Source organism: Triticum dicoccoides, chromosome 3B, assembly GCF_002162155.2.
Source record: "Triticum dicoccoides isolate Atlit2015 ecotype Zavitan chromosome 3B, WEW_v2.0, whole genome shotgun sequence".
Lineage (NCBI taxonomy): Eukaryota > Viridiplantae > Streptophyta > Magnoliopsida > Poales > Poaceae > Triticum > Triticum dicoccoides.
The window spans coordinates 77,132,049-77,204,137 of NC_041385.1; the positions used below are offsets into that span (position 1 = coordinate 77,132,049).

The 72,089-nt window shown below is 46.5% G+C and overlaps 1 protein-coding gene across 2 annotated transcripts; it reads left to right on the top strand.

Moving 5' to 3' along the window:
* The first annotated feature begins 24,973 nt into the window (after window positions 1-24,973).
* Window positions 24,974-54,523, top strand: LOC119280843. Of its 2 annotated transcripts, XR_005138194.1 has the most exons (4): window positions 24,974-25,521; window positions 30,786-30,884; window positions 30,975-31,077; window positions 54,104-54,523. XR_005138194.1 is itself a non-coding variant. In XM_037561548.1 (3 exons), the coding sequence occupies exons 1-3, from the start codon at window positions 25,050-25,052 to the stop codon at window positions 31,013-31,015; spliced, it is 612 nt and encodes a 203-aa protein (XP_037417445.1). In that variant the 5' UTR covers window positions 24,974-25,049; the 3' UTR covers window positions 31,016-31,218. The 2 variants fall into 2 exon arrangements, 1 of the variants encoding a protein (XP_037417445.1); XM_037561548.1 differs by lacking the exon at window positions 54,104-54,523 and having other exon boundaries at window positions 30,975-31,218.
* The last annotated feature ends 17,566 nt before the right edge of the window (window positions 54,524-72,089 follow it).

Consider the following 72,089-nt stretch of genomic DNA (forward strand, 5'->3'; position numbering starts at 1 on the left):
ATAGGATAGCACCAATAATAAAACATGCAACTCAAACCAATCATGATCATCAATTAACCCATAGGACAAAACAGATCTACTCAAACATCATAGGATAGCCATACATCATTGGGAAATAATATATAGTGTTGAGCACCATGTTTAAGTAGAGATTACAGCGGGTAAGAGAGGGGTTACACCGCTGCATAGAGGGGGGAAGAGTTGGTGATGAAGGTGGTGAAGTTGTTGGTGAAGATCACGGTGATGATAATGGCCCCGACAGGGTTCCAGCACCACCGGAAGCAAAGGGGAGAGAGCCCCCCTTCTTCTTCTTCTTCCTTGACCTTCTCCCTAGATGGGAGAAGGGTTTCCCCTTTGGTCCTTGGCTCCCATGGCATGGGAGGGGCGAGAGCCCCTCCGAGATTGGATCTATCTCTTTGTCTCTCTATTTCTGCGTTCCGGAATTCTGCCCTTTCACCATTTCTTTTATATCGGGAGATCCGTAACTCCGATTGGACTGAAACCTTCCCCTAGATTTTTTTTCGAAAATTAGCTTTCTTGTGGCAAAACAATAGCAGCAACCGCCTTACGAGGGGCCCGCGAGGGTCAGGGACGCGCCCAGTAGGGGCAGGCGCGCCCCCTGCCTTGTGGCCACCTCGGGCACCGTCTCGCGTTGATTCTTCCTCCCATATTTCCCAAATATTTCAAAAATATTCTCCATCCGTTTTTATCTCGTTTGGACTCCGTTTGATATGGGGTTTCTGCGAAACATAAAACATGCAACAAACAGGAACTGGCACTGGGCACTGGGTCAATATGTTAGTCCCAAAAATAGTATAAAAAGTTGCCAAAAGTATATAAAAGTTGTAGAATATTGGCATGGAACAATCAAAAATTATAGATACGCGGAGACGTATCAACAAGACATATATGTTAGCTCCTGCCAAGCATTATTCGATCCTTTGTTCGACCTTTCTTCGCGAAACACCGAACAGAGTCTCAGGGGCTACTATCTATACACAGGCATCCATTTGCGAATAGCCAAAAATATATTACGTCACATACCTCAAAGCCTGATAAAAGGCTGGTATAGGCTTCGTTCAATCCGCTCTTAGCGGACTGAACCTTTTCAACCACCTTCACCATAAGGGTACGGTGTTCCTCCACAATGGAAGCGCCCTGAAGCGCTTCCACTAGAGTGTCCGATGGCTCTGGATCGACAGAAGACGCCGGTAGAGATGGCGCGCCCCCTTCTCTTGAAGGAGGCTGCTGGCCCAATTCCGGAGCCGTGTGGGTCTCTGGAATAATATTCATTTGGGGGCCGAATTTAGCATGGCCCCTGTCGTCGGTCTCCGTGGGGGTCGATTTCCACCTCTCTTCGGCGACAGAGGTATTACTGTCCGTCGCCACCTCCACGGCCTCCCGCACCTCCGCGTGACCTGGAGAGGTTCTTCGGGACAACACTTCGGTGTTGTCTGTAGCGGTGGGTGGAGAGACCTGCGGAGGCAAGTCGCTCTCCATCGCGTTCGACCCTAGCGAGTTCCCAGATAACGATGATTGTTGGGGGAGATCGTGAGCCGGACAGCAATGCGCAATTCAGTATGTTAAATAATAAGGCATAAATTTGGATATGTGTACGGTGTCTTCTGATACTTACGATTCGGCCAAGGGCTTCGGCCTAGAGTGCCATTCAGGGATGGCATCAACATCCGCTTCGGAATCATCCGAAAGGGAGGGTTTCCCCTTCTTGGTCGCCTTCGCCTATAGATCGCGGAAGCCACCCTTTCTTCTTTCCCCCCTAAAGGTGAGAATTGCTCTCTTCCTCCTCTACATCTTTGTCATGAGAGGAGGAGGTCTCGGTATCTTTAGACATAACATCTGAAGCGCTCTTACGGCGGAGGCCACTTCTGGCCTCCTTGCCTTTCTTCTTGGCCTTCTTCTCCGGCGCCTGATACAGCGCCGGAACCAGCATCTTCGTCAACAAAGGGATGGCTGGGTCTTTGGGCAGCGGAGCTGGACATCGGATTTGCTCCGCCTTCTTTGTCCAGCCCTGTGGGAGTAATAGAAAGTTCAATATACTCCTTGGATTTGCAAATTAAAATCATCATGAAACTTACGGGAGTGGCCGGGCGAGCACAGTCGAGGCCACGGTCTTCGGTCGTTTCTGGCCATGACTTTTGAGCCTTGAAGAGCAGCTTCCATATGTCTTCGTGCGTCATGCCGAAGAACCGCTTCAGGGTCCGAGGACTGGCCAGGTCGAATTCCCACATATGTTGAGTCCCGCGTTGACAAGGGAGAATCCGGTGAAAAAGCATCACCTGGATCATGCTGGCAAGGCTGGTGTTCTTGTTTATCATGCCCTTGACACGGCTCTCCAGTGTCGTCACCTTGTCAGGAGACTCCCAATCTAGTCACTTATTGAGCCAGGATGTAAGCCGCATCGGTGTCCGGACTTGAACTCAGGAGCGGTGGCTGTGGGTGTCAAAACCGGCGAATCTCGGGTAGGGGGTCCCGAATTGTGCGTCTAAGGCTAATGGTAACAGGAGGCGATGGACACAATGTTTACCCAGGTTCGGGCCCTCTCGATGGAGGTAATACCCTACTTCCTGCTTGATTGATCTTGATGATATGAGTATTACAAGAGTTGATCTACCACGAGATCATAGAGGCTAAACCCTAGAAGCTACCCTATGGTTCTGATTGTTGTCGTCCTACGGACTAAACCCTCCGGTTTATATAGACACCGGAGGGGGCTAGGGTTACACAGAGTCAGTTACAGAGAAAGGAATCTTCACATCCGAATCGCCAAGCTTGCCTTCCACGCAAAGGAGAGTCCCATTCGGACACGGGACAAAGTCTTCTATCTTGTATCTTCATAGCCCAATAGTCTGGCATACGCATATAGTCCGGCTGTCCGAGGACCCCTTAATCCAGGACTCCCTCACTAGCCCCTGAACCAGGCTTCAATGACGATGAGTCCGGCGCGTAGATTGTCTTCAGCATTGCAAGGCGGGTTCCTTCTCCGAATACTCCAAAGTAGATCTTGAACATAGGAATCATGTCCGGCTCTGCAAAACAAATTCCACATACCACCGTAGAGAGTATAATATCCCTCGAGTCCAATCTGCTGACAACTTATAGCGTGACATCACGCCACGACCCGGTCTTTATTCGAACCATTTTTATCCTGCCCCTCCGTATTTCGAGGCACGGTTTTATTGGCACGTCTTGTCGAAGCAGAGATCATGTCCCCTTATCACGGGATTCTCATCAATGCGGGCATGGGTAACCCAACCGTGCCATCAGCATGGCGCTTGGGAAACAAGGGTTTTAGGGCGAGCAGGGAGGCGCACGATTTTTACTGCCTTTATAAAGGGATAAGGATTCCCCTCTTTCACCCACACCCTCTTCTTCCTCTGCTCATTCATTCTCGAGCTCCAGCGCCCAAGCACCCATCTCCGCCCAAAAAGCACTCCAATCATGTCCGGATCCAGAGTGCAAGGCAAGTGGATGTACTCCTCCATTCAGGAGAAGGATATCAAGAAACTCCGAGAGGCCGGATACCTGGACAAGAAGATCGCACACCGTCTCCTAGAGGCGGGACATATCGTCCCTACTTCGGAACCCCACGAGAGGGCCATATTCCTCCCTCACTTCGTCTGCAGGCTGGGGTTCCCCTCCACCCATTTGTTCGTGGCCTTATGTACTATTACGGGATAGATTTCCATGACCTATCCCCAATTTCCTTCCTCAACATCTCGACATTCATCACCGTGTGCGAAGCCTTCCTCCGCATCCCACCACACTTCGGGCTGTGGCTAAAGATTTTCAACGTGAAGCCCAAGGTGGTAGGCGGTGAACACGCCGAGTGCGGAGGAGCCATGGTGAGCAAGATGCCCAACGTCGAATGGCCATCGGGTAAATTCAACGAGTCCGTCAAAGGTTGGCAACAACAGTGGTTCTATATTACCGAGCCATGCGGTGCCAAATGGGCCGCCACCCCTGAGTTCTGATCCGGAGCCCCACTGCGGCTCATGTCCTGGCCCGAAAAGGGCCTAGACTGGCCTTCGTCCGATGGGCTGACGGCACTCCAAGAGCGTATCAAGAGCATGGAGGACAAGAATATCAAACTTGTCGATGTGGTCCAGGTGATGCTAGTTCGCCGGATCCTTCCCTGCCAACACCGGACTTGCCATATATGAGAGTATGATCCGGCCAAGCACCAAACCTTGCTGTAGTTCTTCGGCATGATGCACAAAGACATCTGGAAGGTGCTATTCAAGCCCGGCAAGTCGTGGTTGGACACCGCCGAGGATCGCGGGCACAAAGCATCCTGCCCCGCCAGTTCGGTGAGTCTTTATATGTTTTCAAGGTGTATCCTCTATTTGTATACCTTGGGGAACACACCTAATATTTCCCCAACAATTCTCCCAGGACTGGATGAAGAAGGCAGAGCGGATCTACTGTCCGGCTCCGCTTCCTGAAGAACAAGCCGGCCCAGTTATGATGAAGATGCTGGTCCTGGCGCCATATAAGGCGCCGAAGAAGAAGGCCAAGAAGGAGGCCAAGGAGACTAGGGGCGGGCTCCGTCGCAAGGGTACTTTAGATGTGGTGTCCGAAGACACCGAAGGCCACTCCTCCACCGAAAAAGACGAGGAAGAGGTGGTGGGAGAAGAGGATGGCCTCCACGTGTTTGGAGGCCAAAACGTCTAAGAAGGGGAAAGCCTCCCTTCCAGACGAATCCACCACAGCCACCGACAGCAGCCCGGAGTGGGAACCCAGGGTCAAGCCCCTGGCCAAATCGTGAGTACAAAGAAAACTCGGACATCTTCATATATCCAGTCTCACTTTTGCATAGCATTAACGTATCGAGTCACATATTCTACAGTCCGGCTGGGTCCGACATCGAGCGATCTTCGTAAGAAGATTCATTGGACCCGGATGTGATGAACAGCGAGACCCTCCCGACGACCTCTTCCCCCAAAGACGTGGACAACACTGAGGTGTCGTCCCAAAGGGGCCTAGGCCAGGGCGAAGCTCGGGAGACCGTCGAGGCGGCGCCGGAGGGCCAAACCCCAGCGACCGGACACATGGGGGAGAGGACCCCCATGGATGCTGAAGGCGGGGGCCATCTTGAATTCGGCCCCCGGCCAGAGACAACTCCGGAGACCAATACGGCTCCGAAATCGGGTCTGCAACCTTCTTCAACGGGAGGCGGTGCGCCTATTCCACTGGCGACCTCCGTCCACCCGGAGGTGCGGGATACTTTATTGGCGGCACTACAAAGCGCTTCCATCATTGACGAGCATCGTACCCTTATGGTTGCGGTGATTCAGAAGGTTCAGTCCGCCAAAAGCGGGCTGACCGAAGCCTGCACCAGCCTTCTAACAGGCTTTGAGGTAAGTAATGAAGTTAAAAGAATGTCATAATATAGATAGTAGCCCCTGATGCACTGTTCGGTGTTTCGAAAAGAAAGCCAGACAGAGGATCAAATATATTTCGCAGGAGACTAATTAGGAAATACCTATGTGAATGATCAGGCGTCGTTATTGACTGCAACTGCTCATACTGCGGAGGTCTCCGGACTGAGGCAGAGACTGGAGCGGGCCGAAAGGGAACTCGGCTAAGTGAAAAAGCAATATGAGAATACCCAAGGTATGGGATAACTTTGTTTGTATTTACATACAAGTGAATAGTTATTTTGACTAAAAAATGTCGTGTTATGTAATAGGAGCGACGACCAAAGGTGAGGCTCTGAAGAAGGTGGTAGCCGAGGCCGAGAAAAGGGCGGCCAAGGAGCAGGCCACTCGTGAAAACCACGAGGCCTGGGTCATTGAAGTTCAACAAGAGCTCCAAGAAGCCATAGGGAAGTGCGAGACCTTGGAGCAGAGTATAAAGGATCAAGAGTCCAAACTCACCAAGGCTCGCCAATCTGCACGCGATGCACGGGCTGAAGCCCAAGGCGCCCTCCAGGAAATCCAGGAGGCCCGAAAGATCGTCGTGGGTAAGGCCCTTATGTTGCAGAGCAAATACGCGAAGGAAAGATTTCGTTTACTGACCCGAATTCGGAGTTCCCCAGGGGTGTTTGTGGATCTGCCGCATAGTGTGTCTGACGTCGGACAATCCTACCGAGCCGAAGAGGGGAGCTCGGCGGAGAAGTTGTTCTGGTCGCAATATCTTGCGCCAGAATACCCAGTACCCTTTACCGATCAGCTGAAGCAGTTGGTCGAGCTGCATAGTGTGGCCGGATTATCCCTCAAGGATTTGATTATCCAGCTATGGCCTGCCAAACCGATTCCCAGCAACTACTTTGGACTCGTGAAGCGGCTAGTTAGTGACTGCCCTCGGCTTGACGCCATCAAGCGGTCGGTCTGCATCGAAGGTGCGCGAATGGCTTTTGCCCGTGCCAAGGTGCATTGGGCGAAGATGGATGCTGTGAAGCTGATGACCGAAGGACCGCCCGAAGGGAAAGAGCACCGCAAGCCCGAGCTATATTATGACAGTGTCTTGGAGGGATCCTGCCTTGTGGCGGAGCAATGTGCCAAGGATATCATTTTCCCATGAATGCATTATTTTATCCTGTCCTGTAATATGGAACGAGATCTTTATGTAATATAATGCTTGTTATTTTAAATTTTACCTCCTGTGCGACCGTTTATGAAATCTGAGAGTTGGCCAGTCGTCGGCTTCTACCCCCATGTAGCTAGTACAAGGGTGTTCGGGATAAATCTAAACACTCTTTATCCAAATTTTTGGTCCTTTAAGGAGGTGTTTAGCGCAACGAACAAGGCAATTGGACTATACAGCTTTATCACCCTCACTTAGCCATAGGAGTTCTATAATTTTAAATTTTGGCGTAGCCCCTTGTATCCGGAAGGCCGAAGTTTGGGCTCTATACACACCTAATCGGACAAAAACTGATTCCTCACATAAAGCAGAAAAAATCTCTAGCGATTTGAAAACCTCTCGAACAGCTGACCAGCTCTCGCCGCATCATGACAGTCAGTTTTCGGCTTTCTCTACTGAGGCGCTCATCCGGAAGAACCAGGACACAATCGCAGTAGTTCTCCCTTTACTACCCTAGCCGATATAGCGGAACATAGGGTAGGAAGCACAGGAGCCTGGCAACCCAACTATTGACCAAAGACATGATTCGGAGTCGATGCATATAATGATGTAAGTTCGGGGTGCCGAACTATACTGTAAAAGTGTTCGGACTTTCTTGCCATGTTATGGGGTACAATGAAGCCCCTGACGAATTAAGGCGTACCAGGATGTACGGGTGCAATTGAAAATAAATAGACAAGGAAAAGTTTAAGTAATGAGCAGATGATGCAGATTATTTTTAATTGTAAGTTGATTGATACGTCAAGGCGTATCTGTGCAAAGTAGTGCCATAAGCAAATAAGGCTATTTAACATGCCAGGACCAAGAGCGAGTTGTGTGCGGGTATATAAAACAGGTATGACGATCGTATAGCAAAGACCACCTGGGTATTTCCCTTGTACGTCCGAGCCCCTAGCTTTCTTGGCGTATCCGTCCCGCTACGGGTCCGATGAGCAGGTTTATCAGAAAAGGCCTCGCGAAGAGAAAAAACCTAAAAGAAAGAGAAAAAGTGAAGGTATGCGGATCCAGGAGCGGTTGAGCCGTGTTGTGGACCGTAGTCTAGTTGTGCCTCCATCCATGCCCATGGTATTTTAAGTGCGTAGTTGTGTACGCCTGGCACAAATTTACCGCTTTGTTGGGGCTGGGACGAAGGCCGGGTTGCTAGCTGAGCTCTGGACGAGCCTGATGGTCCTGTTGCAGAGTAGCGTAGACCCGCTTAACGGTGTCCAGGGGCTTTATTGCCGAATTGAGGTTTTGCCTAAGAAGGCTATTATGTACTTCTGCTGCAAGGGCCGCGGTGTGCTCCTTAGTACGGAGGGAGCGCTCCGTGTTTCTATTGACTGTTATAACACCGCGAGGTCCGAGCATCTTGAGCTTGAGGTAGGCATAGTGCAGCACTACGTTGAAATGAGCAAATGCAGTTCGTCTGAGCAGTGCGTGATAACCACTGCAGAAGGGGACGATATCAAAGAGTGATTCTTCGCTTCAGAAATTATCCGGGGATCCGAAGACCACTTCCAGTGTGATTGAGCCCGTACAGCAGGCCTCTACACCTGGTATGACACCTTTAAAGGTGGTTTTGGTTGGCTTGATCCTTGAGGGATCAATACCCATTTTGTGCACTGTATCCTGATAAAGCAGGTTTAGGCTGCTACCACCGTCCATGAGGACGCGCGTGAGGTGGAATCCATCAATGATAGGGTCAAGCACCAGTGCGGCTGAACCGCCATGACGGATACTGGTCGGATGGTCCCTTCGATCGAAGATGATCGAATAGGAGGACCACGGGTTGTATTTTGGGGTGACTGGCTCCATCGCGTAGACGTCCCTTAGTGCGTGTTTCCTTTCCCTTTTGGGGATATGGGTAGCATATATCATATTCACCGTTTTAACTTGGGGAGGAAACTTCTTCTGTCCCCCTGTGTTCGGCGACCGGGGTTCCTCGTCGTCATCACTTTGTGATCCCTTTTCCTTGTTTTCAGCATTTAACTTGCCGACCTGTTTGAAGACCCAACATTCTCTGTTGGTATGATTGGCTGGTTTATCGGGGGTGTCGTGGATTTGGCATGGACGATCGAGTATGCGGTCTAGACTGGACGGGCCCGGCTTGTTTCGTTTAAATGGCTTTTCCGCTGACCGGACTTGGAGCCACTGAATCCGGCATTGACGGCCGTGTCTTAGATATTATCGCAATTATTTCAATGCTTGTGTCTGTTGCATCGGGGCTTGCCATTGCTATCTCTGGCTTCAGAAGTGCCAGGTTTACTTGAGGTGTTGTTGCTACGAGCTAGCCAGCTATCCTCGCCCACACAAAAGCGAGTCATGAGCATCGTAAGGGCTGCCATGGGCTTCGGCTTCTCTTGGCCGAGGTGTCGGGCGAGCCACTCGTCGCGGATGTTATGCTTAAAGGCCGCTAGGGCTTCGGCATCCGGACAGTCGATGATTTGGTTCTTTTTAGTTAAGAACCGAGTCCAGAATTTCCTGACTGACTCTTCGGGCTGTTGGATTATATGACTTAGGTCATCGGCATCCGGAGGTCGAACATAAGTGCCCTGGAAGTTGTCAAGGAATGCATCTTCCAGGTTCTCCCAACTACCAATACTGTTTTCGGGCAGACTGTTCAACCAGTGCCTAGTTGGTCCCTTGAGTTTTAGCGGGAGATACTTGATGGCATGGAGGTCATCGCCACGGGCCATATGTATATGGTGAAGGAAGTCCTTGATCCATACCGCGGGATCTGTTGTTCCTGTTGGAAATATGCCCTAGAGGCAATAATAAAAGTGTTATTATTATATTTCTTTGTTCATGATAATAGTCTTTTATTCATGCTATAACTGTATTATCCGGAAATCGTAATACACGTGTGAATACATAGACCACAATATGTCCCTAGTGAGCCTCTAGTTGACTAGCTCATTGTGATCAACAGATAGTCATGGTTTCCTGGCTATGGACATTGGATGTCGTTGATAACGGGATCACATCATTAGGATAATGATGTGATGGACAAGACCCAATCCTAAGCCTAGCACAAAGATCGTGTAGTTCGTATGCTAAAGCTTTTCTAATGTCAAGTATCTTTTCCTTAGACCATGAGATTGTGCAACTCCCGGATACCGTAGGAATGCTTTGGGTGTACCAAACGTCACAACGTAACTGGGTGGCTATAAAGGTGCATTACAGGTATCTCCGAAAGTATCTGTTGGGTTGGCACGAATCGAGACTGGGATTTGTCACTCCGTGTAAACGGAGAGGTATCTCTGGGCCCACTCGGTAGGACATCATCATAATGTGCACAATGTGACCAAGGGGTTGATCACGGGATGATGTGTTACCGAACGAGTAAAGAGACTTGCCGGTAACGAGATTGAACAAGGTATTGGGATACCGACGATCGAATCTCGGGCAAGTACAATACCGCTAGACAAAGGGAAATGTATACGGGATCGATTGAGTCCTTGACATCGTGGTTCATCCGATGAGATCATCGTGGAACATGTGGGAGCCAACATGGGTATCCAGATCCCGCTGTTGGTTATTGACCGGAGAACGTCTCGGTCATGTCTGCATGTCTCCCGAACCCGTAGGGTCTACACACTTAAGGTTCGGTGATGCTAGGGTTATAAAGGAAGCTTGTATGTGGTTACAGAATGTTGTTCGGAGTCCCGGATGAGATCCCGGACGTCACGAGGAGTTCCGAAATGGTCCGGAGGTAAAGATTTATATATGGGAAGTCCTGTTTTGGTCACCGGAAAAGTTTCGGGCGATATCGGTAATGTACAGGGACCACCGGGAGGGTCCCGGGGGTCCACCAAGTGGGGCCACCTGCCCCAGAAGGCTGCGTGGGCCAAGTGTGGGAGGGGACCAGCCCCTAGGTGGGCTGGTGCGCCCCCCACAAGGGGTCCAAGGCGCAAGGCAGAGTGGGAGGGGGCAAACCCTAGTCCAGATGGGCCTTAAGGCCCACCTAGTGGGCGCCTCCCCTCTCTCCCCCTCTTGGCCGCCTCCCCAAGTCCCATCTAGGGCTGGCCGCACCCCTTGGGGTGGGAAACCCTAAAGGGGGCGCAACCCCCCTTCTCCCCTATATAAATAGAGGCCTGGGGCTGCCAATAATACATGAGAACCTCTCCCTCTATTGGTGCAGCCCTGCCTCTCCTCCTCCTCCTCTCGCGTGGTGCTTGGCGAAGCCCTGCTGGATTGCCACGCTCCTCCATCACCACCACGCCATTGTGCCGCTATTGGATGGAGTCTTCCTCAACCTCTCCCTCTCTCCTTGCTGGATCAAGGCGTGGGAGACGTCACCGGGCTGTACGTGTGTTGAACGCGGAGGTGCCGCCCGTTCGGCACTAGGATCTCCGGTGATTTGAATCACGACGAGTACGACTCCTTCAACCCCGTTCTCTTGAACGCTTCCGCTTAACGATCTACAAGGGTATGTAGATGCACTCTCCTTCCCCTCGTTGCTGGTTTCTCCATAGATAGATCTTGGTGACACGTAGGAAAATTTTGAATTTCTGCTACGTTCCCCAACAGTGGCATCATGAGCTAGGTCTATTGCGTAGATTCTTTGCACGAGTAGAACACAAAGTAGTTGTGGGCGTTGATTTTGTTCAATATGCTTACCGTTACTAGTCCAATCTTGTTTCGACGGTATTGTGGGATGAAGCGGCCCGGACCGACCTTACATGTACTCTTACGTGAGACAGGTTCCACCGACTGACATGCACTTGGTGCATAAGGTGGCTAGCGGGTGCCAGTCTCTCCCACTTTAGTCGGAACGGATTCGATGAAAAGGGTCCTTATGAAGGGTAAATAGCAATTGGCATATCACGTTGTGGTTTTGCGTAGGTAAGAAACGTTCTTGCTAGAAACCCATAGCAGCCACGTAAAACATGCAAACAACAATTAGAGGACGTCTAACTTGTTTTTGCAGGGTATGCTATGTGATGTGATATGGCCAAGAAGAATGTGATGAATGATATGTGATGTATGAGATTGATCATGTTCTTGTAATAGGAATCACGACTTGCATGTCGATGAGTATGACAACTGGCAGGAGCCATAGGAGTTGTCTTAATTTATTGTATGACCTGCGTGTCATTGAACAACGCCATGTAATTACTTTACTTTATTGCTAACCGGTAGCCATAGTAGTAGAAGTAATAGTTGGCGAGACAATTTCATGAAGACACGATGATGGAGATCATGATGATGGAGATCATGGTGTCATGCCGGTGACGATGATGATCATGGAGCCCCGAAGATGGATATCAAAAGGAGCAAAATGATATTGGCCATATCATGTCACTATTTGATTGCATGTGATGTTTATTATGTTTATGCATCTTGTTTACTTAGAACGATGGTAGTAAATAAGATGATCCCTTACACCAATTTCAAGAAGTGTTCTCCCCTAACTGTGCACCGTTGCTACAGTTCGTCGTTTTGAAGCACCACGTGATGATCGGGTGTGATAGATCCTTACGTTCACATACAATGGGTGTAAGACAGATTTACACATGCAATACACTTAGGGTTAACTTGACGAGCCTAGCATGTACAGACATGGCCTCGGAACACGGAGACCGAAAGGTCGAGCATGAGTCGTATAGTAGATACGATCAACATGAATATGTTCACCGATGATGACTAGTCCGTCTCACGTGATGATCAGACACGGCCTAGTTGACTCGGATCATGTAATCACTTAGATGACCAGAGGGATGTCTATCTGAGTGGGAGTTCATAAGATGAACTTAATTATCCTGAACATAGTCAAAAGACCTTTGCAAATTATGTCGTAAGCTCGCGCTTTAGTTCCACTGTTTAGATATGTTCCTAGAGAAAATATAGTTGAAAATTGATAGTAGCAATTATGCGGACAGTAGAAAGCTTATGTCCTTAATGCACTGCTCAGTGTGCTGAACCCCAAACGTCGTTTGTGGATGTTGCGAACATCGGACATACACGTTTTGATAACTACGTGATAGTTCAGTTAAACGGTTTAGAGTTGAGGCACCAAAGACGTTTTCGAAACATCGCGGAACATATGAGATGTTTCGAGGGATGAAATTGGGATTTCAGGCTCGTGCCCACGTCAAGAGGTATAAGACCTCCGACGATTTTCTTAACCTGCAAACTAAGGGAGAAAAGCTCAATCGTTGAGCTTGTGCTCAGATTGTCTGAGTGCAACAATCACTTGAATCGAGTGGGAGTTGATCTTCCAGATGAGATAGTGATGTTTCTCCAAAGTCATTACCACCAAGCTGCTAGAGCTTTGTGATGAACTATAACAAATCAGGGATAGATATGATGATCCTTGAGATATTCGTGATGTTTGACACCGCGAAAGTAGAAATCAAGAAGGAGCATCAATTGTTGATGGTTGGTGAAACCACTAGTTTCAAGAAGGGCAAGGGCAAGAAGGGATACTTCATGAAACGGCAAATCAGCTGCTGCTCTAATGAAGAAACCCAAGGTTGAACCCAAACCCGAGACTAAGTGCTTCTGTAATAAGGGGAACAACCACTGGAGCAGGATTACCCTAGATACTTGGTAGATGAGAAGGCTGGCAAGGTCGATAGAAGTATATAGGATATACATTGTGTTGATGTGTACTTTACTAGTACTCCTAGTAGCACCAGGGTATTAGATACCGGTTCGGTTGCTAAGTGTTAGTAACTCGAAATAAAGCTACGGAATAAACGGAGACTAGCTAAAGGTGAGCTGACGATATGTGTTGGAAATGTTTCAATGTTGATATGATCAAGCATCGCACGCTCCCTCTACCATCAAGATTAGTATTAAACCTGAATAATTGTCATTTGGTGTTTGCGTTGAGCATAGACATGATTGGATTATGTCTATCGCAATACGGTTATTCATTTAAAGAGAATAATGGTTACTCTATTTATTTGAATAATACCTTCAATGGTCTTGCACCTAAAGGAATGGTTTATTGAATCTCGATCGTAGCGATACACATTTTCATGCCAAAAGATATAAGATAGTAATGATAGTACCACTTACTTGTGGCACTGCCATGTAAGTCATATTGGTATAAAAACGCATGAAGAAGCTCCATGTTGATGGATCTTTGGACTCACTCGTTTTTGAAAAGTGTGAGACATGCGAACCATGTCTATTGGTGTATACGCATGCAGATGGATCATTTGGACTCACTTGATTTTGAATCACTTGAGATATGCAACTCATACCACATAGGCAAGATGACTGAAAAGCCTCGGTTTCAGTAAAATGGAACAAGATAGCAACTTGTTGGAAGTAACACATTTTGATGTGTGCAGTCCAATGAGTGCTGAGGCATGCAGTGAATATCGTTATGTTCTTACTTCATAGATGATTCGAGTAAATGTTGAGTATATTTACTTGATGAAACACAAGTCTGAATTATTGAATGGTTCAAGTAATTTCAGAGTGAAGTAGAAGATCATTGTGACAAGAGGATAAAATGTCTATGATATGATCATAGAGATGAATATCTGAGTTACGAGTTTTGGCACACAATTAAGACATTGTGGAAATTGTTTCGCAATTAATACCGCCTGGAACACCATAGTGTGATGGTGTGTCCGAACATCATAGTTGCACCCTATTGGATATGGTGCGTAGCATGATGTCTCTTATCGAATTACCACTATCGTTCATGGGTTAGGCATTAGAGACAACCACACTCACTTTAAATAGGGCACCACGTAATTCCATTGAGATGACACCGTATGAATTATGGTTTAGAGAAACCTAAGTTGTCGTTTCTTAAAGGTTTGGGGCTGCGACGCTTATGTGAAAAAATTTCAGGTTGATAAGCTCGAACCCAAAGCGGATAAAATGCATCTTCATAGGACACCCAAAACAGTTGGGTATACCTCCTAATTCAGATCCGAAAGCAATATGGATTGTTTCTTGAATCGGGTCCTTTCTCGAGGAAAGGTTTCTCTCGAAAAGTTGAGTAGGAGGATGGTGAAGACTTGATGAGGTTATTGAACCGTCACTTCAACTAGTGTGTAGTAGGGCAGAGGAAGTTGTTCCTGTGGCACCTACACCAACTGAAGTAGAAGCTTATGATAGTGATCATGAAATTTCGGATCAAGTCACTATCGTACCTCGTAGGGTGACAAGGATACGTACTACTTCAGAGTGGTACAGTAATCCTGTCTTGAAGGTCATGTTGCTAGACAACAATGAACCTACGAGCTATGGAGAAGCGATGGTCGGCCCAAATTCCGACAAATGGTTAGAAGCCATGGAATCCGAGATAGGATCCATGTATCAGAACAAAGCATGGACTTTGGTGGACTTGCCCGATGATCGGCAAGCCATTGAGATAAATGGATCTTTAAGAAGAAGACGGACGTGGATGGTAATGTCACCATCTATGAAGCTCGACTTGTGGCGAAGTGTTTTTTCACAAGTTCAAGGAGTTGACTACGATGAGATTTTCTCATCCGTAGCGATGCTTAAAGTCCGTCGGAATCATGTTAGCATTAGCTGCATTTATGAAATCTAGCAGATGGATGTCAAAACGAGTTTCCTTATCAGTTTTCGTAAGGAAAGGTTGTATGTGATACAATCAGAATGGTTTTGGCGATCCTAAGGATGCTAAAAGGTATGCTGGCTCCAGCGATCCTTCTAAGGACTGGAGTAAGCATCTCGGAGTTGGAATGTGCGCTTTGATGAGATGATCAAAGATTTTGGTGTATACAAAGTTTATGAGAAACTTGTATTTCCAAATAAGTGAGTGGGAGCACTATAGAATTTCTGATGAGTATATGTTGTTGACATATTGATGATCAGAAATGATGTAGAATTTCTAGAAAGCATATAGGGTTATTTGAAAGGTGTTTTTCAATAGAAAACCTGGATCAAGCTACTTGACCATTGAGCATCAAGATCTATAAGGATAGATCAAAATGCTTAATAATACTTTCAAATGAGCACATACCTTGACATGATCTTGAAGGTGTTCAAGATGGATCAGTCAAATAAGAAGTTCTTGCCTGAGTTGTAAGGTACGAAGTTAAGACTTAAAGCTCGACCTCGGCAGAAAAGAGAGAAAGGACGAAGGTCGTCCCCTATGCTTTAGACGTAGGCTCTACAGTATGCTATGCTGTGTACCGCACCTGAAGTGTGCCTTGCCATGAGTTAGTCAAGGGGTACAAGAGTGATCCAAGAATGGATCACAGACAGCGGTCAAAGTTATCCTTAGTAACTAGTGGACTAAGGAATTTTCTCGATTATGGAGGTGGTAAAAGAGTTCGTCGTAAAGGTTACGTCGATGCAAGCTTAACGCCTATCCGGATAGCTCTAAGTAGAGATACCGGATACGTATTATGGGGCAACAATTTAGAATAGCTCCAAGTGGAACAGTTATTTGGAATGGCTCCAAATAGAACGTGGTAGCTACATCTAGGAGATGACATAGAGATTTGTAAATCACACACGGATCTGAAAGGTTCAGACCCGTTGACTAAAACCTCTCTCACAAGCAACATGATCAAACCCAAAACTCTTTGGATGTTGGTCACATGGTGATGTGACCTGTCAGTGTTAATCACATGGTGATGTGAACTAGATTATTGACTCTAGTGCAAGTGGGAGACTGTTGGAAATATGCCCTAGAGGCAATAATAAAAGTGTTATTATTATATTTCTTTGTTCATGATAATAGTCTTTTATTCATGCTATAACTGTATTATCCGGAAATCGTAATACACGTGTGAATACATAGACCACAATATGTCCCTAGTGAGCCTCTAGTTGACTAGCTCGTTGTGATCAACAGATAGTCATGGTTTCCTGGCTATGGACATTGGATGTCGTTGATAACGGGATCACATCATTAGGAGAATGATGTGATGGACAAGACCCAATCCTAAGCCTAGCACAAAGATCGTGTAGTTCGTATGCTAAAGCTTTTCTAATGTCAAGTATCTTTTCCTTAGACCATGAGATTGTGCAACTCCCGGATACCGTAGGAATGCTTTGGGTGTACCAAACGTCACAACGTAACTGGGTGGCTATAAAGGTGCATTACAGGTATCTCCGAAAGTATCTGTTGGGTTCGCACGAATCGAGATTGGGATTTGTCACTTCGTGTAAACGGAGAGGTATCTCTGGGCCCACTCGGTAGGACATCATCATAATGTGCACAATGTGACCAAGGGGTTGATCACGGGATGATGTGTTACGGAACGAGTAAAGAGACTTGCCGGTAACGAGATTGAACAAGGTATCGGGATACCGACGATCGAATCTCGGGCAAGTACAATACCGCTAGACAAAGGGAATTGTATACGGGATCGATTGAGTCCTTGACATCGTGGTTCATCCGATGAGATCATCGTGGAACATGTGGGAGCCAACATGGGTATCCAGATCCCGCTGTTGGTTATTGACCGGAGAACGTCTCGGTCATGTCTGCATGTCTCCCGAACCCGTAGGGTCTACACACTTAAGGTTCGGTGACGCTAGGGTTATAAAGGAAGCTTGTATGTGGTTACCGAATGTTGTTCGGAGTCCCGGATGAGATCCCGGACGTCACGAGGAGTTCCGGAATGGTCCGGAGGTAAAGATTTATATATGGAAAGTCCTGTTTTGGTCACCGGAAAAGTTTCGGGCGATATCGGTAATGTATCGGGACCACCGGGAGGGTCCCGGGGGTCCACCAAGTGGGGCCACCTGCCCCAGAAGGCTGCATGGGCCAAGTGTGGGAGGGGACCAGCCCCTAGGTGGGCTGGTGCGCCCCCCACAAGGGGTCCAAGGCGCAAGGGAGAGTGGGAGGGGGCAAACCCTAGTCCAGATGGGCCTTAAGGCCCACCTAGTGGGCGCCTCCCCTCTCTCCCCCTCTTGGCCGCCTCCCCAAGTCCCATCTAGGGCTGGCCGCACCCCTTGGGGTGGGAAACCCTAAAGGGGGCGCAACCCCCCTTCTCCCCTATATAAATAGAGGCCTGGGGCTGCCCATAATACATGAGAACCTCTCCCTCTATTGGTGCAGCCCTGCCTCTCCTCCTCCTCCTCTCCCGTGGTGCTTGGCGAAGCCCTGCTGGATTGCCACGCTCCTCCATCACCACCACGCCGTTGTCCCGCTGTTGGATGGAGTCTTCCTCAACCTCTCCCTCTCTCCTTGCTGGATCAAGGCGTGGGAGACGTCACCGGGCTGTACGTGTGTTGAACGCGGAGGTGCCGTCCGTTCGGCACTAGGATCTCCGGTGATTTGAATCACGACGAGTACGACTCCTTCAACCCCGTTCTCTTGAACGCTTCCGCTTAACGATCTACAAGGGTATGTAGATGCACTCTCCTTCCCCTCGTTGCTGGTTTCTCCATAGATAGATCTTGGTGACACGTAGGAAAATTTTGAATTTCTGCTACGTTCCCCAACAGTTCCATCATATGACTCAATGTTTACGGGTTTAAACCCTTCTGGGAATTCATGTTCCATTACTTCATCAGTGAAGCAGAGGGGGTGTGCGGCACCTCTGTGTCGGGCTATGTCGGGACGTAGCTCGGATGGAGCCGGTCTGCGGTATTCGGCTCGAACAGTTTTGTGCTTGTCATATCAGGCTTGGTGGCTGTTGTTGCACGTTGGGGCGCGCCCCCGTGATCCATAGATCGATCTGGTTTGCCCTGCTCTATTTTCCAAATCGTACCGCAGGTCATGTGTGTATCCCCGAGTTTTTGTGTTTATATTTGTTCGGCGAGGCTGAATTGCCGTTTTATCTCGGCCACGCGGTGGTCGATCAGCCGCATTATGCGCTGGTAGCGCCAGCTCCGGTGCCTCATCATCGAATTGAGGTAGCAATTTGCGCTTTGGGTAACTTTTTGTTGGGCGTTCGAGTCCGTATTCCTCGGCTGCCAGGACCTCGGTCCATCTATTAGTGAGCAGATCTTGATTAGCTTGAAGCTGTTGCTTCTTCTTCTTCTTCAGGCTTTTTGCAGTGGCTATAAGCCAACGCTTGAAACGCTCCCACTCAACAGGATCCTCAGGCACGATAAATTCTTCGTCGCCGAGGATCACCTCGTCCTCGGAGAGGGGCATGTAATTGTTGTCTTCCAAGTCGTCGTTCACGACCTCTTCATCGGGGTTGGCTCGCCCATCTTCCCGTCCAGCCTGTTTGAAACTTGGCTTGGCGGGGTCTTCGTTGTCTTCGGCATCGTCCGGAGTGCTATTCTCTCTTGTTCAGGTATCGCTATTTTTACCATGGCGTGATTTAGAGCGGCGCCGCTGACATCGGTGCTTAGACTGCTTCTCAGGAAGTTTATCCTCAACTGGATCTTTTATGTCATCGCCCTTGTCTTCCTTGGGTGTATCCACCATGTATATATCATATGAGGAGGTGGCTGTCCAGCGCCCTGTGGGCGGTGGTTTTTGTTCTTCTCCGGCATCATCGTCCATATCGTCGATGTCTTCGGAGTCAAAATCAAGCATGTCGGTCAAATCGTCGACAGTGGCTATCAAGTGGGTGGTGGGTGGGTAACGAAGTTCTTCGTCGTCCGCTTCCCGCTCAAGCTGGACATAGTTTGGCCAAGGATCTCCTGACAAGGAGAGAAACTTTAATGAGTTTAACACATCGCCTAAGGGTGAGTGTTGAAAGATGTCCGCGGAGCTGAACTCTAAGATCGGCGCCAGGTCAGATTCGATGGGTGCGGATACTCATGGTTCATAGCCTATGGCCGGAGATGAGTCCGAGGTTCCGATGACATAGGCCTCATTGGAGGTCAGATCTGTGTTGGGCTCTAGCGACATTGAGTCCGCAACTTCCGTGGCGAGGTTGAGCCTCCCGTCCTCGGATGGCGTGCTCTACTCTGAATCTAGGGCCAGTGCGATTACAGGCGCAATCTCCCACACATAGTCTGATGACAGATTTAGGTCATGTTCATCGTGGCGGTGGGGCGCGGCTGTCATAGGCTCGAATCCGTCGAAGATCAAGTCTCCGCGGATGTCGGCGGTGTAGTTCAAGCTTCCAAACCTGACCTGATGGCCAGGGGCATAGCTGTCGATCTACTCCAAATGGCCAAGCGAGTTGGCCCGCAGTGTGAAGCGCCGAATACAAAGATCTATCCGGGAAGGAAAAAACTCCACCCTGGACGGTGTTGTCGTAGATGATTGAAGGAGCCATCAAGCCTTATGGTCGCGACATAGTGGAACTCTCAATGAAAGCACCAATGTTGGTGTCAAAACCGGCGGATCTCGGGTATGGGGTCCCGAACTGTGCATGTAAGGCTAATGGTAACAGGAGGCGGGGGACACAATGTTTACCCAGGTTCGGGCCCTCTCGATGGAGGTAATACCCTACTTCCTGCTTGATTGATCTTGATGATATGAGTATTACAGGAGTTGATCTACCACGAGATCGTAGAGGCTAAACCCCAGAAGCTAGCCCTATGGTTATGATTGTTGTCGTCCTACGGACTAAACCCTCCGGTTTATATAGACACCAGAGGGGGCTAGGGTTACACAGAAAGGAATCTTCACATCCGAATCGCCAAGCTTGCCTTCCACGCAAAGGAGAGTCCCATTCGGACACGGGACAAAGTCTTCTATCTTGTATCTTCATAGCACAATAGTCCGGCATACGCATATAGTCCGGCTGTCCGAGGACCCCTTAATCCAGGACTCCCTCAGCGGCCCATGTGGCATCGTGGGGTTCTGTGATATAGAACCACCCCTGCTGCCATCTCCTGACAATCTCCACAAAGGCCCCCTTTGGCCAGGTGACGTTGGGGAGTTTGCTCACCATGGCACCGCCGCACTCCGCGTGACGGCCTTCGACCACCTTCAGCTTCACATTGAAAACCTTGAGCCATAGGCCGAAGTGGGGAGGGACGCAGAGGAATGCCTCGCACACGACGATAAATGCTGAAATGTTGAGGAATGAATTTGGGGCTAGGTCATGAAAATCTAACCCATAGTAAAACATGAGACCGCAGACGAAAGGATGAAGGGGAAACCCTAGTCCGCGAAGGAAATGGGGGATGAACACTACCCTCTCGTTAGGCTTCGGAGTGGGAAAATCTGCTTTTTGGCAGGGAGCCGGTGGATTATATCCACGGCCAGGTACCCCGCTTCCTGGAGCTCCTTGATGTTCTCCTCTGTAACAGAGGAAGCCATCCACTTGCCCTGCGCTCCAGATCAGGATATGGCTGGGGTGTTTGGTGGCAATGGAAAAGATTGGGACTTGGGCGCTGGAGCTCGAATGGCAGATGGGCTGAGGAGGAAGAAGGCATGGGGTAAAAAGATGGATCCTTATCTTCTTATAGAGGCGGTGGATATCAACCCCCCATAAGCCTTAAATCTCGCCTATTCCCAAGGAGACGTGTGAACAGCACAGTTGGATTACCCAAACCCCTATTAATGAGAATCCCGTGATAAGGGGACACTATCCCTGCTTTGACAAGACATGCCTATGACTGTGCCTCAAAACACGAAGCGAGGGCTGTAAAACGGTTCAACATAATAACAAGGCCAGGACATAACAGCCTCATCGGAAAAATCGCCTATGGATGTGACTTAATTTGTTTCGGATATTTTTTGCCCTTACAGCTTAAGGCTGTAAGTATTTAACAGAGCCGAATACAACTATTTTGTGTGGAGGACTACATTGGAGTATTCGGAGAAGGAACCTGCCTTGCAATGCAGAAGACAATCTGCACGCCGAATACATCGTCATTGAAGCCCGGTTCAGGGGCTACCGAGGGAGTCCTGGACTATGGGGTCCTCGGGGAGCCGACCTATGTGACACGGGCCGGACTGATGGGCCGTAAAGATATGAGATAGAAGGTCTTCTCCCGTGTCCGGCTATTTTTGGTTATGCCATGGATAGTTATAGCTATAAATATTGCAATTTAATTGATGCTCATCTATTTTTTTACCACGCCATGCTTTCTTTAGGAGAAAAACCACTCGTGAACCTATGGATTCCGATCCATCTTCTTCCTATAAACTTCCAATCTCAATCAACGCTATTTTGAATTTCTTGCTTTACATTCATATTAACCTTCCATCAAGTTCAAGCCCTTTTCTTTTACCATTTCCAGTTTTAATCCTTGTAACTAGCAAAGCTAATGAGATTAATAACCTTGCTAGTTCTGTTCAGGGCCAACACAGTTTTGTATGTGTGTGTGTAGGTGTTGATTATTGATTGTGTTACTAAACTCATATTGGTTTGATAAACCTTGAGGTTACTTAAGGGAAATTGTTGATTGCTACAAAACCTGGCACTTGGGGGCCCAACACTTTCCTACTTGAGAAGAAGCACCACTTTGATGATTCGAATCAACAAAAAAAACAATCAAATACAAGTGCCTAGTATTATTTTCCAACATGAACCTTGCTTAATAAAAGTTGTAGTAGTGAATTTCTCGCCTTAAGTGGTATCCCCCTTTTTCAATTAAGCTTGTAGGAGGTTGTAGAATCGTGTTTCATACCTTGTCTCACATGCATTTCACTTTTTATGGGGTAGATATCACTCCTAGTCTGAGTTTTATCAACTTAAGCATTTTGCTTAGGTGGATGAACATACCTTTTTGATATTTTTTTCATCACTTGTGATCTAACCCTCTATATTATTGTTCTTACTTTCTCGTAAGTATTTTAGATGAAAACTCTTTTTAATAATGATTTCCTAGCAAACAATAGAATGAGCTATCTTCCAAACTACGAGTTGGGTGCGAACTAGCTGCATAGGTGACAACATAGTTGCGGGGCTGGTAGTGTCATCCTTTTCTCCTTGTACGTTTGACACTTACTTCTCACGAATTGAACCACATAGACCTGTGCATTTACATGACATCAATCCCCTCAACAAGATGTGCATGATCCATATGAAGGAACGAGGACGCTAAATAAACTGATTTAGATGCTGAGACAAAAAACACTAGAGATATGGATGAGTCGAAGATAAAACAAGAATAAGCCAGAGAAAAAGGTGGTGTTCCATACGACTGCGCTCGCTCGTATAGGTGTTCATATAGAGTGCCAACGGAGGCGTCTGATCCACCCTAACAACCTTTATAAAGGGCCTAACGCCAAATGAACAACAAAACATAGGAGAACATTGTCATCTTCACATAAACCATCTCCATCAACCCTAACTGCCACCATTTTCCATCTCCATAGCCACCACCTTCATCACCACCATGGTTCTTAGCCATCTAGCCATACTTTTTTATCGTGCATCGCACCTGACACCTATCATAAGACATATTACCAATCAATCAATTTTTGTGATGTGTTCTTCAATGAGTTCTTCGTGTGATCCGATCTTCATGTGTGAGTAGTTATGTAAGGTCATGGGTTGAGGCAAGGGCCTTTCAACCTGATGTATTTGTTGGAGGGATCAATAGAAGTACTTTTAATTAACTTCCTATATGTGTAGCATAAAGTTGTTCCCTAGTTGTCTCTTATCTCGTTCCCGTTTTCATCCATGCACGTATCCAGGATCATGGAGAGCGAGCCACAAAGAGGCTAAGGGAAGGGAGACGGTGATGTGTTATATTCTAAACACAAGTGATAGAAAGGTTTAAGGTTAGTTCTTTTGGTGCCTTTTTTGGGCTTGTAGAATAAGCACCCCTACCCAGTTTATTCTGGAAGCCCAACCAAAAATATATTTTTAGAAGCCTACTAGTCAAGTCTTAATGAGTAGAATTTTAAAACCATAAAATTGGTTGGGCTTCTTGAATAAGTTGGGCAGGGGCGGCTTATTCCAGCTTATTTTAGAAGGCAGCAAAAGAATTGTCCCTTAGTACGGTAACACGAATCCTATCTCTGGGGATACAAGAGGCGTAGCCCTTAAATGACCAACATTTTTGTCTAATTATTGCTATCTTAATTATGGGGCAACCCCGAGCGACGGAGGCCTTCGGTTGGCTAATTGACTCTTGATGCAGGACGTGTGTTGGTCCTCAGTAAGCAACAAGAGCGCAACACTACTGGCGACTTATCAGTTAGACTCACTCTCTTGCTAAGCGCTAGACGCCAGAACCTTCATCGAATCCGGATTAGTGTACCCTCTATTTTAACTTGTGTGTGTGGGCTTATTATTGAGCTGGTGCCCTCATCAAACTTGATTTTGGTGTATTTGTACCTATATTGAGTTTGAACTGGGTTGTTTGGCCTATTTTCCAAAAAGACCTAGATCATGCGTCATGGCTTCATGTTTTTCCTTCTCTGGCAATTGAAACGATGAATCCCAATCACCCGACGCCATGAGAGCAGCTACCGCAATCCAATCTTACCCAACATCGAATAAAACCACTGACTTCCCTCCTCATAATCCAAACCATAGCTCACAAAGGCTGGGAGTCGTATAAGAGTACGAGACCACCCCTTGGTCAACCCAAACAAGACCGCAAATGAGAGGAGAATAGATAAACACAAACACCAACAGAGCGAGGAGAGAAGAGACAAACTCTAGTGAGAGGGAAAAGGCGACACCAACTACTACTTATTTCATCACCATTCGACTGAGCTTGCGTAACAATCGGTCAGCTCCTAATTGACACCTTGCCTGGGCCGACCCATTGGCTTGCACGCCTGTTCGCCCTGCTGGTACTGTAGTGCAACCCCTGGTCAGCCCGAACAAGACCGTAGATGGAAGGAGAAAAGATAAACTAAAACGTCGGCGGAGCAATGGGAGAAGAGACAAACCCTGGAGAGAGGGAAAATGCGACACCAACGACTACCTTTTTCGCGTTGTTCGACTGAGCTTGCATTACAACCGGGGAGCTCCTATTTGACCCCTCGATTGGGCCGCCCATTGGCGTGCACGCCTGTTCGCCCTGCTGGTACTGTTGCACAACCGAAATTAATGAAAAGCAGTGCACACACAAGGAATCAAACTACAAACCTCTCACTGATTAAGGACCGTCACTAGCCAAAGTTTGAAATTTCACAATTTTGTTCATGTTGTTCAGAAAATGTTCGGTTTGTCACTTGAAAAATTATTCATGATTTCCAAGAAATGTTCGATTTTTTGAACCACGCAAACAAATTTTGAAATTGCATGAACAATTTTAAAAAAATGTGATCATTTTTTAGTTTTTATTTTTTTTAAATTTTGAACAAATTTTAAAATTCTAAACTAAAGTTTTGAACATTTTTATCAAAAAGTGAAGATTTTTTGAAATTACTCTTTTTTAAAAAGTGATCAAATTTAAAAAATACGAACGAGCGTCATATAGGAAATTCCTTACAATTGGTCGTCCTCTGTGGTTGTCGCTTGGCTGGGCCTGCGATCCACTTGGGCCTTCTCTCGTGTCTAGCTGATCGGCCCGGTTTTCCGCTAGGTCGATTTTCTGTAAAAGAACCCGTCGAAGCCCACAACGCAGGATTCTCAAAAAGGAAAGCCCCCAACGCAGGCGGCAGCCTTGATCCCCTCCTTCCTCCCCAGTCCCCACCGCCGCCACGAACAACTACTCCGACACGAACTCTGCTCAAGCCCGCTCCCATGGTTCCCGTCATCGACATGGACTCTTTGCCCGTTCCGCAAGCCGAAGGCACCACGACTCGAGTCCCTCGATCGAAATCCCAGGTCAGACCGGATCGCGGCGGCCGGCGGCGCCACGACAGGTTGCTGGCCTGCAGTCCTACTCACGGGACAAGCTGCGTTCGCGGTGCGCTCTCGCTGCCCGCCGGCTTCGACGGTATGGGCCGGGGCGCCGCCCTTCCGCAGATCCGCAATCGAGTCGTGCGTCCGGTCTGCCGCCTCCCCTCGACGTCCACGGCTCTGTGCTCTTCCGTGTTCTCTCCTAGCGCAGGCTGTGGGGGCGCTACGCCGCTCTCTGCCGGCTCCTCATACAAGAGAGATGGACAAACTGAGCCCTGTGGGAAACAATTGCATCAGCTCAGCGACGTCCAGCGTTTCTCCTCTCTACGTTTCTTTGCACGCCTCATCTCCAAGCACGAAGCCACGGCGAGATGTAAGTCTCATCATCATTGCTCTATTTCCTCTTTTGATCTAAATATTCTGATTACTGCATGCCATTGCTCTAAATTTCTTGATTGCTGCATGCCGCTGGAGTTGCTGTGTATGAGTAGTGAACCATAAGAGTGAAGTGCACTGTAGGTCCCTAAACTATTCGAGGGGTGTCAACCAGGTCCTCGAACTATGAAAATCGACATGTGGGTCCTCGAACTATTGTAAGTGTCTCAGTCACGTCCAAAACCTGCCCGACCCAGTCTGACCTACCGTTGACTGTTGCCACCTCGGACAGGGGTAACGGAGGTGGATGGATATTTACAAAAAACACCCCGAATCGTTTCAGATCTCCATTCCCCAGTCCTTGCCTCTTCTTCTCCTTCTCTCCCGATCTCTCTCACGGCGATTTGGGGGCGGCGGCGCCTTGGCGATTTGGTGTGGCCGCATGGAGACGGCGGCGCCTGCCTAGGCGTCGATGGCTCCGGTACGGCGGCTCCCTGGAGATCCTCCTCCACAGTACGGTATGTTCCTCTCTGTCCCCCCAATCGATTTGTGACTAGGGTTAGGATTTGATCCGAATTGGTTAGGGTTAGGTTTGTGCGCAGCTTCCTGATGCTCGATTCCCTCTCTTTGCACGTAGGACCGAACGACGACCTCTTTTTAGTAGAGATTCATCACAGTGGGTTCTTTTGTGGTGACGGCCCAAACAAGACATATGTAGATGAGCGTATTGACACATTTGATTGTTGTGAAGTGGACACATGGTCTCTGCTTTGGATAGAAGATTTTGTTAGGCAGTGTGGCTATGCAGATGTCACAAGGTTGGAAGTGTATTGGTTGCCGCCAGGGAAATCATTGTTTGGTGGTCTGCGAGTGCTCGGGTGTGATGCTGACACAAATTATATGATGTCTGTGGTCAGCAAGATCAAAACTTTTGAGCTATATGTGAATGATAAAGATCTGGAGAGATCAATCTTCAGTGATAATGACATTCCAATGACTGGAGGCCCTGAGCTGCCTAAGGTTTTTACTCCTACAAAGATAAAGCCACTGGATATTCCACCCTTCTATGATAATGTCATCAGCCCCAAACAGAGAGCAAAACTTCAGAGAAATTTTGTCAGGAGAGAGGCTGAGGCATGGAATAGTAATGCAGGGCATCAGTTCACATATGAGAGGAGAAGCAATAGGAGGAGGGCTCAGTTTGAACCAGAAGTTGAAGAGGACAGTTCTGGGGGTGAAGACAGTAGTAGTGGATCAGAGTTTGTGGACTCCGATAATGAGTTCGATAAAGATGATGACAATCTATATGAGAAGTATGTTGATGCAGATGCAGAGGAGGAGGAGCAGAGCAAGGACAAGGACAAGGACAAGGATATTGGAAGCTCAAAGGAAAAGGGAAATGCAAGTAAGGGCAAGAATTTGGTGGAAGAAGAGGAGGAGCTGGACCTCCCAGATTCAGATGAAGAAGGAGGTGAGAACAGTTTGAAGTTCAAAAGTTTTAGGCCTGAAGACATGAAAAATCCTGTGTTCAAAGTTGGAATGGTCTTTTCATCAATTGTAGAGGTTAGGACAGCTTTGGCAGAGTATGCTGTTAAGAACAGGGTAGCTATAAAGACACCAAAAAACGACAAAATTAGAGTGAAAGCTCATTGTGTCCCAGGTTGCCCCTGGGAGTTCTTTGCCTCAAAGGACAACAGAACAAAGTGCATAATGCTGAAAAAATACATAGATGAGCACACTTGCAGTAGGGAGTGGGAGGTGAAGCAATTCACTGCTAGTTACATAGCAAAGAAGTATGTTGAGAAGGTGAGGACAGATGAATCAATTTCATTGAGAACCCTGGGAAGTAATGTGCAAGAGGATTACAATATGGCAGCCACCAAGAGCAAGCTTGCTAGAGCAAAGAGAGAAGCAATCAGAAAGATTAGAGGAGATGAGCAAAAACAGTACAATATGTTGTGGGATTTTGCAGAAGAGCTGAGAACACAAAATCCTGGTAGCACATTCTATTTGAAACTGAAAAATGGTGTTCTTTTTGACAAATTGTACATGTCTATAGATGCATGTAAGAGGGGTTTTCTGCAAGGATATAGGCCAGTAATTTGTCTGGATGGTTGCCACCTTAAGACAGCTGGAAGCCATGCTGCTTTCTGTTCCCATCGAATTTTCTGTGCGCAATTCGGTCGGCCATGCTGCTTAAGTGGACACATGGCGGCTCCCTTCCCCGGACCCTGCGCAAGCGGGAGCTACATGCACCGGGCTGCCCTTTTTTTTATATATTTCAACCTGCACCTTTCAAATATTATTTCTCTGTGTCCTTACTCCTTATACTAAGTCTACAAAAACAAAATACAGAAATAGCAAATCTGAGTATGCTCTAGATATTTAACATGTGAGACAATAGGTAAACAAGACCAGCAAAGCATCATTCTGGAAAGAAGATACCAACATTGGATTTGAATCTTTCACATTTTATCACAAAGAAAGACAGCTAAAAACTCACTTCCAATGGATGTGGCACAAACGAAAAGAACCAAGCAGGACTGAGTGCAAGACTTGTATTCTTCATCTGCATATATTAATAATGTAGGGTCTATGTACAGTTGATTACACTCAAACTATCTTGTATGAACAAAAAATAATCATGATTCAGATCTTTTTATTTAATAATTAGCGTGTGAATTTTCTTGGGGTTGGCAGTTAGTATAGGTTTATATCCGATAAGGATTAGGGTGCAAGTGATGCAAATTCACATGAAGTTTAATATACAATGCAAGCAAACAGTTGTATAGACTCACAAAATAATGGAACTTTTTGTTCGTCGGGCAAGCTGGAATGTTCTTGCATCACCAGTGAATGTGCTGCTACCCATAATATTGATTTTAATTTTAAAATAAATAAGTAGACATCAAAATAAACTCATAAAATAATAGCACAGCCAATGCCACAATTGAGTACGCTAGATGGTCTCTCCTAAAATAATTTTGTGATATTTAAATGAGCTAAATCATGAGTTTCACGTATCTCTCTCTTGGTCAGAAATAGTTCTGTAATTTACAGTCATGATAAACCCAGAACATGATAAATCAAAATAACATTTATCTTACAAATGTGAACCATCTTTTATATTGTAGTAGTCAAACTTACATCTTTTTTACTGCATGTTTCGTAGTAGGACATCTATTTACGAAACGGAAGGTAGCATATTTGTGGCTGCACAAATTATATTGTTTACATCGAGCTATCTTTTTTACTGCATATTTCGTAGTAGGACATCTGTTTATGAAACGGAAGGTAGCATAGTTGTGGCTGCACAAACAATTATATTGTTTACATCAAGCTAAAAGAATGATGGAAAAAATATTTACTTGCTAGACTAAAAGATCGATGGAAAAAATATTTCTTGAGTTTATAACTCTTATCAATTTTACCTTGAAAAAGAGGCAGATCATTAATTTTGCAACCAATATTTCATTTGCATGGTACTCGGCAATCTGCACCGATGTGAATCCTACATCCCATCAATTAAGTTATTCCACGACAATCTATCTGTGACCATAAAGTCCCGCGTTGCTATCAACTGTGTGGCTTCTCTCTACCACAAGTGAAATCCACCTCGAATTGCCTATTTTTGGATCGCATTGATGCGCATTGGTTGTAGACACAATCCAGTCTTCTACTAAGGAAATATCCAAACAATATTAGTAGCTCTATTAATGCACGTAAATACAGAAAAGCAAAATATCTATCAGGACTACAATGACGACATGCCTGCAAACTTAATTCTTGAATTTGCATTACTAAGTACAATATATAACTGAAGTTTAACCAAGAAACATTACATCATTGCATTTTTTACAGAATTAGCCCACTGTTGTGATATAATGCTTATTGTAGTAATTTTTACATTCAACTATGTTATAGAACTGAAGGTGCCTACACTAAATTTCTCCAAGATTTCTAAAGAAAGCAAAAATAAGAAAATATTTGCCCTAAGATTTCTCCAAGAGATGCATACCAGGAGCAAAATTAATATATTGATGTAGATGACTTTAATCTTCATGTAAGGTGGATCAACTGTCATACAGGAGGGTCCAGGTACATGCTCATAAACTTGGCTGATGTTGCCGTGGCTAATCTAGCCTTATTTCTTGTTGCCGGTTCTATGAACAAGAAACCAACAAAACTGAAGTTCACTTTAATACTCCCTCCGTCCCAAAATTCTTGTCTTAGATTTGTTTAGATACGGATGTATCTAGTGTTAGATACATCCGTATCTAGACAAATCTAAGACAAGAATTTTGGGACAGAGGGAGTATAAAGTTTTAGCTGCAGCCAGAAAGAATTGCCAAGCTCTTGTATGTTTAGTCGGTGGACTTTAAAGAGAAATCATGGATAAAGGAAGAAGCTAGATCTGGCCATATAGTGCAAGAAACAAGTAGTGAGCGAGACAAAAGCTTAGTGATGAGAAAATAATACATTGGTATTGAAGACAAATACAAGGGAAGCCTTAACAAATGGACTCTCTCCAAGAACCTCTCTTGAACCCATGGCTCATGTACAACTGGAGTAGCTGCTGCACCTTGAGTCCTGCCACGGTGCCTCTGTTCGATACGCTGGGAAGCAGGTAGAGATGAAGGTTGTACGTGACATAGAAGATGGCGAGCTACATTTTGCATCTACAAACGAGGGCAACCTAGGCTCGTGTTCGACACTGCAGTTCTTGGTTGGTGTGTCAGATAGCAACCCGGGCAGCGGTGTGAGGCGGCAACGGCTGGACGTGATAGTTACCCTAGCTGTGGCTGCGCTCGCTCTTAACAAGAGAGAAAGAAGAAATCAGATTGGGGCTAGCGAGTCGATGAGGCAGGGAAGAGAGCTGGCAGGTCCACTCGTCAACGAGTATTTGTTTGAGAGAGGAGGCGAGGAAGCGACACACGAACATGCGAATCGACGTACCACAACCTACCGTCACAACCACACTCCCCTTTTTTAATAGTAAAGATAGTAGGAATAACAATAGTTTCTTCCTTGAGAGGTTATGAGCTTGATGAGCTCCATGAGCTCATCAACAAGCGAAGGGTTCCTATTGCTGGTTCTTTAAAGACCGTTGGCTAATATCCTTTTTTTTCATACCGTGGGATGGTACTTCCACTCGGTACAATGATTGTTGAATTTGATGGAACTGCAAGTGGCCCTTTGACATATTTTAGTGTCATTAAGCAGTACTTAGGTCTATGCCTAACAATTCCGCTCTTTTTCCAGGGCCTGGTCTTGGTACTATGTTGATAGCGAGGGTGCAAGGCTCAAGGGAAGCAGCTGGTTCTGTAGTTCTTTGTATGCTTATGGTATCTTGGATGAGGGGTATGTTTTTTTGTACCTCTATATGTTGCTTTGCTCACAGTTCATATTATCTTGAAGTTGCAACCCTTATGTTTGTGCTTTACATTTCAGTTACAAATTCAACATATCAGTTGAGGAAGCTGCTGAGTTAGCATGGCGGGCTTTTATCACGCAATATTCTGTGACAGAGCTAGTGGTGGCTATGTTCCTGGTGGTATGCATTCTGTTTCTTAGTTTCTACCCTGATATTTGTTTTGTTCACTCAATAAGCACGACACAACATGCATGCAGATTTGTTAAGCACCTTGCCATTTATATCTTTCTTTTGAAATCACATACATAACAGTTTATTTGAGTTGCTTATTGGCGAAGTTCAGAGATTTTTTCCCCATCGTGTAATGCACACCCCTAGGTTGGGAATAGAGGTTACCGTCGAGACGATGGTGATAAATTAACCCACACCAAATGTACATTGTTGTAGATATAGAAGCTGCTGTAGAGTATAGACATTGGTCTAGGATTTCTAAAACAATATAATTATAATGGTACATGGAAATTACATGAGTTGATTTATTCTTTTTTGTATACGGCTTTCATGTTAGTAGATTCTAAAAAATATGGTGTGATGTGTAAAGAATTATGGTCAACGCTATGTTTTTCTTCGTGTTCGCCTTTTCTTTTTCCTTCTTAATTTTTTGAACCTTTTTCAAATTTGTTAACAATTTTCAGTTCACATTTTTGAATTTGCTAAAATATTGAATTACCGAATATTTTCCAAATTCGTGAATATTTTTTGAAAATTTTGAAACTTTTCCAATGGTTGAATAATTTTTGAATATGTGAACATTTTCCGAATACGTGAGCGATTTTGGAATTTGTGAAGAGTTTTTAGAATCCGTGAACATTTTTGAATTCATCATGAACATTTTTTGAATTCGTGAACATTTTTGGAATTCATACTTGTCTTGAATATGAAAACATTTTTCGAACACGATAACATTTTTGGAATTATGAAAACATTTTTCGAACACGATAACATTTTTGGAATTTGTGAACATTGTTTTAGAAGCCACGAACATTTTTTGAATTCGACGCGAACATTTAACAATTTTTCGTTTTAGAACCCATGAACTTGTTTTGAGTACGTGATTTTTTTTAATATGTGATCATTTTTTGAATACGTGAACATTTTTGGAATTCACAATTTTTTTAATCCGTGAACTTCCTTTGAATACGTGAACATTTCTGGAATTGGCAACATTTTTCGAATTCGCAAACATATTTTTTGAATCTGTGAACATTTATTTAATTCACAAACTCTAATTTGCAAATTTGCCTTAGATGTTAGTAGATTCTAAGGATATGGTGTGATGTATAAAGAATTATGATCAATGCTATGTTTAGTGTTTGGGTCATTATTATTTGGAAGCAGGGTAAAAAAAGAAGATTATCATTTGGGCTTGATAGAGTATGATTATATCCTTCTCAGTCATGTTTGCATCAAACGCGTGTCCCCCTTTGGAGAAGAATACACCAACCATTTTGGTAGTGGGCCTATAACTCATCTCAACAATTTTGTTTAGGCCTCATTCCGCTAATATGCTAGGCATCATCTCCTTTCCCGTGTTTCTCTTAGTCTCACTCCCAAACACTTCACGACCCAATAGAGGGAATGCAAACATCCATGGTGGCATTGTCCCCTTCGGCCGTTCATGCCACTTGAGAGGATGAAGGCTCTAGGAACATCATGCGAGAGGGATCGGCGCTAGTGATTTTGCCACCGTCCTGGCCACGACGACAATGCCGCAGAGCATATAGTAGAGGGTAGAGTAGGAAAGTGGAGCGACAGCGCCGTGGGAAGAGGTGCACTCGAACATGGGGTTCTTCCAGGCGAGTGTCAGGTAACAAAATGTGGATAAAGCGTCAGATTAGACAAACGATCAACATCAGTAGCACAGGGAGGTGAACATTGAGCTCCATGGGAGTCTCAACATTGCGCTCATCTTTAAGAGCAACGCGAGTAAGAAGATCCCAGATTATTATTTTTGAGGGATCTCAATCCCAGGAAAGTAGCAGAGAGGGCCAAGATAAGACATAAGAAACTGCATAACATGCCTTCACAAAGGCAATATACTCACGGTCTGCATCGGTGATGATCATGTCATCAACATGAAGAAGAGTCCTCCTACCAAGAGCAAAAAGGAGGGCAAACAACGTCGGATTTTGAGCACTCGCTGAAAACCAGTAACATCCACCATAGAGGCAAAACGCTCAAACCAGGCGCGAGAGGCTTGCTTAAAGCCGTAGAGAGAGCGATGAAGACGACTAAGCATGTTGTAAGGAGTAGAATACCCAGGTGGTGGTTGTATGTAAACCTCCTCACACAACTCACTATTAAGAAAGACATTATTAACATCAAGCCTAGACACGAACCAGTGGCGAACCGAGGCCACAAGCATATAGTTTTGCAGGAGCAAAAGTCTCATCATAATTAGGACCATGCTCCTGCTGAAAGCCATGACCCACAAGACAAGTTGTATGTAAACCTCCTCAAGCAGCTCACTATTAAGAAAGACATTCTTAACATCAAGCCTAGACACGGACCAATGGCGAACAGAGGTCACAAGCATACAATTTTGCAGGAGCAAAAGTCTCATCGTAATCAGGACCATGCTAACCTTGTAGACCCACCAAGTGATGGGACGAACACGAGGAGGAACAGAAACAATATCCCACGTGCCGATGCACTCAAGAGCAGCAATCTCCTGTGTCATCACAAGGTGCCATTTGGTATGAACAACATCACAACAAGAAGTCGGGTCAAGAACAGTAGCGCCAACGCTTGGAAGACCAAGGCGGTCAACAGGACGAAGCTGACGAGGACGGAAGCCATAAGTAGGCTGAGACGAGGAAGATGAAAAATCAGTAGACACACCGACAACACATAGACGACCTATATAGAAGTTAGGAAAAAAATGGAAGAATAAAAGCTGGAATCATCGGGGGATAAACTCAGGGGATGGAGACAAGGAAGCCACCGGTGATGAAGGTGTAGAATCATGTGATAAGCGAGGTGAGGAAATCATAGGAGATGATGATGTTAGTTCTACAATAACCAAAGAAGCATGAGCAGTACGACAACTGGATAAGGGCTCAATAGGAGTGGTAGGACAGTTGGGGAAATTGTGGGAAGAGATATACACCACTTAAAAGGCCAAAGAAGATGGACGCTGGTAGAAGGGATGAGACTCTACAAAAGTCATATCCTAAGAAATAGCCATCCAACGACCAACATGATCCCAACAACAATATCCCTTATGCTCATCATTGTATACTAAGACACACTCAGCAGACTGAGAAGCCAGTTTGGTGCGTTCACGAGGGGCAAGCAGGACATAGCAAACACAACCAAAAAATTGAAGCGCCGAATAAACGATCAAATAGACGCCTGAAAGGAGCGTCACCCTGCAGAGCTGTGGATTGCTGAAGGTTGATGAGATAGATGGAAGTGGAGACAGAGTTGGCCCAAAAGTGCGGTGAAAGAGAGGCGGTGAACATCAATGGACGAGCTGTCTCAAGAAGGTGATGATGCTTGCGCTTAGCCATGCCATTTTGAGCATGAGCACCAGGATAAGAGAACCAAAGTCTGCTCAGCAAGGATTCCACGCAACTGCTTGGAGATATACTCTCCAGCAGAGTCACCATAGAACACATGAATAGCCGTAGAGAATTGAGTGTTAACCATGGCAGCAAAAGGCTTATAGATAAGACCTCTCTACGAGAAGAAATAAAGTATATATCCAGGTGTGTTGAGAGAAGTCACTAGCGGAGGAAAAGGGGGAGATGATCCCTCGAGATCAAAGTGAACAAGGTCTAACGGATGCTGAGACACTGTCTCGCTATGAGTATAAGGTAACTGGACCACATATTAGAGACATCATATGTGGCGGATCCAAGAAGATCACGTCGAAATAAGGATGAGAGATCACAAGTGATCCAAGGCGATGATGCCACTCTTGAAAATATTTGGTAGAAAAGGCAACATAGGCAGACTGGCGCCAGTGGCAGTAGAGGGACTTGATTCGGCATCCCACTTGCCTGTGCAGTCTTCGTCCCCCGCCGATCTGGCTGGGTGTTCCTTTCCTTTTTGTGGGTTGTGTGCCACGTGCTTGATTAAGCTCCCCAAGTTCTCCTACTATGCGCCCTTGGCCTCGACTTTAGGTAGCGCCTGTCGTCGGCTCGTCCCGTGCATAATCCAGGTACGCGTCGACTGTCCGAGCTCCTGCTCACCATTGGTGGTGCTCGAGCGTGCGGTTATGGTGTCACACATAAAGGGAACATGGGATGTGGAATTGAGACAGTGCTTGTAGCAACCCGCAACAAGGCAAAGGATGCCCATCTAGACTCGTAGGGAGCGGAGGTGGTCACAAAGGTATCAGTAAGAGTAGCACGGGGAAGAAGATCCTAGACATACTTCTCTTAGAAAATAAAGAAGTCATTAGAGGTAGAAGAAACCTCAATCTCAAGGAAGTACCGAAGAGGACCAAGATCGGACATAAGAAATTCACTATGACGAGCCTTCACCAAGGCAATGTACTCAAGAGTCGTTGCCAGTGATGATTGACATGTAGAAGAAGTGTTCGACCACGAGTTGAATGGTGGACCGGAAGTGTAGGATAATGAGCAGTCGCCAAAAACTAGCCGCAATCACCACTGAGACGAAGCGGTCAAACCAGGCACGAGGGGTTTGCTTAGGGCCATATAGACAACGACGAAGATGACAAACCATGCCATTAGGAAGAGAATCTAGGTGGTGGCTACTTGTAGGCATTCTTGACATCAAGCTGAGAGATAGACTAGCGGCGAATAGAAGCCACATTGAGGAAGTGTGCGAAGAGTGGTCATGTGGGCCATATATATAGGAGTAAATGTCTCTTCGTAGTCATGACCATGTTCTCACCATTAAACGAGCTTTGTAACGTTCAAGAGTATCATCAGTCTTAACCTTGTAGACCCACTTACAAGTGATGAGAAGAACATGAGGAGGAAGGGAAATGAGATTCCACGTGTCGATGCGGGCAAGAGCATGAATCTTTGATGCCATCACAAGCAGTCATTTGGGATGAACAACCTCACGGCAAGAAGTCGTCCCGGGAAGAGCTGCGCAGTAACCATAGCGGTCAATAGGCAGAAGCGGGCGAGCTCGAAAGCCATAAGTAGGCTAAGCTGGAGGCCGTGCGTTGCCAACGGAAGAAGATATAATAGTCGAGGGAGATGGCATGTCAGAAGAATCCACAACACGCGGACCACGAGTGTAGTAAAGTCGAGGAACATGAGCAAAAGAAGGAACATATAAAAAGTTAAAGTGACCAAGTGATGGGACGAACATGAGGAAGAGAAACAATATCCCACGTGCCAATGCGCTCAAGAGCAATAATCTCCCCTGCCAACGCAAGGTGCCATTTGGTATGCATAACATCACAATAAGAAGTCCGCTCAAGAACACCAGCGTCAACGCTTGGAAGACCAAGGCGGTCAACAGGCGGAAGCGGATGAGGAAGAAAGCCATAAGTAGGCCGAGAGGGGAAGTGGCTCATCAGTAGACACATTCACAACACGCGGACGATGTATATAAAGTGAGGAAAAGATGGAAGAATATGAGTAGAAATCAACGGGATAAACTCTGGTGATGGAGACAAGGAAGCCACAACTGATGAAGGTGTAGAATCCTATGATAAGCGAGGTGAGGAAATCATAGGAGATGATGACATTGGATCTACAATAATCAGGGAAGCATGAGCAGTACGACGACTGGATCAGGAGTGATAGGAGTGTAGGATTTAAAAAAAAAGAGAGATTTCCTCCATTGAAAAGGTCAAGGAAGATGGATATAGGTAGAGGGATGAGACTCATCAAAAGTCATATCCCGAGAAATAGCCATCTGACGCCCAACATGATCCCAATAATGATATCCCTTATGCTCAATGTTGTATCCTAAGAAGACACACTCAACGGACTGAGAAGTCAGTTTGGTGCGTTCACGCGGGGCAAGGACATAGCAAACACAACCAAAAAATTGAAGCGCCGAATAAACGATCAAATAGACGCTTGAAAGGAGCGTCACCCTGCAGAGCAGTGGATTGCTGAAGGTTGATGAGATAGATGGAAGTGGAGACAGAGTTGGCCCAAAAGTGCGGTGAAAGAGAGGCGGTGACCATCAATGGACGAGCTGTCTCAAGAAGGTGACGATGGTTGGGCTTAGCCATGCCATTTTGAGCATGAGCACCAGGATAAGAGAACCAAAGTCTGCTCAGCAAGGATTCCACGCAACTGCTTGGAGATATACTCTCCAGCAGAGTCACCATAGAACACATGAATAGCCGTAGAGAATTGAGTGTTAACCATGGCAGCAAAAGGCTTATAGATAAGACCTCTCTACGAGAAGAAATAAAGTATATATCCAGGTGTGTTGAGAGAAGTCACTAGCGGAGGAAAAGGGGGAGACGATCCCTCGAGATCAGAGTGAACAAGGTCTAACGGATGCTGAGACACTGTCTCGATATGAGTATAAGGTAACTGGACCACGTATTAGAGACATCATATGTGGCGGATCCAAGAAGATCACGTCGAACTAAGGATGAGAGATCACAAGTGATCCAAGGCGATGATGCCACTCTTGAGAATATCTGGTAGAAAAGGCAACATAGGCAGACTGGCGCCAGTGGCAGTAGAGGGACTTGATCCGGCATCCCACTTGCCTGTGCACTCTTCGTACCCCGCCGATCTGGCTGGGTGTTCCTTTCCTTTTTGCGGGTTGTGTGCCACGTGCTTGATTAAGCTCCCCAAGTTCTCCTACTGTGCCCCCTTGGCCTCGACTTTAGGTAGCGCCTGTCGTCGGCTCGTCCTGTGCGTAATCCAGGTACACGTTGACTGTCCGAGCTCTTGCTCACCATTGGTGGTGCTCGAGCGTGCGGTTATGGTGTCACACATAAAGGGAACACGGGATGTGGGATTGAGACAGTGCTTGTAGCAACCCGCAACAAGGCAAAGGATGCCCATCTAGACTCGTAGGGAGCGGAGGTGGTCACAAAGGTATCAGTAAGAGTAGCACGAGTAAGAGGATCCTAGACATACTTCTCTTAGAAAATAAAGAAGTCATTAGAGGTAGAAGAAACCTCAATCTCAAGGAAGTACCGAAGAGGACCAAGATCGGACATAAGAAATTCACTATGACGAGCCTTCACCAAGACAATGTACTCAAGAGTCGTTGCAGTGATGATTGACATGTAGAAGAAGTGTTCGACCACGAGTTGAATGGTGGACCGGAAGTGTAGGATAATGAGCAGTCACCAAAAACTAGCCGCAATCACCACTGAGACGAAGTGGTCAAACCAGGCACGAGGGTTTTGCTTAAGGCATATAGACAACGACGAAGACGACAAACCATGCCATTAGGAAGAGAATCTAGGTGGTGGCTACTTGTAGGCATTCTTGACATCAAGCTGAGAGATAGACTAGCGGCGAATAGAAGCCACATTGAGGCAGTGTGCGAAGAGTGGTCATGTGGGCCATATATATAGGAGTAAATGTCTCTTCCGACCATGTTCTCACCATTAAACGAGCTTTGTAATGTTCAAGAGTATCATCAGTCTTAACCTTGTAAACCCGCTTACAAGTGATGAGACGAGCACGAGGAGGAAGGGAAATGAGATTCCACGTGTCCATGCGGGCAAGAGCATGAATCTTCGATGCTATCACAAGCAACCATTTGGGATGAACAACCTCACGGCAAGAAGTCGTCTCGGGAAGAGCTGCGCAGTAACCATAGCGGTCAATAGGCAAAGTGGAGGCCGTGCGTTGCCAACGGAAGAAGATATAATAGTCGAGGGAGATGGTATGTCAGAAGAATCTACAACACGCGGACCACGAGTGTAGTAAAGTCGAGGAACATGAGCAAAAGAAGGAACATATAAAAAGTTAAAGTGACCAAGTGATGGGACGAACACGAGGAAGAGAAACAATATCCCACGTGCCAATGCGCTCAAGAGCAATAATCTCCCCTGCCATCGCAAGGTGCCATTTGGTATGCATAACATCACAATAAGAAGTCCGCTCAAGAACACCAGCGTCAACGCTTGGAAGACCAAGGCGGTCAACAGGCGGAAGCGGACGAGGAAGAAAGCCATAAGTAGGCCGAGAGGGGAAGTGGCTCATCAGTAGACACATTCACAACACGCGGACGATGTATATAAAGTGAGGACAAGATGGAAGAATATGAGTAGAAATCAACGGGATAAACTCTGGTGATGGAGACAAGGAAGCCACAACTGATGAAGGTGTAGAATCCTGTGATAAGCGAGGTGAGGAAATCATAGGAGATGATGACATTGGATCTACAATAATCAGAGAAGCATGAGCAGTACGACGACTGGATCAGGAAGTGATAGGAGTGTTGGATTTAAAAAAAAGAGATTTCCTCCATTGAAAAGGTCGAGGAAGATGGACACGGGTAGAAGGGATGAGACTCATCGAAAGTCATATCCTGAGAAATAGCCGTCTGACGCCCAACATGATCCCAATAATGATATCCCTTATGCTCAATGTTGTATCCTAAGAAGACACTCAACGGACTGAGAAGTCAGTTTGGTGCGTTCACGCGGGGCAAGGACATAGCAAACACAACCAAAAAATTGAAGCGCCGAATAAACGATCAAATAGACGCTCGAAAGGAGCGTCACCCTGCAGAGCAGTGGATTGCTGAAGGTTGATGAGATAGATGGAAGTGGAGACAGAGTTGGCCCAAAAGTGTGGTGAAAGAGAGGCGGTGACCATCAATGGACGAGCTGTCTCAAGAAGGTGACGATGGTTGGGCTTAGCCATGCCATTTTGAGCATGAGCACAAGGATAAGAGAACCAAAGTCTGCTCAGCAAGGATTCCACGCAACTGCTTGGAGATATACTCTCCAGCAGAGTCACCATAGAACACATGAATAGCTGTAGAGAATTGAGTGTTAACCATGGCAGCAAAAGGCGTATAGATAAGACCTCTCTACGAGAAGAAATAAAGTATATATCCAGGTGTGTTGAGAGAAGTCACTAGCGGAGGAAAAGGGGGAGACGATCCCTCGAGATCAGAGTGAACAAGGTCTAACGGATGCTGAGACACTGTCTCGCTATGAGTATAAGGTAACTGGACCACGTATTAGAGACATCATATGTGGCGGATCCAAAAAGATCACGTTGAACTAAGGATGAGAGATCACAAGTGATCCAAGGCGATGATGCCACTCTTGAGAATATCTGGTTGAAAAGGCAACATAGGCAGACTGGCACCAGTGGCAGTAGAGGGACTTGATTCGGCATCCCACTTGCCTGTGCACTCTTCGTACCCCGCCGATCTGGCTGGGTGTTCCTTTCCTTTTTGCGGGTTGTGTGCCACGTGCTTGATTAAGCTCCCCAAGTTCTCCTACTGTGCCCCCTTGGCCTCGACTTTAGGTAGCGCCTGTCGTCGGCTCGTCCTGTGCGTAATCCAGGTACGCGTTGACTGTCCGAGCTCTTGCTCACCATTGGTGGTGCTCGAGCGTGCGGTTATGGTGTCACACATAAAGGGAACACGGGATGTGGGATTGAGACAGTGCTTGTAGCAACCCGCGACAAGGCAAAGGATGCCCATCTAGACTCGTAGGGAGCGGAGGTGGTCACAAAGGTATCAGTAAGAGTAGCACGAGTAAGAGGATCCTAGACATACTTCTCTTAGAAAATAAAGAAGTCATTAGAGGTAGAAGAAACCTCAATCTCAAGGAAGTACCGAAGAGGACCAAGATCGGACATAAGAAATTCACTATGACGAGCCTTCACCAAGACAATGTACTCAAGAGTCGTTGCCAGTGATGATTGACATGTAGAAGAAGTGTTCGACCACGAGTTGTATGGTGGACCGGAAGTGTAGGATAATGAGCAGTCGCCAAAAACTAGCCGCAATCACCACTGAGACGAAGCGGTCAAACCAGGCACGAGGGTTTTGCTTAAGGCATATAGACAACGACGAAGACGACAAACCATGCCATTAGGAAGAGAATCTAGGTGGTGGCTACTTGTAGGCATTCTTGACATCAAGCTGAGAGATAGACTAGCGGCGAATAGAAGCCACATTGAGGAAGTGTGCGAAGAGTGGTCATGTGGGCCATATATATAGGAGTAAATGTCTCTTCCGACAATGTTCTCACCATTAAACGAGCTTTGTAATGTTCAAGAGTATCATCAGTCTTAACCTTGTAAACCCACTTACAAGTGATGAGACGAGCACGAGGAGGAAGGGAAATGAGATTCCACGTGTCCATGCGGGCAAGAGCATGAATCTTCGATGCCATCACAAGCAACCATTTGGGATGAACAACCTCACGGCAAGAAGTCGTCTCGGGAAGAGCTGCGCAGTAACCATAGCGGTCAATAGGCAAAGTGGAGGCCGTGCGTTGCCAACGGAAGAAGATATAATAGTCGAGGGAGATGGTATGTCAGAAGAATCCACAACACGCGGACCACGAGTGTAGTAAAGTCGAGGAACATGAGCAAAAGAAGGAACATATAAAGAGTCAAAGTGAGTCATAACATTCCCACGAAGTGATGGGACAAACACGAGGAAGAGAAACAATATCCCACATGCCAATGCACTCAAGAGCAATAATCTCCCCTGCCATCGCAAGGTGCCATCTGGTATGCATAACATCACAGTAAGAAGTCCGCTCAAGAACACCAGCGCCAACGCTTGGAAAACCAAGGCGGCCAACAGGCGGAAGCGGACGAGGAAGCAAGCCATAAGTAGGCCGAGAGGGGAAGTGGCTCATCAGTAGACACATTCACAACAAGCGGACGATGTATATAAAGTGAGGAAAAGATGGAAGAATATGAGTAGAAATCAACGTGATAAACTCTGGTGATGGAGACAAGGAAGCCACAACTGATGAATGTGTAGAATCCTGTGATAAGCGAGGTGAGGAAATCATAGGAGATGATGACATTGGATCTACAATAATCAGAGAAGCATGAGCAGTACGACGACTGGATCAGGATGTGATAGGAGTGTTGGATTTAAAAAAAAAAGAGATTTCCTCCATTGAAAAGGTCGAGGAAGATGGACACGGGTAGAAGGGATGAGACTCATCGAAAGTCATATCCTGAGAAATAGCCGTCTGACGCCCAACATGATCCCAATAATGATATCCCTTATGCTCAATGTTGTATCCTAAGAAGACACACTCAATGGACTAAGAAGTCAGTTTGGTGCGTTCACGCGGGGCAAGGACATAGCAAACACAATCAAAAAATTGAAGCGCCGAATAAACGATCAAATAGACGCTCGAAAGGAGCGTCACCCTGCAGAGCAGTGGATTGCTGAAGGTTGATGAGATAGATGGAAGTGGAGACAGAGTTGGCCCAAAAGTGCGATGAAAGAGAGGCGGTGACCATCGATGGACGAGCTGTCTCAAGAAGGTGACGATGCTTGCGCTCAGCCATGACATTTTGAGCATGAGCACGAGGATAAGAGAACAAAGTCTGCTCAGCAAGGATTCCACGCAACTGCTTGGAGATATACTCTCCACCAGAGTCACCATAGAACACATGAATAGGCGTTGAGAATTGAGTGTTAATCATGGAAGCAAAAGGCTTATAGATAAGACCTCTCTACGAGAAGAAATAAAGTATATATCCAGCCATCCAGGTGTGTTGAGAGAAGTCACTAGCGGAGGAAAAGGGGGAGACGATCCCTCGAGATCAGAGTGAACAAGGTCTAAAGCATGCTGAGACACTGTCTCGCTATGAGTATAAGGTAGCTAGACCACGTATTAGAGACATCATATGTGACGGATCCAAGAAGATCATGTCGAACTAAGGATGAGAGATCACAAGTGATCCAAGGCGATGATGCCACTCTTGAAAATATCTGGTAGACAAGGAAACAAAGGCAGACTGGCGCCACTGGCAGTAGAGGGACTTGATCTGGCATCCCACTTGCATGTGCACTCTTCGTACCCCGCCGATCTGGCTGGGTGTTCCTTTCCTTTTTGCGGGTTGTGTGCCACGTGCTTGATTAAGCTCCCCAAGTTCTCCTACTGTGCCCCCTTGGCCTCGACTTTAGGTAGCGCCTGTCGTCGGCTCGTCCTGTGCGTAATCCAGGTACGCGTAGACTGTCCGAGCTCCTGCTCACCATTGTTGGTGCTCGAGCGTGCGGTTATGGTGTCACGCATAAAGGGAACACGGGATGTGGGATTGAGACAGTGCTTGTAGCAACCCGCAGCAAGGCAAAGGATGCCCATCCAGACTCGTAGGGAGCGGAGGTGATCACAAAGGTATCAGTAAGAGTAGCACGAGTAAGAAGATCCTAGACATACTTCTCTTAGAAAATAAAGAAGTCATTAGAGGTAGAAGAAACCTCAATCTCAAGGATGTACCGAAGAGGACCAAGATCGGACATAAGAAATTCACTATGACGAGCCTTCACCAAGGCAATGTACTCAAGAGTCGTTGCCAGTGATGATTGACATGTAGAAGAAGTGTTCGACCACGAGTTGAATGGTGGACCGGAAGTGTAGGATAATGAGCAGTCGCCAAAAACTAGCCGCAATCACCACTGAGACGAAGCGGTCAAACCAGGCACGAGGGGTTTGCTTAGGGCCATATAGACAACGACGAAGACGACAAACCATGCCATTAGGAAGAGAATCTAGGTGGTGGCTACTTGTAGGCATTCTTGACATCAAGCTGAGAGACAGACTAGCGGCGAATAGGATCCACATTGAGGAAGTGTGCGAAGAGTGGTCATGTGGGCCACATATATAGAAGTAAATGTCTCTTCGTAGTCATCACCATGTTCTCACCATTAAACGAGCTTTGTAACTTTCAAGAGTATCATCAGTCTTAACCTTGTAGACCCACTTACAAGTGATGAGACGAGCACGAGGAGGAAGGGGAATGAGATTCCACGTGACGATGCGGGCAAGAGCATGAATCTTCGATGCCATCACAAGCAGATGAACAACCTCATGGCAAGAAGTCGTACCGGGAGGAGCTGCGCAGTAACCATAATGGTCAATAGGCAGAAGCGGGCGAGCTCGAAAGCCATAAGTAGGCTAAGCTGGAGGCCGTGCGTTGCCAACGGAAGAAGATATAATAATTGAGGGAGATGGCTTATCAGAAATCCACAACACGCGGACCACGAGGGTAGTAAAGTCGAGGAACATGAGCAAAAGAATGAACATCTAAAAAGTGAAAGTGAGTCGTAACATTCCCACCAAGTGATGGGACGAACACGAGGTAGAGAAACATTATCCCACGTGCCGATACGCTCAAGAGCAATAATCTCCCCTGCCATCGCAAGGTGCCATTTTGTATGCATAACATCACGATAAGAAGTCGGCTCAAGAACACTAGCGCCAACGCTTGGAAGACCAAGGCGGTCAACAGGCGGAAGCGGACGAGGAAGCAAGCCATAAGTAGGCTGAGAGGGGAAGTGGCTCATCAGTAAACACATGCACAACACACGGACAATGTATATAAAAGTGTGGAAAAGATTGAAGAATACGAGCAGAAATCAACGGGATAAACATAGGTGATGGAGACAAGGAAGCCACAACTGATGAAGGTGTAGAATCCTGTGATAAGCGAGGTGAGGAAATCATAGTAGGTGATGGCATTGGATCTACAATAATCAGAGAAGCATGAGCAGTACGACGACTGGATCAGGGAGTGATAAGAGTGTTGGATTTAAAAAAAAAGAGAGATTTCCTCCATTGAAAAGGTCGAGGAAGATGGACACGGGTAGAAGGGATGAGACTCATCAAACGTCATATCTCGAGAAATAGCCATTTGACACCTAACATGATCCCAATAATGATATCCCTTATGCTCAATGTTGTATCCTAAGAAGGCACACTAAACGGACTGAGAAGTTAGTTTGGTGCGTTCACGCGGGGCAAGGACATAGCAAACACAACCAAAAAATTAAAGCGCCGAATAAATGATCAAATAGATACTCGAAAGGAGCGTCACCCTGCAGAGCAGTGGATTGCTGAAGGTTGATGAGATAGATGGAAGTGGAGACAGAGTTGGCCCAAAAGTGCGGTGAAAGAGAGGCGGTGACCATCAATGGACGAGCTGTCACAAGAAGGTGACGATGCTTGCTCTCAGCCATGCCATTTTGAGCATGAGCACCAGGGTAAGAGAACCAAAGTCTGCTCAGCAAGGATTCCACGCAACAGCTTGGAGATATACTCTCCACCAGAGTCACCATAGAACACATGAATAGGCGCAGAGAATTGAGTGTGAACCATGGCAAGAAAAGGCTTATAGATAAGACCTCACTACGAGAAGAAATAAAGTATATATCCAGGTGTGTTGAGAGAAGTCACTAGCGGAGGCAAAGGAAGACGATCCCTCGAGATCAGAGTGAACAAGGTCTAAAGGATGCTGAGACACTGTCTCGCTATGAGTATAAGGTAACGGGACCACGTATTGGAGACATCATCGAAGACGGATCCAAGAAGATCACGTCGAACTAAGGATGAGAGATCTCAAGTGACCCAAGGCAATGATGCCACTCTTGAAAATATCTGGTAGACAAGGCAACAGAGGCAGACTGGCACCATTGGCAGTAGAGGGACTTGATCCAGCATCCCACTTGCCAGTGCACTCTTTGTACCCCGCAGATCTGGCTGGGTGTTCCTTTCCTGTACGGGTTGTGTAACACGTGCTTGATTAAGCACCCCAAGTTCTCCTACTGTGCGCCCTTGGCCTCGACTTTAGGTAGCGCCTGTCGTCGGCTCGTCCCGTGCATAATCCAGGTACGCGTCGACTGTCCGAGCTCCTGCTCACCATTGTTGGTGCTCGAGCGTGCGGTTATGGTGTCACACATAAAGGGAACACGGGATGTGGGATTGAGACAGTGCTTGTAGCAACCCGCAGCAAGGCAAAGGATGCCCATCCAGACTCGTAGGGAGCGGAGGTGATCACAAAGGTATCAGTAAGAGTAGCACGAGTAAGAAGATCCTAGACATACTTCTCTTAGAAAATAAAGAAGTCATTAGAGGTAGAAGAAACCTCAATCTCAAGGAAGTACCGAAGAGGACCAAGATCGGACATAAGAAATTCACTATGACGAGCCTTCACCAAGGCAATGTACTCAAGAGTCGTTGCCAGTGATGATTGACATGTAGAAGAAGTGTTCGACCACGAGTTGAATGGTGGACCGGAAGTGTAGGATAATGAGCAGTCGCCAAAAACTAGCTGCAATGACCACTGAGACGAAGCGGTCAAACCAGGCACGAGGGGTTTGCTTAGGGCCATATAGACAACGACGAAGACGACAAACCATGCCATTAGGAAGAGAATCTAGGTGGTGGCTACTTGTAGGCATTCTTGACATCAAGCTGAGAGACAGACTAGCGGCGAATAGGATCCACATTGAGGAAGTGTGCGAAGAGTGGTCATGTGGGGCCACATATATAGAAGTAAATGTCTCTTCGTAGTCATCACCATGTTCTCACCATTAAACGAGCTTTGTAACTTTCAAGAGTATCATCAGTCTTAACCTTGTAGACCCACTTACAAGTGATGAGACGAGCACGAGGAGGAAGGGAAATGAGATTCCACGTGACGATGCGGGCAAGAGCATGAATCTTCGATGCCATCACAAGCAGATGAACAACCTCATGGCAAGAAGTCGTACCGGGAGGAGCTGCGCAGTAACCATAGCGGTCAATAGGCAGAAGCGGGCGAGCTCGAAAGCCATAAGTAGGCTAAGCTGGAGGCCGTGCGTTGCCAATGGAAGAAGATATAATAGTCAAGGGAGATGGCATGTCAGAAGAATCCACAACACGCGGACCACGAGGGTAGTAAAGTCGGGAACATGAGCAAAAGAATGAACATCTCAAAAGTGAAAGTGAGTCATAAGATTGCGACCAAGTGATTGGACAAACACGAGGTAGAGAAACATTATCCCACGTGCCGATACGATCAAGAGCAATAATCTCCCCTGCCATCGCAAGGTGCCATTTTGTATGCATAACATCACGATAAGAAGTCGGCTCAAGAACACTAGCGCCAACGCTAGGAAGACCAAGGCGGTTAGCAGGCGAAAGCGGACGATGAAGCAAGCCATAAGTAGGCTGAGAAGGGAAGTGGCTCATTAGTAAACACATTCACAACACACGGACGATGTATATAAAAGTGAGGAAAAGATTGAAGAATACGAGCAGAAATCAACGGGATAAACTTAGGTGATGGAGACAAGGAAGCCACAGCTGATGAAGGTGTAGAATCCTGTGATAAGCGAGGTGAGGAAATCATAGGAGATGATGGCATTGGATCTACAATAATCAGAGAAGCATGAGCAGTACGACGACTGGATCAGGGAGTGATAGGAGTGTTGCATTTAAAAAAAGAGAGAGATTTCCTCCATTGAAAAGGTCGAGGAAGATGGACACGGGTAGAAGGGATGAGACTCATCAAAAGTCGTATCCCGAGAAATAGCCATCTGACACCCAACATGATCCCAATAATGGTATCCCTTATGCTCAATGTTGTATCCTAAGAAGACACACTCAACGGACTTAGAAGTCAGTTTGGTGCGTTCATGCGGGGCTAGGACATAGCAAACACAACCAAAAAATTGAAGCGCCGAATAAACGATCAAATAGACGCTCGAAAGGAGCATCACCCTGCAGAGCAGTGGATTGCTGAATGTTGATGAGATAGATGGAAGTGGAGACAGAGTTGGCCCAAAAGTGCGGTGAAAGAGAGGAAGTGACCATCAATTGACGAGCCGTCTCAGGAAGGTGACGATGCTTGCGCTCAGCCATGCCATTTTGAGCATGAGCACCAAGAGAACCAAAGTCTGCTCAGCAAGGATTCCACGCAACAGCTTGGAGATATACTCTCCACCAGTCGCCGTAGAACACATGAATAGGTGTACAGAATTGAGTGCGAACCATGGTAGCAAAAGGCTTATAGATAAGACCTCACTACGAGAAGAAGTAAAGTAAATATCTAGGTGTGTCTAGAGAAGTCACTAGCGGAGGCAAAGGGAGATGATCCCTCGAGATCAGAGTGAACAAGGTCTAAAGGATGTTGTGACACTGTCTCGCTATGAGTATAAGGTAACTGGACCACGTATTAGAGACATCATCGAAGACGGATCCAAGAAGATCACGTCGAACTAAGGATGAGAGATCACAAGTGGCCCAATGCGATGATGCCACTCTTGAAAATATCTGGTAGACAAGGCAACAGAGGCAGACTGGCGCCACTGGCAGTAGAGGGACTTGATCCGGCATCCACTTGCCTGTGCACTCTTCGTACCCCGCCGATCTGGCTGGGAGTTCCTTTCCAGTTTGTGGGTTGTGTGGCACGTGCTTGATTAAGCACCCCAAGTTCTCCTACTGTGCGCCCTTGGCCCCGACTTTAGGTAGCGCCTGTCGTCGGCTCGTGCCGTGCATATTCCAAGTACGTGTCGATTGTCCGAGCTCCTGCTCACCATTCATGGTGCTCGAGCGTGCGGTTATGGTGTCACACATAAAGGGAACACGTGATGTGGGATTGATACAGTGCTTGTAGCAACCTGCAGCAAGGCAAAGGATGCCCATCCAGACTGGTAGGGAGCGGAGGTGGTCACAAAGGTATCAGTAAGAGATGCAATCTGGTTTTCCTTGATCAGTTCTGGGAGTTGAGGCATGAGGTGGAAAGCAAGCAGCTTGGAGAAAAGCGTACCAAAGGTATGTGGCAAACAGATCAGGTGGAAGTGCGTGACCTTGTTCGAGTTTTTCTTCTCTGGCACCAAGACGATGTGGGTATTGTTAAGCTCGACGAGGCAACCCGGTATAAGCAAATAGAGTTGGTGGACGACTACGGCAAGCTCATCTTTGATGAGCTTGGTAAAACAACTCTACGAGGTATGGTGCAACAACTCTATGAGGGATGGTGCAACCCATGATGGACGAGCAGTCTGCCAGTGTCTACTCCTTATCCTGATGGGTCAAGGTGACAATACTGTCACGGGCAATGGCAGCCATGTGATTTTTTCAGTGGCAGTGGCACGCATGGATGTAGAAGTAGCACGTGTTTGCGTCTCCCTTGGCTAGCTAGTGGAAGCAGAGGGCCGGCGGGGGATGATGCACTTGAGGGAGGCCAAACCAAGCAACTTAAGCTTCAACTCTTTGCGCATATTAAACTCCTTTTGGGATAGCTGTCGGGACTCCTGCACCACGTTGAGCTGAAAAATGATTTCCTTAGCCATGAGCTGTTGTAGCTTGATGCTGCCAATATGCCGGTCGCTCCACAACTGCAATGTGTTGTCCATATGCTTCAGCAGGACACCCAAACACTAGAATTGGCAAAGGTGCGACGACACATGCTAGGCACCAGGAACCACCTGGCGGAAGCCATCAAAATTCGGCCAGATATCCTTGAAGTGGGAATGGTGAGCCCTAGGTGTGAAAATTGTGGTGTACATGCTAAATCTAATGCCATGGAGTATCCGCATGGAAAAGCAACTAGGATGTCATTACCCCCAATTTGTTGAACAGAACAAGCGGTCTAGCTGCACCAACGTTGGTGACCGTCGCTCGTTGCTTGAACTGTAGCGCTGCCCGATGAGGTTGATCTCGCGAAGCCCAAGGTCATCAAGGAAACGGTGACATCTGCCCATCTATCTTCTTTCTAGGTTAGCGTTATTCTTACCCGCCCCTACCTGTTAGATCAAGTTGAAGTCACCGGTAACGACCCAAGGACCAGGTTACGAGGAGCGCAACTCAGCTTTTGGAGGAAAGCAAAGCGATATTCATCAGCTAAAGGACCACATACGGTTGACAATCACCAAGGGGGTGCCTAAGGCGAACACAACGGGCAAAGGTTCGAGTCAGTGCATTAAGGCCTCACACATTTCAAGAAGACCACGCCGAACTAAGGATGAGAGACAGAGTAACACAAGTAACCAAGGCGATGATCCCACTGCTGAAAAGAGCTGGTAGACAAGGCAACAGAGGTGGAGAGATTGGCTGCGGTGGCAACAGAGGGAAAGTGAAGCCAGTCAAGCTCCCACATGCCCTGGGAGTTATGACATCGGGGGCCAGCACCAAGGACAACACCAGTGTGACGGTCCAAAACAAAGCATGCGTCAAAGTCAAGAATTACCCGACAACCAGAGTCAACAATCTGACCACCAGAAATGAGTTGCATGGTATGTTGAGGAACATGAAAGGACAAAAGTGCTAAGAAGTCTTTGGCCATTAACAAGGAGGGAGGTTCCTGTTAGGAAATATGCAACTGTGTTTCGAGGTGGCCATATGCCATTGTACACACGTGCAAGTGTTTTACAATATGCAAAAAAACCTTTATAGAGCAGGGAAAATACAAAGGGGTACACGACTAAATATATAACTCTTAACTCCCCCTCCCTCAAACTCATGGTGGATCAACAACACCGAGCTTGGAGAGATAGATATAGAAGTCGTGTTGTGCTCTAGTTTGGGACTTCCTAAAGAAATCTGCCAACAGTAACTCCGAAGGCACATACTGAGGAGCAATAACCCGAATTTTGCACACCAGCACACACAAAAAAGCATCAACACCGATATGCTTGGTGAGCTCATTCTTCGCTGGGTCGCGCGCAACACTATGAGCACCTGTATTGTCAAATAAGAGCAAAGTAGGTGTAGTGATAGAAATACCAAACTTCTGAAGTAACCATCGTAACCAAGTCACCTCTGCCGTCAAAAGAGCCATAGCTCGAGGCTCAGCCTCTGCACTCGAACATGAAACTGTAGTCTGTTTCTTTGTCTTCGAGGCAGTGAGAGAACCACCAAGAAAAACACAGTAAGCAAAAAGTGAACGACGATCCCAGGGATCACTAGTCCACATAGCATTTGAATAGGCCTGAAGCTGTAATGAACTAGAGCAGGGAAAGAACATATGGTGAGAGATCGTGCCACGAAGATATTAGAGAACACGAAGGAGAAGGAGGTGACTATAGTGAACCAATGTGGGTGCAAAGACAAACTGACTCAAACTATGGACGGGATAGGAGATATCTGGACGAGTAACATCTAGATAAACAAGACTCCCAACAAGATGATGATAACACATCGGATTAGACAAGGGTCACCATCACTAGCACGAAGGTGAACATTGAGCTCCATGGGAGTCTCAACAGTGCACTCATTAGTAAGAGCAGCATGAGCAAGAAGATTTTGGATATATTTTTCTTAGAAAATAAAAAAACCATCAGAGGTAGACGAGACCTCTATCCAAAGAAAGTAGGCCAAAATCAGACATAAGAAACTGCTCACTAAGACGTGCCTTCACAAAGGCAATATATTGAGGGTCGTCACCAATTGATGATCATGTCGTTAGCATACTGAGGGTTGGCGGAGACGCTTAGGGTCGTAGGGACGGTCATTAGGCTAGCGACGGAGGGAGCATCAAGGCCTGAGCTCTAGCGGTGCATGCATCGCGAGTGGAGGAGAGGTCGGCATGGGGTGCAAGGAGCAGCAGGTGTGGAACTGTGGGGTTTTATCTCCCCTTGTCTAGCACATGCTACTGGAGAAGATGAAGGGAAGTCAGGGCGCCTCAAACGGCGGTTGCTCCCCTTTGGCTTGGACCTGAACCCCAGCAGCTGCGTAAGTGCAGAGAAGCATGCAGAGCAAATGGCGCAGCCGCCTCCTCCCCTTGCTTGCTTCCTCCTCTTAGAGCCCCTGTTCCAGGTCTCTCTCGGTCGAACGACCCACCGAGCCGGACTCCCTTCGTATCTGCTCGGTTGACCCACCAAAAGAAAAAAATAATTCCCACCATGGCTGGCAGACTGTTTTTTTTATGTTAGCGAGGAAAAGAAAATTTAGTCGTGGGTATTGCAAGCTAGCCTCCCCGCAGTTTCTGGGAAACGCGGGCTCCACTACCAGCAGTATCGAGGTCGGAGGTGAGGGTCGATCGGTTTTGGTCACGAGCGGGCGGTTTTGCATTGGGTGTCCTCGTCGGCGCTTGGCTTCAGACGCGGAGGAATCAGGGCCTCGGCTTCGCGGCGACACATTACAACGTCCCTACTGTTGTGCTTCTGCTCTCGGTTGATTCGGGGGTGGGCATCAACGTGTGAAATCGGCTGCAGAGGATTCGGGCCTGGGGCATCGCATCTTCCTGCCGGTGGAAGGCCTGTGTCCCCTCGAGGCTGGTACGGATTCTGGCAAGGATAGAGTTTCTCAGCCCTTTCTCATTGCGTGTATATTCTTTAGAATCGTGTATATTCTTCAGTAATGCTCCCAAATCTCTGCTCACTCCAGAAGTCCATACACAATGCATCACATAATTTTCTTTTTAGTTGCCATTAGCCTACTTCACATAATTCAAGTTGGATTTATTTGAACGGCAATGTCTCGAGTTTTTGGGGAACAGCAGTAATTACAAGCTTAGCTAGCGCCATACCAACACTTTGCCATTGTGAGGATTTGCATCCCACCTCTACCCCAATGTCACAAGTAAAATTATTGTGATTATCCATCTGATGACATGAGTAATTTAACTTTTGTTCTGTGTTTCATGTTGTCTGGAGCAATGCTTGGCTCCTAGCAGTTTCTAGATGGATTTATTTCCATTGCAATGAGAACGACTGTCAATATTTGCTGAATTTTTGGTCGACTCAACCCAAAAACCAAGAGGACTTAACCCTCTTCTCCTTGATCTCCTTGATAGTCCAGCAATCAGCAAGTTGAAAAGATTTAAATCAAGGTTCCATGATAATTCTTTTGAATCTCCCTGCAAGGTAGGCTTTTCAGATATTCCATTTCAAACTAAAGGTGCATTCCTTTTACTTCCGGTAATATAAACTATGTATTTTTAATTGTCTAACCTTGTGCGCATAGGGTTTCTTTCACACGAGAGGTAAAGATGTTCCTTGTACAATATTTAGGTTCTGCAGAAAAACATTGTTTTAATTGGTTGTTGTTTGCAGCCTTTATTTATATTAGGCCTTAGATGCTACTCCCTCTAAAGAAATATAAGAGTGATTAGATCACTAAAGTAGTGATCTAAACACTTATATTTCTTCACGGAGGGAGTACTAAGTACTAACTGTTATCCCTTTGTAATAGAAGAGCATAATTTCCACTCCCTAGTTGTTGATCGTATTTCTCTGTGCCACATTCTAGTTCCAAAAATGCATGTTGATGGTCCACCTTGTTGGGGAATGTATCCGGTGCACCCACACTTGTGGTGCTACCGGTGCACCGGATGCTATAGAATATTTTTAAAAATCTAAAAAAATTCTAGCACGTTAACGCAACATCAATGTATGATGTCACAAAAAATCGTATACAAATTCAAAATATTTTTTGAGATACAAAAATGACAAATTTGGCATCAGTGTGAAAATGGGCCAAATCTAAAGCCCAAGTTAATGTTATGTACTATTCAGTGTTGAATTTTTCATTTTTGTTTTTCGAGTTATTTTCGAATTTTGACTTGAAATCTTGTGACAACCTACATTGATGTTGTGTGAGTGTACTAATTTTTGTGCAGAATTTTTGAACGTTAAAAGCACAATGTGAGTTCGGTGCATCGGTAGCACCACAAGCTCCGGTGTACCAGATATTTTCCCCACCTTGTTGATTGCCTGCTGATATTGTGAGATATTTGATTATGCTTGGTAATATTAGTAGCGAAGAGTAAAAAGGGCTGCCCGGTGCATGTAGCTCCTGTTTGCGCAGGGTCCGGTAAAGGGTCCAACCACTTTGGGTCTATTGTACGCAACCTTTCCCTACATTTCTGCAAGAGGCTATATTAGTAGCGAAGAGTGCCTCATTAAAAATCTTAGTTGGAGAGTGAAATTTGCGTTAGTAGTATGTACTGAATTACTGAATTTTACGGCAGTCATAAGATGAAATTGTTCCTGTGAAACTGAGGATTGAAAGAGCTGATTCTGGTGCTCAACGGTATGGTATTTTAGCCCCTGCATAAATTGTGGGAAATCCCACGTGCATGGAAAATGAAGGACTCAAAGGTTAACATAATCCATTTTATAAATCATCACACGTACATCTTCATTATGTATGAGATTATTCTGGGATACCGCCTCCATTTAATTAATTATGTATGAGAGAGGGAATTTATCTTTTGCGATAAACTGAGGAGGGGAGCAGTTATGTTTGTGCTTGCAATTGTGACATGTGTATTTCTACATCTGATGCACAGCGTAACTATTTCAGGGCTTGACAGACCAGTTTTTATCCGAAAGAAAGGCCTTTAGCGTGCGTTTGGATCTGAAGAAACAAAGCAAGATATGGCTGTCATTCCTCCTAACTTGGCTAGTTACTAGTATCTCCTTGATCATTTGATAAGGTAGTCTTGGCGAGTGTTTGGGCAATAGAGAACATAACTTGGCAATTTATGTATATGTTTACTGTATTCATTTATTCAGGATTAGAAGCTTAGGCCGTGTTTGGAGGCTCTCCACTCCCGGAGCGTCCGGAGCTGTAGTTAAAAAATCATTCTGCGGAGCTGGGGGAGTGCTGAACAGGGCCTTAAATTCTGAACTTTATAGTTCAGGAGTAGCTACCTCCTGATGTACCGGTGTAATTTAATAGTTTCATCGAATGTAAATCAGAAGTACTCCCTCCGTCCGGAAATACTTGTCATCAAAATGAATAAAAGGGGATGTATCTAGATGTATTTTAGTTTTAGATACATCCCTTTTTGTCCATTTTGATGACAAGTATTTTCGGACGGAGGGAGTATATGTTGTTAACATAGTTGGGTATACATATCATATCATCTTTCTTTTCTAAGGTGTTTGAGGGGTTCAATGCAATGGAACAGATGAGCTGAACATATCCAAGGTTTCTAGCGGGAATCACTTCATCGTGGCCATTCTGGTGATAATGGTAGTACTCTATTTTTTTTAACAAATAAGTAGTATAATTCTTCTAGTCCACATATGTAGTAGTTTCGGTTATTGTTATATGTTGTTTCGGTTGTATATATGCAAGCTCTTATCATCGAGTTTCCTTGTCAAGTTAACTTCAACAATCATGTTAAGCTGGCACCTATGGTTGTTGGTTGGTACTGATGGGAGTTGCTCGTTTAGGTGCTGATGGTCCAAGAATTGTAAAGATAAGGCGGGGGAACCTTATTTGTGTGGTGGATGCAATTATGTTATGAGGTCAATTTGTAACTTATTATACTACAGTTATGGACCAAGCCATGAATCAGTACCAAAATTCAGGATTGGTGGGAAGAAACGTGAACTTATAATGTTTTTAGTACCTTAATCTTGACTTGTCGCTGATAGACCACAATGTTCAAGCTCGGCAGATACTCTTGAACAGCTAAAATTATTGGATCTCAAGACACCTGCAGATTAAGCCGCTGGAAGAAAGTTCAGAGGTGTGTTGTGTCTTGGCATTCCCAAGTAATCATTGGTATTCATTTTTGAAATACTGCCGTACTCCCGAGATTTTTCTATGATCCATGGATCTCCGAGCGGCAAACCGTATATATATCCAAGCTCCCTGGCTAGTCTGCGCTCTTTGGACTTTTTAAACTTAGCAAAGTGAAACATCTGAGTAGCTAAAGGAAGGAAAATCAACCGAGGCACTATTTGGACTTTTTAAACTTAGCGAACTGAAACATCTGAGTAGCTAAAGGAAGGAAAATCAACCGAGGCCCTGTTAGTAGCGGCGAGCAAGAGCGGAACAAGGGTTTTCATAAAAGGAAATCTGAAGCGGTTTCATTTGATTTGTCGTGGAAAAAAAACGTCTTACATTTTGGTACAAAGGTTGTAGTTTTATTTTCCTGTAGCTGGTTACTGAGTGGCATGCGGTAGATTGAGATGAAGCATGTGAGTGAGGATTTAGACATGTAAGTGGCAATCAATGATGCTAGTCATGACAGTAGTCGATGTAAAGCGACAATCATCATGTGCGGAGCTCACGAGAGGAGTCATTAAAGAGCGACCATCACGGCCAGTAGAAGACGAGCACAAGCGAGACGGGGCCTATGAAAGGGACACCGCTAAGAGTAAGTGGCCAGCAAGGGAGATGTGTACCGGACGAAAGCATTGTACTTAAATTTCTTTTTTACTTGAAGATCAGAAGCAGTCAGCAGAGCCAGCACCAAGCGGTCAAAGCAGGGAGCGAGGCATGGCCGTGCATGATCGAGCGACCTTCACGGCAGGATCCAGCAGGTAGAGCCGAACTGCAGGTGGGGTGGAGCGATGCACAACAGGGCAGGAGCGGACTCATTGTGGGGCAATGACATGCATGTGGTCTGCCGTGTTAGAGCATCCCAGCGCACGCGCGGTAGCGCGGTTTTACAACACCGAAATAGTGTTTTAGCGTGCTTGGTCGGTGTTTTGTTTTATCAAAAACGCTATAATATTGCGTGCCGCAGGTAGTGCTTAAGCAGGCGCTCTAAATTTCAGCACGTGAGTCCAGCACAAACAACATTTCCCACTCAAACATAGAACAAAGAAGATCAAACACACAAAATAAATCAACAATAAATAGTTTAATTATTATTACAACTCAAACAAATAGTTTATCTTCAATACAACAAATAGTTCAGAACAATACAACAAACATACAACATCAAACTAGTTTTGTTGCCCATTGCATGGCCACCACTCCTCGACTAGATCCTTTTGAAGCTCATCATGCGTTTTGGCACGTCGAATGACATGATAGGAGGCGACAAAGCAGACCATCCTCACAGCCCTCCTCCGCATTCGCATGGGATGTCCCATCAATTCATACCAAGAATAGTCTAAATCTTGCCCATGCTCATTCTCGATGTTCATGTTATGCATGATCACACAAGCGTTCATGATGTACCAAAGGATCTTTTGATCCCAAAATATAGCCGGTCCTCGCACAATAGCAAATTGGGCTTGCAAAATTCCAAAAGCTCTCTCCACATCTTTCCTAGCCGTCGCTTGAGCATTGTGGAAATCAAGATTTTTCTTACCCCGCGGTGCCTTCAACGGCTTCACAAATGTTTGCCACCTTGGGTAGATGCCATCCGCAAGATAGAAGCCATAGTTGTATGTATGGCCATTTGCTACAAACTCCACCTATGGAGTTTCACCATTTGCAATCCTATTCATGAGTGTCGACCATTGAAGAACATTGATGTCATTGCAAGATAATGCATTCCGAAGAAAGCATGCCAAATCCAAGTCTCATGATCGGCCACCACTTCAAGGATTATAGTGGAACCCTTTTTCTGGTAGTGGAATTGTCCTTGCCATGCCGTAGGATAGTTCTTCCAAATCCAATGCATGCAATTTATTGAGCCAAGCATACCTAGGAACCCGCGAGCTTTGTTGACTTCCAAGCCTTGCGGTGTCTTCAACATTGGGAGCTCTCAAATATTTCGAACCAAACACTTGCACAATTCCAACTGTGAAGCGCTTGACACACATGATCACTTGACTCTCACCCATGGCCAAGTGGTCATCAACTAGATCCGCCGGCATACTGTATGCCAACATACGCAAAGCGGCGATCAGCTTTTGGAAGGTGCTATGCCCAAGTTCTCTGGCGGCATTCCCCCATCGCTGGAAAAACCAATCATGGCTCGCCAGTTTCTCTGCAATGTGTTTGAACAACTCGATATTCATCCTAAACGGTGCCGAAAGTAGGATTCGTAGTATGTGGGATTCTTAGTTCCTCATTAATCTATTATGGGCATCGATCCTTTCCCTCCGTAATTTCTGACAACCGAAAACCAAACCACCGTGCGTCGGCTTTTTTATTAACATGCATAGCTAGGATCATTGCAACATCCTCCTCCTCTTGAAGATCAAATTCTTCATCGGAAGAATCATAGGACGAACTCATCTACAAACTTGAATTTAAACGAATTTAAAACTACCAACAACATGCACCAAATTCATCTACAAATATAAAGTTAGAAGCAATATATACCTTGCAAATGTTTTGTCAAACACCTTGTGGGCGCCGAGCTGCAAACGGCCATCGAGCGATGTTCGTCAAAGGAACGGTGCGCTCAAGGGGCGACAACGAGGAGATAAGGTGGGGGAAGCAGCGGAGGCTACCAGGAGAAGTAGGGGAAGCCGCGACGCGCTGGGGATAGGCGGGGGAAGCACCGATGTGTCGTCGGAGCGAATGGGGGAAGGTGCGGGCCGAGGCGCCAGCGCCTGGAGGTTTCAGATCCAGTTGTTGGTGAGATTCGCGCACACGATTTGCTTGTCCAACGCGCGCGATCGGGTGTACCAAATACCCAGCGCGATGGCGCCTTTTTACCTTCGCGCGAGATTATAGCGCTGCTGTTGGAGCGCTATTTTCAACAACGCGCGTTATATAGCTGTTTTTTCGTGCGTTGCTTATTTAGCACATCTGTTGGAGATGCTCTTAGGATCAAACGGCGGATGGATTGGATGGCTGCATGTGATGACCCAAAAGTCCACGTCACACACGAGCGGCTCAACTCGATCAAGGCGGTCCTATGGATGGGAGGCTGGATCACGAGCGGATTGGGACAAAAACTGGGCGGGCGAGCCAGGCACGAATGGGAGCCAATCCAGTGGCAACTGTCGGACCAATGGATTACGGAGTATCCAGGACCGGGTGACCGGGAGGTTCTACGAAGGTGCTATGGTGAGCAAGGATCGAAGGCGGTGCCATGAGGGGCCCAAGAAGACCGTTTGGGACGTTTCCCCTCCCGGGAAGAGCCTCCCGGGAAGCCATCCTAGGTGCCCCATGCGGGATGGGATAAGGGGCTCTGCTCAAAAGTACAGAGGCAGGATGTGCCTATAGACGAAGCATTGAGCGAAAATGATAAGGTTTGACTTTGGGCGGCCTACTGATGATATCCTATCCTTTGGTGGTCATCAACAGTGTCACGGGATGGCCCGCATGAGCATGCCACAGGGCTACACCGTAGCACACTACGGTCGATAAAGTGTGCCCTCGTTGGACGGAGGTGAAGGGGCCAAAGGGGGGGATTCTATCCTCCATCGCCTCTCCCTCTCTCGCCCCTTTGTATAAATAGAGGAAGATCGGGGTGGCGCTGGAGGTCGATCTTTTGACCTTGTAACATACACAATGTAGCTCTCTACCATTGCAATACAAAACAAAGTATGTACACCAAGAAGGTGGCCCAAACCTAGGTAGTTCCTTATGTTCATTTGCAGTTCATCCACCACATTTCATCCATGACTTAGGATTGCTGGACGGGTTCAGTCCTTAGCCTAACTCTCGAAGTGTTGTTGCTCACAACTCATATGTAGGTTTTTAGAAACCGACATTTGGCGTGCCATATAGGGGATTGAGACGTCTAGGTCCCGCACCGGCACCGTCCCCGTCGGCTGTTCTTCTCAGATCCTCAAGCGCAGTTTGAGTCATGGCGTCGAGACGCTCCGGGGCATCCATGGCCCTAATGAGTAGCCGGGAAGCACGTTCTTTGGCGTGCCGTCGACATCAGGAGGCTGCTGACACCGCTCAGCAGTCGCCCACTCAGCCTCCTCCTCCTCCCTCCTGCCGGCGGAAGAGGTCTAGCACCCTCTCCCAGATCACGAGGGGGACACGGGGTAGGATGGGGGAGGAGGAGACACAGGTCACGACATGGGCATCGATCATGACCAAGCCGTCTCTCCTCCACAGCAGGGGTATGAACTCATGTTTCAGCTGTTCTATCGGGAACCACGGCCCGAACCATCTACACTCCGACGACAACATTGATGGTGGCACGCGAACTCCAGCAGTACCCGCCACCGGAGGCCAAACGTGGTCCCTGGTCGCACAGATCACATATCTAATCAACATCACTGGACAAGCACAACCACACCAGCAGATGCTGACACGATAACAACGTGAACGGTCACGTGTCCCAAAGCATGCGCCGCCCCCTCAACATCCGCGAGACCGTGAGCCACGACAAGCCTGCCGACGTCTAGGCGTGGTGATGACCCACAAGTATGGTGAAGAGTCATGTAGTCGATGTTCACATGACACCACTAAAGGAAGCAACAACATACATATCATCAAAATATCAAACAAATACCAAAATTCACATGATTACTTATGACAAGACTTCTCCAATGTCCTCAAGAACAAAAGTAACTACTCACAAATCATATTCATGTTCAAGATCAGAGGGGTATTGAATATCATTAAGGATCTGAACATATAATCTTACACCAAATAAACCAACTAGCATCAACTACAAGATGTAATCAACACTACTAGCATCCCATGGGTACCAATCTGAGGTTTTGAGACAAAGATTGAATACAAGAGATGAACTAGGATTTGAGATGAGATAGTGATGGTGAAGATGTTGATGAAGATTGGTCCTCCCACGATGAGAGGGTCATTGGTGATGAAGATGACTTCGATTTCCCCCTCCCGAAGGGAAGTTTCTCTAGCGGAATCGCTTCGTCGGAGAGAAAAAGTGCTCATGCCTAGGTTCTGCCTCGAGACGGCGGTGCTTCATCCGAAAACCTTCCTTCTAATTTTTTCTAGGTCAAATGGCACCATATAGGAGAAGATCGGCCACAGAGGCCTGCCAGGGGCGCCACAAGCTTGGGGGGGCACGCCCTAGGGGTGGGGCGCGCCCCCAAGCTTGTCGCTTCCTGGTGGGTCCCCTTCTGGTAATTCTTTCGCCAATCTTTTTTATATATTCCAAAATAATTCTCCATCAATTTTTAGCTCATTTGGAGTTGTGTAGAAACGGTGCCTCCCGTACACCCCTTTCCGGTCCAGAATTCTAGCTGCAGGCAATCTCCCTCTTCATGTGAAACTTGCAAAATAAGAGAGAAAAGGCATAAAAATGTATTATAAAGTGAAATAACAGTCCATAATGCAATAAATATTGATATGAAAACATGACACAAAATGGACATATCAAGGGGAGGCGTGCCAATCTGTGGCCTCTGCCCCGGGGAGGATAAGGATCGGCGATCGGCGGCCCGCCACCCGACGAAGGACGCCCATGTCGCCATAGAGCGTTGGCAAGAGCTACATGACAGATTCATCCAAGAAATAGCAGAGGTAGGGCGCCCCGGGTGCTCGGGTTGTTCCAATAGGCGCAAGGTTCCAGGCTTTCACTCCCGAACTTTACGAGGTGGTCTGGCCCCGTCATTCAAGCCGAATTTGTCATCATGGTATGACGGCTCGACCGACCCCGTGGAGTACCTCCAAATCTATACCACAACAACGCCATGGTCAACTAGTTCCCTATGGCCCTCAAGGACTCGACATATTCATGGCTCATGAACCTCCTGCTTAAATCCATCATGACTTGGGATGAGTTGTGCGAGTAGTTCATCGCCAACTTCAAGGCAACCTACGAGCGGCCTTCCATGATTGCCGACTTGAATGCCATCCATCAGAAGGAGGGCGAGACGCTACGAGGGTTCATCCAGGTCCGCAACAAGATTCCCCACATCAATGGTGCGGAGGTTGTCACGGCCTTCTGCAACAGGATCGTGGATCTCAAGATGTGCGAGAAGATGGCAGTCCACGATGTGCGCACAATGGTGCAGCTTTACAAGCTAACAGACAAGTGCGCCAGGGTGGCCGAACCCCGAAACTGCTCTCCGCAGACGACCGATCGGGAGGCCAGACCCTCCCGCGTCAAGGGACAAAAGCGCAACTTTCCCAGGGTCTTCGCGGCGGAGCCCAAATGGAAGCGAGAGAAGAAGGAGAGGTGTCTTCTAATGATTCGGGCTACGGTCCGTACTATGCCTTGCACAGCTCGCGCACACACGATATGATCGTGCCATGAGATCAAAAAGATGGCGGAGGATCGTCAGAAGGAGTGGCGTGGGCACATGCCTGGCGAAGGAAGAAAGGAGGGAGGTCAAGGGGGAGGGTGTGTCGGTCAGCACGGAGGCCTGCGTGAGCCCTTCCCTTGAGGACGCTAGAAGGCAGGGGACGGCAAGACCAGGGACGGCCCGGGCTCTAATAAAATAGCGGTGGAGGCTTCCAGGATCCCAAAGTGGTGGCGTGTATTAATTGCGGGGCGCAGACCCCTCACTCAAACTAATGTTTCAAGCACCTTCCTCGGGAAGTTTGCGCTGCTCTTCCCGGAGGAAAAGCTGCCAAGCCATTGAAATGGTCCGGGGTCTCGGTGACATTTGACCTCGCGGATCACCCAATGAACGCGAAGATGGTGGGAGTTGTATCGATCGTGGTATCTCCCACCATTCATAACATCAAGGTCACGAAAACCCTCATCGATGGTGGAGTCAGGTTGAACGTCATCTCCCCGAAGATCTTCGACATGATGTAGATCCTGTACGATCGCCTGATGCCTACCAAGACGTTCTTGGGTGTAACCTCTGGGAGCACGATTCTCATAGGGCAGGTGGCCCTTCTCGTCACATTCAGGACCAATAAGAACTATCGGACGGAAATCATCATCTTAGACGTGGCCCACATCGGCCAGGAGTATAATGCCATCCTTGCTTACCATGCACTGGCCCAATTCACAGTCGTGACACATGACGCCTACAATTCCATCAAGATGCCGGGCCTCGGAGGGGTGATCACAATCCAGGCGGACCAAGAAGACACTATTCGATGCATCTAGCATTTCTACAAAGTAGCAGCTTCTGCCTCCCCGGACGATCTATATTAGCCCAGGATTTGTGAACCTCAACTCCCAGCTGACAGAAGTTAATGACAGAAGAGAAGGCCTCAACCAAGAGAGTGGCGCTCAATGAAGGAAAAGGGACCTCTGTCCTTATAGACAGGAGGCTCACCTACAAATAGGAAAGCACACTCGTCCCCTTCATCTGGGAAATGGCTGACATGTTCGCCTGGATAGCGTCAGATATGCCCGGAGTCCCCAGGGAGGTGATCGAGCACCACTTGGCGGTATGCCCTGGCTACCGCCCCATCAAATAGAAAATACAATGATAATCGCGAAAAAAGCAAGAATTGATCATCCAGAAGATAGAGAAGCTGAAGAAGGCCAAATTCATCTGAGAGGTGACCCACCTGGAGTGGGTTGCCAACTTTGTGGTTGTACCCAAGGCCAACTGTGATCTACGTCTATGCGTGGACTTTAAGGACATCAACAAGGCCTGTCTGAAGGATCCGTATCCCTTGCGAAGAATAGACCAAATCATTGACTCAACGGCGGGATGTGATCTCCTTTGTTTCCTCGATGCCTTCTCAGGCTACCACCAGATCAAGATGGCCAAGGAGGATGAAGAAAAACGGCTTTCATCATGCCTTGTGGGGTGTACTACTTCGTATACATGCCATTCTGATTGGAAATGCCGGGGCAACCTTCCATAGGCTCATGTGCATCGCCCTTGGTCCCTAGATGAGCAGAAACACGGAGGCATACGTCGACGACATCGTCGTCAAAACCCACGAGCGGGACATGCTGATCGCAAACCTGGAAGAGACCTTCGCCAACCTTCGAATTGCCAACATCAAGCTCAACCCCGACAAATGTGTGTTCGGGGTACCTTCCAGGAAGCTCCTCGAATTCCTGGTATCACACCTTTCGGGCCCTCGAAGAGATGCACCCCCAAATCGCCTCAAGGACATGCAACTCCTGGAGGGGTGCATTGTCGCACTGGGACGATTCATCTCCAAACTAGAAGAGTGCGTGTTGACATTCTTCAGGATCATGAAGAGAATGGGATCTTTTGAATGGACCCCTAAAGCTGATCAGGCCTTCCGGGACCTAAAATGATACCTGGCTACGCCCTCGATCATGGTGGCTCCCTGCCCAAATGATTCGTTGTTGCTCTTCCTTGCGGCTACCCCGTAAATGACAAGAGCGGTCCTCATGGTAGAACGGGAGCCTTTGGGAATGCCACCGGAGCAAGCTCAAGAGCAGTCGATCGAGGGGAAGATCCCGGAGCCTGCGGAAAGTCCTCCGGTGTAGTGGTCGGTGTACTTCGTGAGCATGATGTTGCAGGGGGCCCAAGAACGGTATCCTATGCCGCAAAAGCTGTTTTATGTCCTCCTCATCACTTAAGGCAAGCTGCAGCTCTTCTTCCAAGGGCACCAAATCAAGGTCCTCACCAAATTCCCTCTAGAAAGAGTTTTGCACAACCCAACGCGACTGGACGTGTGGCAGAGTGGGGAATCGAGTTTCAAGCTTTCGCCCTGGAGTTCGTAGCGACCAAGCCCATCAAAAGTTGAGCACATGCAGAGTTCGTGGCAGAATGGATGCCTTTCATTCTGGAAAATGTACGGGAACAATCCACCCTCCCTGGGCGGGAAGCCCCAGAGTATTGGGTGATGAACTTCGATGGCGCCTTCTTGCTGCAAGGCGTGGGGGCTGGGGTCATCTTCACGTCACTAATTGCTTGTATCTGCGTTGGTATTTCCCCGAAGAGGAGAGGATGATGTAGAACAACAACGGTAAGTATTTCCCTCAATTATGAAACCAAGGTATCAATCCAGTAGGAGGATCCACCAAACTATGTAAGCAGTACCTTCACACAAATAACAAAATTTTGCAACCCAAAGCACAAGAGGGATTGTGAATCCCTCCTCAGTATTGAGATAGATTAAATTGTATGAGATTGGATTAATATATCTAATAAAAACACAAAATAAAACCGGTAAAGAAAAAGTGCAACAAGGTATTTTTGGATTAATAGATCTGAAAACAATATGATAGGAAATAGACCCCGGGGCCGTAGATTTCACTAGAGGCTTCTCTCGAGAAAATAGCATACGGTGGGTAAACAAATTGCTGTACACTGGTACAGCGGCGTGCTATACAAACGGTTTTTAACCCCTTTCCATGACGGCGTTTAGAACCGTCGCCAAGTGAGTGTGGGCGATAGGGGCGTCCTTCCCACACGACCCAGATACCGTCGCGGATAGGCCCTCCTGGCACACAAGCTGGCTCATGTGCGATCGGGCGAGGCCTCGAAACCCAATTTTTTCCATTCGTATGTACATCCCACACGGTGAATCCCAGAAAAACATTTTCGCTCGTATGTATATCACACACAGTTTTTTGTGTGGAAACTTTTGTGCAAGGTGGCCTAACGCAAATAGTTCTCTGTCGGAAGCCGTGTGTGATTGTTAGTTGATCGAACACACCTACTTTCTAGAAACTGTGCGTGTTGTTTGAGTTCATCGCCCATGGTGCTGTCTGAGTAACCGTCTGCAATAGAAAACCCCAATAAGCAGGGTAATTAGCCTATTATTGATAATCCATGTACTAATCAAATTGATATTTCTTATAAAAACACACCAGATATTTCATATCTGTATAACAGCAACCATGATTTCATAATCTAATTACATCAGATAGCTTCGGCACTCAGTTCCGCCATTACACAACAGCACCAAGTTTCACATGCAACATCGAAAACCTTTGGAAAGTAGCATCATACACGGTAAATAGACAGATGAATCTCATCTTGGAAATTGCAGAAGTGGAAGGCAAATGTTGAGCCTTCAGTGATGTTGAATGTCCTTGCAACTTTAGGCCAGTGGCTATGGATAATTGCCCGCCCAACCTTCGTCCTCTTCAGCAAGACTTCAATATTGTACCGTGGGTGTTGAATGAATACCTTCCTCGCCTCTTGACCATGCAGGTGGTTTGAGAGGTAATCATCGGTGAACTACTTTGAAAAGTACTGAAAACAAAGATATGCAAACAAGATAAAAGAGTTAGTACCATCCTATAGTTGACTGATGGTGCAAAGGGTAAAAACAAGGTAAAAGAGTTAGTGACATCCTATAGTTCACTGATGTCTTCTTCATTGTGCAAACAAAGATCTTTCTATTATTCTTCGCAAGTTTCTTCATCCTAACAATCTTTTTGAGTTTCTTAACTTGACTTATATTCATGGACATCTCATTTCCCCATATGCAAAATGAGTCGAACAGTGGGTCTAAGCCTCTGAAAGCAGGACCTACATGTGCAAGACCAAATTGTAAGAAACCTAAATATTAGAATGATTCCTGCAACTGCACAATAATATGCTATTAGCTAAAGGACCATGCTTGAACAAACCTCGATGATAAACCATAGTGTCTCCCATTGTTTCCTTGCAACACACATAAGGAAGATCTTGACCAGGTTAACTGAGAGTTGTCATACTATCAGTAGAATATGTATTGAGTATAGCCAAATTCGATTTATTTCACATGCGTAACAATACAAAATTGTACCCACAACAAATGGAAATCAAATTGCAGAGCTGAACCAAACAGTTAAATGCACAACAGTCCAAATGAACCAAAATAGTTAACTAAGCACGACATTGCAGAATAGAAACATGTACTAGAAGATAAGACAGTTAAGAAACAAAGAATGCTTGAGAACACTACTACGAAATGTAGCAATTGTTGGACCAAACTGTTAACTGAACATTACATTTCAGAGGACCAAAGTGTTAACTGAACATTACATTTTAGAGGACCAAACTGTAAACTTAACATCAGATTTCATATTAACATTACAGAGGACAAATCACTAGAAGGCATTGGCGGTGGCCTCGAGAAAACAACACGAACTGTATATTAAAGTAGACAACCGTGTGGAGGTGTCGACGGTGGCCTCGAAGACGAGGTGCTCCTCCAAGATCTGGCGGTCGGCATGCATGGCAGCCATAGCGACCTCGTGCGCGTGTGCGGTCGTGATTTGCTTCTCTGCTTCCAGATGCTACTGAGCTCCATGTTATACTGCATGCAAAATGGCTGTGGACGGCGCTTAATTGGAGGAGGCGGACAGCGATTTCGGTGGAAGGTGTCGCGCCGTTGGTCGGGGCATGTGGGACGGGAAAGGAGGAGGATGGTGTGGGTGGGGTGTGGATTACCTGACCATATCAACAAGGCCTCACAGCAAGAAGACGGGTTGGTGGCGATGAGGCCGCGCAGCAAGAAGAAGGGTCACCGGCGAGGAGGCGACGCTGCAAGAAGAATGGTCGCCGGCGAGGAGGTGGCGCTGCAAAAAGAAGTGTAGCCGGCGAGGAGGCGACGCTGCAAGAAGAAGGGTCGCCGGCAAGGAGGCTGAGCTGCCAGTAAGTAGCAGTGAAGGTTTGAACTTGGAAAGCAAGGAGGAATAGTGGAAATGTGGCTTTTGGTGGGAGGAAGGGGGTGGGGAGATAGATATTTCCGTAGTGGCAAAAAAATTTAGCTCGGTGCCGTGAGAAACTGGCGCGCAAGTGTGGTTCAAGCGGGGGCGGTGGACTGTAGACGATGAAGCTTCCCGCATAAGCCAAACAAGATGGTGCACCAAGATATTTTATATCGCATCCCACACGATTCTTTCTAGTAAATTGTTTGCGGTATACCTGATATTTTCATTACGTTTTGAAAGACAAAATGGTGTTATGGAGGGAAAGGACGGTGTTTGAATTGCTAGAACATTTATGTACAGTGAACATGCAACTACATGAGTATCATGTTTAAATTTGGAATTATTCCTGGTTCGTTCGACATTTTTATGGATTAATTGAGTTTCTCGGCATTTAATGTGCATAATTCAAATTTGAACTACAAGCACATGCTCCAGTGCCCCAAAGTATGTTGAAAAATCACATGTGTGTCTTTGGGTGAATTTATAGGTCCCATGCAAGAAATGGGAGTGAAATTCAAACATCTGGGCGTCGTGGCTCGGTCGGGAACATTGAGAAACTTGGTTTTTAAATTCCTGGAAATTCAAAACTCACTTGAAAATCATGAAACTTGGCATGGTGTCATGTCATGGCACCAACATGTTGTGGGAAAAAAGTTGGCCACATTTGGACAAGTTTTTGGTATAATCTTTTTGCAAACTGGAGCTTTTCTCGAGAAAACTCGTGGTTCCTCAGGGGGGACGTGTCACCTTTGTGTTCGAAGCGATATCGCTGCCTCCACCCCTTATTTTTTTTACAGAGGCAACATAGAACTATATGAGTGCCGTGTTAAAATTTGGAATTATTCCGGGTTCGTTTGGACTTTCTTATACATTAATTGAATTTCTGGTCATTTAATATGCATAATTCAAATTTGAACTACAAGCACATGCTCCAATGCATCAAAGTTGGTTGAAAAATCACATGTGTGTCCTTAGGTGAATTTTTAGGTCCCATGCAAGAAATGGGAATAAAATTCAAACATCTAGGCGTCATGGCTCGGCCGGAAAGATTGAGAAACTTGGTTTTTTAATTCATGTAAATCCAAAACACGCCTGAAAATCATGAAACTTGGCATGGTGTCATGAAATGGCACCAACATGCCGCGGTAATTTTTTTGGCTGAATTGGGATAAGCTTTGGTATAAGCTTCTCTCAAGAAGGCTCGTGGTTCCGAGAGGAACGTGTCACCTCCTTGTGTGAAACGACATACGTACACTGCCTTCTCCCGCCTTAATTTTTTTACACTGGCAGATTAGACCAAATAGAAGTATCATGTTAATTTTTTAATTATTCTGGGTTCCTTTGGCCTTTTTTATACATTAATTGATTTTGTGGTCATTTAATATGCATAATTCAAATTTGAACTACAAGCACATGCTCTAGTGCACCAAAGTTGGTTGAAAAATCACATGTGTATCCTTGGGTGAATTTCTAGGTCCCATGCAAGAAATGGGAATGAAATTCAAACATCTGGGCATCATGGCTCGACCAGGAAGATTGAGAAACTTGGTTTTTTAATTCATGTAAATCCAAAACACACCTGAAAATCATGAAACTTGGCATGGTGTCATGACATGGCACCAACATGGTGCGGTAATTTTTTTGGCTGAATTGGGACAAGCTTTGGTATAAGCTTCTTGCAAACCAGAGCTTCTCTCGAGAAGGCTTGTGGTTCTGAGAGGGAACGTGTCACCTCCATGTGCGAAACGACATACATACACTGTCTACTCCCGCCTTAATTTGTTTACACAGGCAGATTAGACCAACTATCGTGCTAAATTTTGGAATTATTCTGGGTTCGTTTGGCCTTTTTATACATTAATTGAATTTCTGGGAATTTAATTTGCAGAATTCAAATTTGAACTACAGGCACATGCTTCGGTGCACCAAAGTTGGTTGAAAAATCACATGTGTTTCCTTGGGTGAATTTCTAGGTCCCATGCAAGAAATGGGAATGAAATTCAAACATCTGGATCGTGGCTCAGCCGGAAAGATTGAGAAACTTGGTTTTCTACTTCATGTAAATCCAAAACACGCGCGAAAATCATGAAACTCGGCATGGTGTCATGACATGGCACCAACATGCTGCGGTAATTTTTTTGGCCGAATTGGGACAAGCTTTGGTATAAGCTTCTTGCAAACCGGAGCTTCTCTCAAGAAGGCTCGTGGTTCCGAGAGGGAACGTGCCACCTCCGTGTGTGAAACGACATACGTACACTGCCTTCTCCCACCTTAATTTGTTTCCATAGGCAGATTAGACCAAATAGAAGTATCGTGCTAATTTTTGAATTATTCCGGGTTTGTTTGGCCTTTTTATACATCAATTGAATTTTTGGGCATTTAATGTGCATAATTCAAATTTAAACTACAAGCACATGCTCAAGTGCACCAAAGTTGGTTGAAAAATCACATGTGTGTGTCCTTGGGTGAATTTTTAGGTCCCATGCAAGAAATTATAATGAAATTCAAACATCTGGGTGTCATGGCTCGGCCGGAAAGGTTGAGAAACTTCGTTTTTTAATTCCTGTAAACCCAAAACACGCCTGAAAATCATGAAACTTGGCATGGTGTCATGACACGGCACCAACATGCTGTGGTAATTTTTCTGTCCGATTTGCGAAGGCGCACACATTAAAAATCAAGAAAGTCATTTTGGAACAAGTGTTGTCACGTTATAAATTGGAAACACAACTATTATTGAAACCATGGGCGTTCTACATACCAATTACGTGCCGCCATGCGCCCCTTTTTTTATTGGCTAGGAGGTGTCGTGCGGGGTAGCTATTTGAGTACGAGAGGCGTGCGATCAGACCCCTGCGCGCGCTCATCGGGAGGAGAACCCTTTGACCTCTATCCGCCGTGCACCTCCCTCCCAACGTCTCCATTAATGGCGCCCGAGCCCCTGTTTCACGGCGTGGCTATGTGTCATTGGACTGAGATTTAAGAGAAAAAAATGAAAATCTGAAAAGAAAGTTTTGCACGGATCTTGATGTAAGATCTGCGGACCTATATAGCATCGACTGCGACTTATAGCAAGCATGATGAAGATAAGGACGATGACAGTGGATAATAATTGTCTTACATATCTAGGAACATAACTAAAAAAGCCACATGTGGCTACGCCCGAAATACACAAGGGCAAAAGAAGAAGGAAGACGCATACAATGATCTGGCTCGCTGATCTCTACTTTCTTGATGCGCTGCAGGTCGCGGAGACTAGCTCTCGCAGCGAGCGGAGATGATCTCTTTCATTAGTTTCATGTCCTTAATACGCTGCTTGAAAGCAACCGCGGATTCCTCCCCCAGCCTTTCGTGCTCGATGCGGAGCATGACATTCTCGTCCATAGGTTTCTTGACGATGAAGCCCGTCCTCTTCAACAAGGCAGCGGCCTCCTCCGCCTAATCCGCCCTTCCGATGACCTTTGCCCTCAGCAGGCCGCGCTCGGCCTGAAGTTGTTCAAACAAGGCATTCAACTCATCCCGCAGCATCATCCAGTCGGAGATCTGATCCATCTGGCTATGGACGATCGCATGCATGCGCCTGTAAGAGTCCTCGCCTGCCCATGAGAGATTTTCCAAGGCCGCCATGGCGTGGGAGGACATCTCTGCTGCATTCATGGCGCGACAGGACCTCTCTGCTGCTTCCGCGGCGCGACCGGACAAGTCAGCTGCATCGACGGTGCGGCGGGACCTCCGTGTTGCTTCGGCGGCGCGGCGGGACATGTCGGCTGCTTTTGCGGCTAAGCGGGACATCTCTCGTGCTTCCGCTTCCATGCTCGCCTCTCTGTGGTGGTAATCTCTTGACCGAGAACTCAACCTGGCCATGGTAGACGCAAGAGAACGATACTGAATGACTTGTTGGCTTTTGTGGATGAGGAGTTGAGGAAAGAATGTGCAGTCATCTTGGCATAGTAACGTATTTATAACTGAGTACTAATACACTCCTAAGTGGGAAACCGTTTAGGTTTTGATCGGTGTGAATAGGTTTGCAATTTGTAAGGTGACGGGACATAAACCGTAAACGCACCCCAGGGTTCGTTAATCGTGGAAATCACTCCGCCCCCCCGAATAGTGAGTAATAGTCCATGAACTGGGCTAGAATCGGCCAAAACTGTGAGTGTTGATGACCGCCACGTAAGCGCACCTTGCGGTTCAACAAGCATGGAAATCACTTCGGGACCCCAAAATGGCCAGTAATAGTCCATGAAACGGATCAGAATCAGACAAAACTTCGAATGTTGATGACCGACACGTAAACGCACCCGAGGGTTCGTTAATCATGGAAGTTAGTCCGGGACCCCAAAACAGTGAGTAATAGTCGACGAAACGGGCCAGAATCGGCCAAAGCTGTGAGTGTTGATGACCGACACGTAAGCGCACCTTGGGGTTCAACAAGCAAATCACTTTGTGACCCAAAAACGGTGAGTAATAGTCCACTAAATGGGTCAGAATCGACAAAAACCGCGAGTCTTGATGACCGACACGTAAACGCACCCCAGGGTTCGTTAATCATGGGAATCACTCCGGGACCAAAAAACAGTGAGTAATAGTCCACGAAACAGCCAGAATAGGCCAAAACTGTGAGTGTTGATGACCCACACGTAAGCGCACCTTGGGGTTCAACAAGCAAATCACTTTGAGACCCCAAAACGGTAAGTAATAGTCCACGAAACGGGTCAGAATCGGTAAAAACCGCGAGTCTTGATGGCCGACACGTAAACGCACCCCAGGGTTCATTAATCATGGAAATCACACCGGGACTCAAAACGGTGAGTAATAGTCCACGAAACGGCCAGAATAGGCCAAAACTATAAGTGTTGATGCCCTACACGTAAGCGCACCTTGGGGTTCAACAAGCATGGAAATCACATCGGCACCAAAAACGGTGAGTAATAGTCCATGAAATGGGTCAGAATCGACGAAAACCGCGAGTGTTGATGACCGACACGTAAACGCACCCATGGTTCGTTAATCGTGGAAATCACTCCGGGCCCCCAAAACAGTGAGTAATAGTCCAAGAAAGGGGCGAGAATCTGCCAAAACTGTGAGTGTTGACGACCAACACGTAAGCGCACCTTGGGGGTTCAACAATCATGGAAATCACTTCGGGACCACAAAACG

Excerpts from the sequence above, each read along its gene's own strand:
- LOC119280843 (XM_037561548.1), top strand. The coding sequence starts at position 25,050 with ATGGTTCCCGTCATCGACATGGACTCTTTGCCCGTTCCGCAAGCCGAA. Across the intron at positions 25,522-30,785 it reads GCACGAAGCCACGGCGAGAT|GGCCTGGTCTTGGTACTATG; the intron begins GTAAGTCTCATC and ends CTCTTTTTCCAG. Across the intron at positions 30,885-30,974 it reads TATGGTATCTTGGATGAGGG|TTACAAATTCAACATATCAG; the intron begins GTATGTTTTTTT and ends TTTACATTTCAG.